This window comes from Arachis hypogaea, chromosome 4 (genome assembly GCF_003086295.3).
Source record: "Arachis hypogaea cultivar Tifrunner chromosome 4, arahy.Tifrunner.gnm2.J5K5, whole genome shotgun sequence".
Lineage (NCBI taxonomy): Eukaryota > Viridiplantae > Streptophyta > Magnoliopsida > Fabales > Fabaceae > Arachis > Arachis hypogaea.
The window spans coordinates 33,519,104-33,591,192 of record NC_092039.1 but is presented as its reverse complement, the minus strand read 5'-3'; the positions used below and the strand labels follow the sequence as shown (position 1 = coordinate 33,591,192).

Sequence of the window (72,089 nt, the reverse complement as noted above, 5' to 3'; positions counted from 1 at the left end):
AAAGCGTATAAATTATCCGCTCATCACAACACCAAACTTAAATTGTTGCTTGTCCCCAAGCAACTGAAAATCAAATAGGATAAAAAGAAGAGAATATACTATAAAGTCCAAAATATCAATGAATATTAATTTAATTAGATGAGCGGGACTTGTAGCTTTTTGCTTCTGAACAGTTTTGGCATCTCACTTTTTCCTTTGAAGTTTAGAGTGATTGGCTTCTCTAGGAACTTAGAATTTCGGATAGTGTTATTGACTCTCCTAGTTAAGCATGTTGATTCTTGAACACAACTACTTATGAGTCTTGGCCGTGGCCCTAAGCACTTTGTCTTCCAGTATTACCACCGGATACACAAATGCCACAGACACATAACTGGGTGAACCTTTTCAGATTGTGACTCAGCTTTGCTAGAGTCCCCAGTTAGTGGTGTCCAGAGCTCTTAAGCACACTCTTTTGCTTTGGATCACGACTTTAACCACTCAGTCTCAAGCTTTTCACTTGGACCTTCATGACACAAGCACATGGTTAGGGACAGCTTGATTTAGCCGCTTAGGCCTGGATTTTATTTCCTTGGGCCCTCCTATCCATTGATGCTCAAAGCCTTGGATCCTTGCTACCCTTGCCTTTTGGTTTTAAGGGCTATTGGCTTTTTCTGCTTGCTTTTTCTTTCTATTTTATTTTTTTTTTCGCCACTTTTTTTTTTCACTGCTTTTTCTTGCTTCAAGAATCAATTCATGAATTTTTCAGTTCATCAATAACATTTCTCTTTGTTCATCATTCTTTCAAGAGCCAACAATTTTAACACTCATAAACAACAAGATCAAAAATATGCACTGTTCAAGCATTCATTCAGAAAACAAAAATTATTGCCACCACATCAATATAATTAAATTAAATTCACTAATAATTTCGAAAATTATGTACTTCTTGTTCTTTTGAATTAAAACATTTTTCTTTTAAGAGAGGTGAAAGACTAATGGATTTTATTCATAGCTTTAAGGCATGGTTACACACTAATGATCATGAAGTAGAGACACAAAAACATAGATAAACATAACACTTAAAAACCGAAAACAGAAAGAAAATAAAGAACAAGGAATGAATCCACCTCTAGTGGCGTCTTCTTCTTGAAGGACCAATGATGTTCTTCAACTCTTCTATGTCCCTTCCTTGCCTTTGTTGCTCCTCTCTCATAGCTCTTTGATCTTCTCTTATTTCTTGGAGAGTGAGGGCATGTTCATGGTGTTCCACCCTTAGTTGTTTCATGTTTTGGCTCAAGTCTTCTAAGGAGGTACTGAGTTGCTCCCAATAGTTGTTGGGAGGAAAGTGCATTCCATGAGGCATTTGTTGATGAACTTCCTCATGTTCTCCTTGGGGGCCGTGAGGGACTTCCCTTGTTTGCTCCATCCTTTTCTTGGTGATGGGCTTGTCTTCTTCAATGGAGACATCTCCATCTATGATAGCTCCAGCTGAATAACATAGATGGCATATGAGGTGGGGGAAGGCTAGCCGTGCCATGTATGAAGGCTTGTCAGCTATTTTGTAGAGTTCATTGGCTATGACTTCATGAACCTCTACTTCCTCTCCAATCATGATGCTATGAATCATGATTGCCCGATCCACAGTAACTTCAGATCGGTTGCTTGTAGGGATGATGGATCTTTGGATGAACTCCAGCCATCCTCTAGCTACAGGCTTGAGGTCCAGTCTTCTTAGTTGGACTGGTTTGCCTTTGGAGTCTACTCTCCATTGGGCGCCTTCCACACAAATGTCCATTAGAACTTGGTCCAACCTTTGATTGAAGTTGACCCTCCTTGTGTAGGGGCGTTCATCACCTTGCATCATGGGTAGATGAAACGCCAACCTCACATTTTCCGGACTGAAATCTAAGTATTTCCCCCGAACCATTGTGAGATAGTTCTTTGGATTCGGGTTCATACTTTGATCATGGTTCCTAGTGATCCATGCATTAGCATAGAACTCTTGAACCATCAATAATCCGACTTGTTGCATGGGGTTGGTTATGACTTCCCACCCTCTTCTTTGGATCTCATGTCGGATTTCCGGATACTCATTCTTTTTGAGTTTGAAGGGGACCTCAGGGATCACCCTCTTCTTTGCCACAACATCATAGAAGTGGTCTTGGTGGCTCTTGGAGATGAATCTCTCCTTTTCCCATGATTCGGAAGTGGAAGCTTTTGCCTTCCCTTTTCCTTTTCTTGAGGAAACTCCGGTCTTGGGTGCCATTGATGGTGAATGAAAAATAAAAAGCTAGGCTTTTTACCACACCAAACTTAAAATTTGCTCGTCCTCGAGCAAAAAGAAAAGAAGAGTAGTAGAAGAAGAAGAAGAGAATTTGGAAGAGAGGGAGAGAAGTGGGTTCAGCTATGTGAGAGAAGAGTGGGTAGTGTTGTGTGAAAATGAAGAAGAAAAGGGAGGTATTTATAGGGAGGGGGGAGGGTTAGGTTTCGGCCATTTTGGGTGGGAATGGGTGGGAAATTGAATTTGAATGTAATGGGGGTAGGTGGGGTTTATGGGGAAGAGGAGGTTGATGTGAATGGTGCATGGGGTAATTGGGAAGGGAAATTGAGAATGAGATTTGGATTAGGAGAGTGTGAATAGGATTAAAAGAAAAGGTAGGTGGGGATCCTGTGGGGTCCACAGGTCCTGAGATGGGGATCCTGTGGGGTCCACAGGTCCTGAGATGGAAAGAAATACCATTCCTTCACCCTATAGGCGTGTAAATTGCCTTCATGCACCATTCTGGCGTTCAAACGCCCATTGGTGCATGTTCTGGGCGTTAAACGCCCATGTGATGCTTGATTCTGGCGTTGAACGCCAGTTTCAAGCTTGTTTCTGGCGTTCAGCGCCAGATTGTCCTCTGTGTGCGCATCCTGGCGTTAAACGCCAGGATGTAGCTTGTTTTGGGCGTTCAACGCCAGAAAGATGCTCTGTTCTGGCGTTGAACGCCAGCCAGATGCATCTTCTGGGCGTTGAACGCCAGCCCGTGCGTCCTCCAGGGTGAAAAATTTTTTTCTTCTGTTTTTGACTCTGTTTTTAATTTTTTTTGATTTTTTCGTGACTCCTCATGATCATGTACCTAATTAAACACAAAAATAACAAAGAAACAAAATAAAATAAAATTAGATAAATAAAATTGGGTTGCCTCCCAACAAGCGCTTCTTTAATGTCAATAGCTTGACAGTGGCTCTCATGGAGCCACAGAGCAATCAAGTCAATGTTGTCTAGTCCCAACACCAAACTTAGAGTTTGGATATGGGGCTTGAACACCAAACTTAGAGTTTGGTTGTGGCTTCACAACACCAAACTTAGAGTTTGACTGTGTGGGCTCTTCTTGACCTTGAACTGAGAGAAGCTCTTCATGCTTACTCTCTTTTGTCACAGAGGGATTGCCATGTGCTTGAAACACAAGGTATTCTCCATTTAATTGAAGGACTAACTCTCCTCTGTTGACATCTATCACAGCTTCTGCTGTGGCTAGGAAAGGTCTTCCTAGGATGATGCATTCATCATCTTCCTTCCTAGTATCTAGGATTAGGAAATCAGCAGGGATGTAGAAGTCTTCAACTTTTACTACCACATCCTCTACTATTCCATGAGCTTCTCTCATGGATTTATCTGCCAATTGTAATGAGAACAAGGCAGGTTGTACCTCAATGATTCCCAGCTTCTCCATTACAGAGAGTGGCATCAAATTTATTCCTGACCCAAGATCACATAGAGCTTTTTCAAAGCTCATGGTGCCAATGGTACAAGGTATTAAGAACTTGCCAGGATCTTGTTTCTTTTGAGGTAGAGTTTCCTGAATCCAAGTTTCCAAATCACTAATGAGCAAGGGAGGTTCACTTTCCCAAGTCTCATTACCAAATAGCTTGGCATTCAGTTTCATGATAGCTCCTAGATATTGAGCAACTTGCTCACTAGTCACATCTTCATCCTCTTCAGAGGATGAATAATAGTCAGAGCTCATGAATGGCAGAAGGAGATTTAATGGAATCTCTATGGACTCTGTGTGAGCCTCAGATTCCTCAGGATGCTTAATAGGAAGCTCCTTCTTGCTTGGAGGACGTCCCAGGAGTTCTTTCTCACTAGGATTTTCGTCCTCCTCCTCCTTTGTGCTTTCGGCCATGTTGACTAAGTCAATGGCTTTGCACTCTCCTTTTGGATTCTCTTCTGTATTACTTGGGAGAATACTGGGAGGAGTTTCAATAACTTTCTTACTCAGCTGGCCTACTTGTGCCTCCAAATTTCTAATGGAGGATCTTGTTTCATTCATGAAACTGAAGGTGGCCTTTGACAGATCAGAGACTATATTGGTTAAATTAGAATTATTTTGTTCAGAGTTCTCTGTCTGTTGCTGAGAAGATGATGGATATGGCTTACTATTATTCAGCCTGTTGCGTCCACCATTGTTAAAACCTTGTTGAGGTTTTTGTTGATCCTTCCAGGAGAAATTTGGATGATTTCTCCATGATGGGTTATAGGTATTTCCATATGGTTCACCCAGATAATTAACCTCTGCCATGGCAGGGTTCTCAGGATCATAAGCTTCTTCAGAAGCTACCTCTCTAGTACTGTTGGATGCATGTTGCAATCCATTCAGATTTTGAGAGATCATGTTGACCTGTTGAGTCAACACCTTGTTCTGAGCCAGTATGGCATTCAGAGCATCAATTTCAAGAACTCCTTTCTTCTGAGGGACTCCATTATTCACGGAATTCCTCTCAGAGGTGTACATGAACTGGTTGTTAGCAACCATGTCAATGAGTTCTTGTGCCTCTTCAGGCGTTTTCTTCAGGTGAATAGATCCACCTGCAGAGTGGTCCAATGACATTTTCGAAAATTCAGATAGACCATAATAGAATATATCTAATAAGGTCCATTCTGAAAACATGTCAGATGGACATCTCTTGGTCAGCTGCTTGTATCTTTCCCAAGCTTCATAGAGGGATTCACCATCTTTTTGTTTGAAGGTTTGAACATCCACTCTCAGCTTGCTCAGCTTTTGAGGAAGGAAGAACTTATCTAAGAAAGCAGTGACCAGCTTATCCCAGGAGTCCAGGCTATCCTTAGGTTGTGAATCCAACCATATTCTAGCTCTGTCTCTTACAGCAAAAGGGAAAAGCATGAGTCTGTAGACTTCAGGATTAACTCCATTCGTCTTTACAGTATCATAGACTTGCAAGAATTCAGTTAAAAACTGATAAGGATCTTCAGATGGAAGTCCATAAAACTTGCAGTTTTGTTGCATTAATGCAACTAGTTGAGGCTTAAGCTCAAAGTTATTGGCTCCAATGGCAGGAATAGAGATGCTTCTTCCATCAAACTTGGATGTTGGCTTTGTGAAATCACCAAGCATTCTCCTTACATTATTATTATTATTTTCGGCCATCTCTTCCTCTTGTTCGAAATTTTCTAAAAGGTTGCCTCTGGATTGTTGTAATTTAGCTTCTCTTAATTTTTTCTTCAGAGTCCTTTCAGGTTCCGGATCAGCTTCAACAAGAGTGCCCTTTTCCTTGTTCCTGCTCATAAGAAAGAGAAGAAAACAAGAAAAGAAAAAGGAATCCTCTATGTCACAGTATAGAGATTCCCTTATGTTAGTAGAAGAAGAAAGGGGTAGAAGAATGAAGGAGGAGGTTCGGATTTGGATGAGGAGAGGTAAAGAGAAGTGTTAGTAATTAAATAATTAAATAGAATAAGAAAAGAAAAGAAGATTTTCGAAAATAATTTTGAAAAAGAGGTTAGTAATTTTCGAAAATTAAAGATAAGATGAGATTAAAATTAAAATTTAAAACAAAAAGAATTTTTGAAAAAGAGAGGGAGAATTTTCGAAAATTAGAGAGGGAAGAGTAGTTAGGTGGTTTTGAAAAAGATAAGAAACAAACAAAAAGTTGGTTAGTTGATTGAAAAAGATTTTGAAATCAATTTTTGAAAAAGATAAGAAGATAAGAAGTTAGATAAGATATTTTGAAATCAAATTTTGAAAAAGATAAGATAAAAGATAAAAAGATATATTTGAAAAAGATATTTGAAAAAGATTTAATTTTAAAATTGACTTAACTAACAAGAAACTACAAGATAAGATTCTAGAACTTAAAGATTGAACCTTTCTTAACAAGAAAGTAACAAACTTCAAATTTTTGAACCAATCACATTAATTGTTAGCTAATTTTTCGAAAATTTGATAAAAAGATAAGAAAAAGATTTTGAAAATATTTTGAAAAATATTTTTGAAATTTTCGAAAATGCTAAAAAAAATGAAAAAGATATGATTTTTGAAAAAGATTTTGAAAAGATAAGATTTTTAAAATTGAAATTTTGACTTGACTTGTAAGAAACAACTAATTTTTAAAAATTTTTGACCAAGTCAACCCAAAATTTCGAAATTTTGGAGGAAAATAAGGAAAAGATATTTTTGATTTTTAAATATTGAATGAAAAACACAAAAATGACCCAAAACATGAAAATTTTGGATCAAGACACAAGATGCATGCAAGAATGCTATGAATGTCAAGATGAACACCAAGAACACTATGAAGATCATGATGAACATCAAGAACATAATTTTGAAAAATTTTTGATGCAAAGAAAACATGCAAGACACCAAACTTAGAAATTTTTAATGCATGAAAAATATGAATGCAAAAATGCACATGAACAACAACAAAAGACACAAAACAAGAAATCATCAAGATCAAACAAGAAGTCTTGTCAAGAACAACTTGAAGATCTTGAAGAACACTATGAATGCATGAATTTTCGAAAACAATGCAAGAAAAATTTTAAAAGCATGCAATTGACACCAAACTTAAAAATTAACACAAGACTCAAACAAGAAACACAAAATATTTTTGATTTTTATGATTTTCTAATTTTTTTGTATTTTTATTTTAATTTTTTCGAAAATATAGTTTGGAAGAACGAAAAATAAAAAGAAAAAATTTTGAAAAAGATTTTTGAAAAGAAAATTACCTAATCTGAGCAACAAGATGAACCGTCAGTTGTCCATACTCGAACAATCCCCGGCAACGGCGCCAAAAACTTGGTGGACGAAATTGTGATCACTTGTATGTATTTATAAAAGATGTATACTCTGAGGGCATTGTTTATTTTCTTCACAATCTCGTTCAACTAACCAGCAAGTGTACTGGGTCGTCCAAGTAATAACCTTACGTGAGTAAGGGTCGAATCCACAGAGATTGTTGGTATGAAGCAAGCTATGGTCACCTTGCAAATCTCAGTTAGGCAGATTAAACATGATACTTGATTAGATTCAAAATAAAATAATAAAAAGGAATAATAAAAGGGATAGAAGACTTATGCAGATTCATTGGTAGGAATTTCAGATAAGCGGATGGAGATGCTGTAGAGCTCTTGGACGCCTGCTCTCCTACTCCTTCTACTCAATCCTTCTTACTCCTTTCCATGGCAAGCTTTGTATAGGGGTTCACCATCAACTGTGGCTACTTTCATTCCTCACGGGGAAATAACCTGTGCGGCTGTCACTCGCACAGCTAACCAGTCTGGAGGCATCACCCATGGCTGATAGCTACATCCCATCCTCGCAGTGAAAACTATGCAACGCACTCTGTCACAGTACGGCTAATCACCGGTTGGTTCCCGCTCCTACTGGAATAGAATCCCTCTTTTGCGTCTGTCACCAACGCCCAGCAGGTTAAAGTTTGAAGCACGTCACGGTCATTCATGATCGGAATCCTACTCGGAACACCACAGACAAGGTTGGACTTTCCGGACTCCCAGGATCCTACTCGGAACACCACAGACAAGGTTGGACTTTCCGGATCCAGATGAATGCCGCCAACTATCTAACTTATACCACGAAGATTCTATTGGGGAATCTAAGAGATACGCATTCAAGCTCTGTTGCATGTAGGACGTAAGTGGTTGTCAATCACTCGCGTTCATAATTGAGAATGATAATGAGGGTAATCTGACTCATCACATTCATCATGTTCTTGGGTACGAATGAATATCTTGGAATAAGAATAAAAGAGAATTGAATAAAAGATAATAGAATTGCATTAATACTTGAGGTACAGCAGAGCTCCACACCCTTAATCTATGGTGTGCAGAAACTCCACCGTTGAAAATACATAAGCAAAGAGTTCAGGCATGGCCGAATGGCCAGCCCTCTCTAACGTGATCACAGGATCAAAATACAATCCAGGATGTCTAATACAATAGATAAATGTCCTATATATACTAGACTAGCTACTAGGGTTTACATGAGTAAGTAATTGATGCATAAATCCACTTCCGGGGCCCACTTGGTGTGTGCTTGGGCTGAGCTTGATGAATTCACGTGTAGAGGCATTTCTTGGCGTCAAACTTCAGGTTATGACGTGTTTTGGGCGTTTGACTCCGGATCATGACGTTTTTCTGGCGTTTAACTCCAGACAGCAGCGTGTACTTGGCGTTCAACGCCAAGTTACGTCGTCATTCTTCGAATAAAGTATGGACTATTATATATTGCTGGAAAGCTCTGGATGTCTACTTTCCAACGCCGTTGAGAGCGCGCCAATTGGAGTTCTGTAGCTCCAGAAAATCCATTTCGAGTGCAGGGAGGTCAGAATCCAACAGCATCAGCAGTCCTTTTGTTAGCCTTCTTCAGAGTTTTGCTCAAATCCCTCAATTTCAGTCAGAATTTACCTGAAATCACAGAAAAACACACAAACTCATAGTAAAGTCCAGAAATATGAATTTAGCATAAAAACTAATGAAAACATCCCTAAAAGTAGCTCAAACTTACTAAAAACTATATGAAAACAATGCCAAAAAGCGTATAAATTATCCGCTCATCACTCCATGAATAGTCTCTCTTGAAATTTTAATTGGATGTGGAGCCACCGCAATTGTAACAGAAGTGGATGAAGTTGTCCTCTTGATAGGATGTTTATTGTGCCTCTCACTTTTAGTCCTCATAAGCCCTTTCTTGGCATTCTTTGTAGTCTTTGCATCCTGTGATAGCAATAACAACAATAAAAGTGTCACTATATGGATGATGACACTGTCAAGAATCATAACATGAAACCAAAAACATATTCTCTCAAGTTAACAAGAAAATCAATTTGTTTCTAAAGATTAACCTGTTCCACAAGTCAATCCAAATTGATTAACTCAAGCTCTATTTTTTATTAATGTTTTTAATACTATTATTATCTGAATTGCAGGTTCTTGTTCAGATCCTTGACCCCCTTCAACAACAACTTCTATTTGAGTTTCAGTTTGTCCTCCTTCATCACCAACCTCACCTTCTTCACTAACAACCTCACCTTTCGTACCTTTAGCACCAACGTCACCCTCATTTGCAGCATCTTCAGCAGCCTTTGCAGCAGCTGCTAGCTCATCAGCCTTTTGTTTTTTTGCTATTTTACAACTCTTTGTTGTGTGACCAACATCTCCACATGTCCCACAGGTGAATTTGCCATATTTTTTCTTCAATTTTGTTGCAGTTCGGTCTTGGCTCCCCCGAATAGGTGCCTCATGTGCATCTTTTTTCTTGCATAATGTGATGGCCTGCCACGGGACTTGCTCCTTACAGGTGGTAAGTAATGGAGGTATTGTAAGGTCTCCCACAACTTTTGGCCTCTTATCAGGTTGATATGGTACTCATAAGTCTTGTTGTATGAGCCCATTGTGAGCCATGCATAGACATAATTCTCGGGCCTACCATTTATGACTGAAATTGCAGCTATTGCATGACGATAAGGTAACCCTAGCAAATAATAAAATTGAGTAATTAAGTGTATGGATAGGTATGCTATCATGCAATTACACAAAAAAAAAATATTACTTACTTGATAACTGCCAAGACTTGCAGCTACATGTTTGGTTTCCCAAATCAACCACCACATTATATGGTTCAACATGCACTTCAAACATGACCTCAGCCGCATCTCCAGACCACATTGGTGTATGATATGCTGTAATACTTCTCTTTTTTTAAGTATACTTTGTTGAATCGGAGGTAAGTATCCCACATGGCTAGAGAGCTTCAGTTTGTTCCTTCCCATACTAATCATGGCATACCTCCTAACCTCCTCCAGTAAAGTCGAGACGGGCTTACATCTGTATGGTTTGGTGGCAACATTGAACACCTCACACATGTTGTTACACACATTGTCAACCTTTTTAAAGTCCTTGTAGTGAGCCCTGGTCCATGCCTGCCTAGGAAACTTGTCTAAATATCCCCACGCCTTCTCATTCACCCTCTTTATAGACTGAATATGTCTATTGAATTCCTGGACAGTCATCGCTTTAACACACTTCCAAAGTAAACTCTTCAAGTGTGAGTCCTTGCATCGTTTCTAGAAGTTTTGCCAAAGGTGCCACGCACAGAAGCGGTGATGCGCACCTAGCATAACCTCATGCAAATTTTAGGATCAGACCCTACAAGATAACAAAATAGTCACTAAAAAACCTGAGCAAATAAAGAATTCTTGAGTTTTACCAGTTATATAATAATAAATTGAAAAACAGGGGCTAATTTGAAGTTATGCACTTAAGGATTCCTAAATTCTGCAATTGAAATAACAATAGTATACCAAATGAAGTTGATAGCAGAAATATTGCTACAAATTGCAAGTTTCTAATCAAATAACAGATGACAGATGGAGTTCTTGAATCAGTAATACCAATCCAGCAAGTTTTTAATCAAGTTTTTATACTATACAAATCTAGCAAGGCTAGTCATAAAAAATAAATAAATAAAAAAATTCCAGCAAAACTAGTCTATAAGAATTAGTCTAAGTTAATAAGGGACACCCAAAATTTAATATATCAAATGAAGTACTCCAGAATAAGTCAACAATCATAATACAATGCTAGAAAAGTTGATAGTAACTATGAGTTTACCCGAAACATAATTGAATTTAATTTGAAAAATATAGATAGTAACTATGAGTTCACCCCAATCATAGTACAATGCTAGAAAAATTAATAGTAACTAGAAAAATATTGTTAGAATTGGGTTGATTTTATTTGAAACGAATTGAATTTAAAATGAATTATTGTGTTTGGAATCAATTATTAATATAAAATAGTCCTTCTCGAATTGTGTTCATTAATTCAAAATGGTCCTTAAAATATGTAACGTGCCTCTAATTGAAGCGTATAGGTTACCTTCTGCATGTCAGAGATGAAGCACCAACCATGCTCTGTCTGGTCTCCAATATCTTCATGCAAGAGCTCTAAGAACCACTCTAGTTGTCTTTGTTCTCAACATGAATAATTGCCCATGCAATTGGGTACACATGATTATTCGCGTCCTGACCCATGGCGCATAGCAGCCAAACTCCATAACAGGTCTTCAAGAAATCCTACCAAGGGTCTACAGCCACCCATAAAACCTTTCTTGCATCCATCCAAATAGACATAAAATCTTTCAAATACACCTTCTCCATTAGGCATCGGACTAACACCTAACTTGACAGTTGAACCCAGATTAGATCTCAATAGCTCCTCTGTATAATCTTTGAGTTTAGCATATTCTGCAGCTTCATCAACCTCACTATTTTCCTTGCATTACCCAAAGCTCTTGTAATTGTAGTTCTAGAAAATTGTATTCCAATTTTTGCCTTAAAGTAATTAAAAACCTCACAGTGTCTAAATGTAGGGAGATTCCTAGCCTTCTTAACAAGTATATCAGTTACCCAAGACCTAGTTGCACATCTATTCTTGAAAGTTCTCTCACATGTATGATCATCATTAAATGTCTTACTCTGCCAATATCCATTCGGTTTGTTATAAGAACAAAACACTATCTAGGGACAATGATGATCGGATTTTCTATCGGAAAAGAATTTCACAAATACATAATCGCGTTGTAAGTATAACTTCTAAACCAACAGAAAATCCTTTTGTACAAATGTTTGGTTGTCACAAGTAACAAAACCCAATAAAATTTATAAATTGAAGTATTCAAACCTTGGGTCGTCTTCTCAAGGAATTGCAGGGAGGTGTATTTTATTATTGGTTATGGAAAAAGGTATATTTTAGGGTTTTCAAAAGGGTTGAACAAGTAATTTAATTGACAAGAAAAATAAATTAATAATTAATAAAAATCTCTTGGCTAGGTATAAGAACAGGAATTCTTATCCTAGTTATCCTTATCAAGTGTGATGAGAATTGGGTTTTAATCCCACTTAGTTATCCCTTATTAAATAAAGGAAAGTCAAGTAGACTAATTAAATTGATCCTCAAGTCCTAGTCAACTTTTAGAGCGATCCAAATCAATTAGCAATTGCCAATTTCAACCACTGCTGAGTTTGATAACTCAAGTGTTACCAATTAATTAACCAAAGCCAAAAGGGAAGAAAATCTACTCAAATAAAAATAATTTGGATAAAGCGAAAGCATCAATAACATAAATTAGAGAAAGCAATCATAAGTCTGAAATACCTCAAATTGTATTAAATAGAAAATCATTCTAAACATAAAGAGTTCATAAACTAAATTGAGAAAATAAATAAAAGGAACATTAAACATGTGATTGAAGAAGATGAAATCCTAATCCTAATAGAAATCCTAATCCCTATCCTAATCCTAAAAAAGAGGAGAGAATCTCTCTCTAAAAACTACATTTAAACCTCAAATTATGTGTGTATGATTTGATATGTTGAGTCTCTGCATGTTCCCTGACTTTAATCTGTATTTCTGGGCCGAACTCTGGGTCAAAACACGGCCTGAAACTGTCTCCAGCATATTCTATAATTTTTGCAGATCGCGCATGTCACGCGTACGTGTTGGTCACGCGTACACGTCATTCAGCGATTTTTCTCTCCACGCATGCGCGTCAAGCACGCGCTCGCGTCAAGCACGCGCTCGCGTTATTTGCACGAACTCCAATCCACGCGTACGCGTCGCTGTGATTTTGTCCAAATCGCGCGCACGCGTCAGCCATGCGTGCGCATCGCTGTCCGCTGGTTGTCTCCTTTATTTCTCGTGCTCCTTTCCATTTTGCAAGCTTCCTCTCCATTCTCTAAGTCATTCTTGCTGTATAAAGCCTGAAACACTTAACACACAGATCACAGCATCGAATGGTACGAAGGAGAATAAAAATATACAATTAAAAGATCTTTAGGAAGCAAGTTTTCAATCATAGAGCAATTTGGGAAGGAATTGTAAATACATGCTAATCATATGAATAAGTGGGTAAAGACTTGATAAAAACCACTCAATTAAACACAATATGAATCATAAAATAATGGTTTATCAGATAATCTTCATTCTTGCATACCACCCTACATCTAGTAGTGTCATTTTTCTTGTACCTAACACCCTTACATCTAGTAGTAAACTCCATACCTAGCTCTAACCTCACATGTCCAAACTTGGCAGCATCATTGAAGATGGGATTCACAACTGTGGTCTGCATCATCTTCAGAGTCTGGTGGAGTTTTCAATTCATCAGATTTCCCACTATCATAAAAAAAAGACACTGCCATACAGATTCATGCATCACATCACTGACAGAAAAAGAATAAAATCAATACATATACTTAAATGGCATTAATTATAATAAAAAATATATACTTTACATACATTGCAAGTTTTCTTCTTTATCATATCATCTACCTACTTCTTGTAATCAGATGCATCTATTGAAGGGACACAAAAAATATCTTCATCATTAATAGCCTTTTGCTTGTCTTTATCATTGTCATTGTCAGTCTTCCTTTTCCTCCTATCGCTAGAAGGACCAATATCGTCATCGTTGTCACTGCTTGAGTCCACACAGTCAAGTGACATGTGTGGCTTGTATAAACTGTCCTCTGCAAAGTCATAAGAATCAAATGAGCTATCAATATTCAAGTGGACTGGCACCTTGCTTACTTGTTTCCTCCAGCCTTGTGATCTTGTGATATACCTTCTAGGCATTTTTGTAGATGTGTTAAATTTAAAGTTAATAGGCTTGACTTATTTCTTTGATGCACTAGGTTTCTTGGTTTGTGCATTGTTGGTTGAGGGGATGGGTTGAGATAAGACTTTTTGAGATGAGTTTAGAAGTAAAGAGATTTTGTTGGGATAGAGATTTAGGGGACTTCGCTTGTGGACAAGGTCTGGGGACATTAAAATTGAGGGTAGTGGATTTTGGTGGAATGGGCTTGGAGGCAGTGGGCTGGGGGGGCAATGTGCTTGGGAGCAATGGGCTGGGTCATAGTGGGCTTGGGGGCAGTGGACAGGGGGCAGTAGATAGGGGACAATGGGCTTGGTGCAGTGAATTTCAATTCAACTGAGATAAAAGTAATTGGTTCTTCAAGTTGACTTAATATTGTGATGGTTTCCTTCACAGCTTCAACACCTTCTACTCTATCTTCTTCCATGCCTTCCATTCCAACCTTCTGGCCTATAGCATGATCATCGTCAGACAACTCCATTACATCAATTATATCAAAAACCGAAGATCTGTGCTCAAAATAGATATGGATGACGTTGTTATTCTCATGGCAGTGGTTGATCATACTAACAAGTTCCTGGTCCACTTGCAATCTCCTAAAACCAAACTCCAACCCATCTTCAGGTTCCAAAAACCAACATGCTTCAGCCTTGTCATACCCCAATTCTGTATAATAACCTGTTACCGCAAGCACGTCAAGATAGTCTTCATCGATTTCAACCCATTCATCATACAAGTCAGATGTGTAGATAAAACTTTCACCAGGATCTGTCTCAAACTTTTCACCATGGTGAAAAATAAGTTTTAATCGATCAGGCATCTAAAGTTTACATTACAATGCACAAAGCAGACAACATTAATAATTTTTTCACGAAACAACCATGTTGCAAAGAACTAAAAATCAACACTATATTTGTAATAAGAATGCATATATTTACTTCCTATTGACTATAACTGAAAGCATATTATGATTTATGTGGTTACAAGGTTCATATCAAAAACCCTAAACCTTAACAATTGTGCCATTAACAACCACAACATTCTAAACTACTCACTTAAGTATACAACAACTCATTCACACATAAGTATCAAGAACCCTTAATGGAATACAAAAAATGGAAGAGAAAGATCAACATGAACGTTTACCTCTCACCGTCAGCAGTGTGTGAAGATGATGCTTTGTCGATAAGTTCTTCACTGACCGGAGAGAGTAGATTCTAAGGATGATCACCGGCGAGAAAGTGTGAGTGGGAATTATGGGAAAACGAATTGATAGAGAAGAAGAGAAAGCTTTTTTGAGGTTTTGGTGGGAAACGTTGAAGTGGAGGGGGACCAGTAAGAATTGTTTATTCAAAGGAGAGAGGATGTTGAACGACGTCGTTTCACACACTTAGGGCATCCTCTCCCTCAACGACGTCATTTAATGGAATGCCCACATGGCAGTTAACGCTCCACATCATCAACGTTTAGACGGCACTTCTGCGTGGGACTAACGGAGATGCACGTTTTTGAATTTTAGGGATTTAGTTGGTCATTTTTTAAAAATCAAGGACAAAATTGAATAGTAATTTGAAATTCAAGGACCAATTTAAGCATTTACTCAATATTTTTTGCATGGTTTATTTCTTATAAAAATAATGCACATGATAGTTGTGTACAATTGTTACTTTCTTCATTTTCTTACTTTATTATGTCTCGTGTGGTCTGTACAGTTATTACTTTTGAAATTACTTTTTATTTTTTCCTCAAAATAACCTATTAATCTATGTAGGTGGTAGATGCATTGTGTATTATGTATTAAATCTATCACTATGTATTGAACGTCATGATAAATTTCTACCATACTAAATACGTTACTCACGGAAAACTTTGAAATATCACCATTGAAAATGTGCATAACGTTAACAAAAAAAAAACAAAAAAAGAAAATGTGTATGTTTCTTTTTTCTTTTTTTGAATCCATGGATACCTACGAAAAAAATAAAGTGATATTACATTATCAAGTTATTTTGATAACTGGTTTAGGTATTACCTGAATACACAATAGATTTAGGTTTAGATGTGAGGTTCAAATGATTTTAAATCAGAATTTTGGCTTGTGTACGGGTGCAAAGATTTGTTCGATGTCCTTGTTTGAACGATGGTAGGGATACTTACAAGAGATTTTGATACCTAAGTAAAAATTTTAGTAGGCTTAGATAATATTTTATTCTTTAAAATATTTAGGTGATAAAGTATTTATAGAGTTGTAATACAAGGGACTTTGGGGTTTTCTTATATTAAGCTCTTATTGTTTCCTCCTGACTTTATACTTGTAAGTTTTGATAGAGTGTTAGCTCGACTATTTTTTTTCTCTTGCTATGTGATGGACTTCAGTCTCATGAAACTCAGCGAGCAACTTCCAAGTCTTCTGGAAATATTGCTTCATGTTGAGGTCTTTTATTTAATAACCTCCATTTGATGTGATGATCTATGTGTCACTGAAGAAGAGTGTTTTGGTTGCTCCTTCTTCTCGAGCATGTCATAATCTTGCTAGTAATGCCTTATATTCTGCTTGATTATTGGATGCCTCAAAATTGAATTTCAAAGAGAGGTCTATTGCAATGCCTTCTTCGTTTTCTAGGATTTACTCATGTCCCACTACCAACTTTGTTGGAGGATCCACTAACATAGATCTTCCAAGTTGTTGGCACTTCTCTAGGCTCTTGACCAGCATATTCCGCTACAAAGTTGACGAGATAGTGCAACTTGACAGCCAACCTTGATTTATATTTGAGGTCAAACTCAAACAACTCCACTGTCCATTGCAACATTCGTCCTGGTATATTGATTTTTTATAGAATATTTTTTATGGGTTGGTTGGTCCGAACTCTAATTGTGTAGGTTTGAAAGTGAGGTCGCAATAATCTTTTGATAATTGAGTTTAGCTCTTTGTAGTACTTTACTTGTGAAGTATATGGATTGTTGCTCCCTTTCTTCTTCTCGGACAAAAGTTGTTGCCATAGACTTGGCTACTACTGCCAAGTAGATTATCATCTTGTCTCTGACATTTGACTTTGTTAAAATTAGAAGTTGGGCTAGATATTTTTTAAATTTCTAGAATGCAGTTTCACATTCTTCAATCCATTTGAAATTGATGCTTTTCTTTAATAGGAAAAATAAAAGTAACGACCAGAGAGCTGATCCTACAAAAAATTGGAAGAGAGCTGCCAATCTCCTATTCAATTGCTCTACTTCTTTGAGGCATGTCGGGTTTTACATATTTAAAATGGCAGAACATTTATCTGGATTGGTCTCTATCCCTCTTTAAGTGAGTACGAATCCTAGAAACTTTCCAACACTTACTGCAAAATGCACATTTGGCTGGGTTGAGTCTCATGTTATGCTGTCTGATAGTACTAAATACCTTCTGTAGGTGATGAGCGAATAATTTATACGCTTTTTGGCATTATTTTTAGCATGTTTTTAGTATATTTTAGTTAGTTTTTAGTATACTTTTATTAGTTTTTAGTTAAAATTCACTTTTTTGGACTTTACTATGAGTTTGTATGTTTTTCTGTGATTTCAGGTATTTTCTGGCTGAAATTGAGGGTCCTGAGCAAAAATCTGATTCAGAGGCTGAAAAGGACTGCAGATGCTGTTGGATTCTGACCTCCCTGTACTCGAAGTGGATTTTCTGGAGCTACAGAAGCCCAATTGGCGCGCTCTCAACGACGTTGGAAAGTAGACATCCTGGGCTTTCCAGCAATGTATAATAGTTTATACTTTGCCCGAGATTTGATGGCCCAAACTGGCGTTGCAAATCAGCTTCAGAATTCCCAGCGTTTAACGCTGGAACTGGCATAAAAATTGGAGTTAAACGCCCAAACTGGCATAAAAGCTGGCGTTTAACTCCAGAAAAAGTCTCTACACATGAAAGCTTCAATGCTCAGCCCAAGCACACACTAAGTGGACCCAGAAGTGGATTTTTACGTCATTTACTCATTTCTGTATACCCTAGGTTACTAGTTCACTATTAATAGGATCTTTTGACATTGTATCTGGACCTCATGACACATTACACGTTTCTCATTGTATCTTCTACGGCATGAGTCTCTAAACCCCATGGTTGGGGGTGAGGAGCTCTGCTGTGTCTTGATGGATTAATGCAATTACTACTGTTTTTCATTCAATCATGCTTGCTTCCATTCTAAGATATCACTTGTTCCTAAACCTGATGAATGTGATGATCCGTGACACTCATCATCATTCTCAACTATGAACGTGTGCCTGACAACCACCTCCGTTCTACCTTAGATTGAGTAGATATCTCTCGGATTCCTTAATCAGAATCTTCGTGGTATAAGCTAGAATTGATGGCGGCATTCAAGAGAATCCGGAAGGTCTAAACCTTGTCTGTGGTATTCTGAGTAGGATTCAAGGATTGAATGACTGTGACGAGCTTCAAACTCCTGAGGGCTGGGCGTTAGTGACAGACGCAAAAGAATCACTGGATTCTATTCCAACCTGATTGAGAACCGACAGATGATTAGCCGTGTTGTGACAGAGCGCGTTGAACATTTTCACTGAGAGGATGGGAGGTAGCCATTGACAACGGTGAAACCCTACATATAGCTTGCCATGGAAGGAGCCTTGCGTGCTTGAAGAAGAAGATAGTAGGAAAGCAGAGGTTCAGAAGATAGAGCATCTCCAAAACCTCAACCTGTTCTACATTACTGCAAAACAAGTACTTATTTCATGTTCTTTTGCCTTTCACAATCAAACCTGATAATTATTGATATCCTGACTAAGAGTTACAAGATAACCATAGCTTGCTTCAAGCCGACAATCTCCGTGGGATCGACCCTTACTCACGTAAGGTATTACTTGGACGACCCAGTGCACTTGCTGGTTAGTTGTGCGGGATTGCAAAAGTGTGATTGCAATTTCGTGCACCAAATTTTTGGCGCCGTTGCCAGGGATTGTTCGAGTTTGGACAACTGACGGCTTATCTCGTTGCTTAGATTAGGACTGTTTTATTTTTGTTGGTTTAGAGTCCTTTATTTGAGTTTAGTTTCATATTTTAAGTTTGGTGTCAATTGCATGCTTTTGTCTTCTTTTGATTTTTCGAATTTGCATGTCCTTAGTCCCTTTTTGATCTTTAAAAATTCTAAGTTTAGTGTCTTCTTTTTGTTTTCCTTTGAGTTTTCGAAAATTTGTATGTGACTTTCTAAAAATTTTAAGTTTGGTGTCATTTTGTTGTTCCTCATTTCAAAAAAAAAATATATTTTTACTTTACTTTTGAATTCATATCATATTCCCTTTCTCCATCATGGACCTAAGTGGAATTGAGCAGTCCAGAAGGACTCTGGGGTCATATGCTAATCCCATTACAGCTGCATATGGGAGTAGCATCTGTATACCTCCCATTAAAGCAAGCAGCTTTGAGCTAAACCCTCAACTCATTATCATGGTGCAGCAAAATTGCTAGTATTCTGGTCTTCCACAGGAAGAACCTACTGAGTTTCTGGCACAATTCTTACAACTTGCTGACACAGTACGTGATAAAGAGGTGGATCAGGATGTCTACAGATTATTACTGTTTCTGTTTGCTGTAAAAGATCAAGCTAAGAGGTGGTTGAATAACCAACCTACAGCAAGCATAAAGACATGGAAACAATTATCAGACAAATTCCTGAATCAATTTTACCCTCCAAAAAGGATGACACAGCTAAGGCTGGACATCCAAGGCTTTAAACAAGAGGATAATGAATCCCTTTATAATGCCTAGGAGAGGTATAGAGGTATGCTAAGAAAATGCCCCTCTGAAATATTTTCAGAGTGGGTACAGTTAGACATCTTCTACTATGGGCTCACAGAAAAAGCTCAGATGTCTTTAGACCACTCAGCTGGTGGATCTATACATATGAGGAAGACAATTGAAGAGGCTCAAGAGCTTATAGACACTGTTGCTAGAAATCAACATTTGTACTCTAGCAATGAGTTCTCTACAAAAGAGGAAGTCATGGCAGTAGCCACTGATCCTAATCCTCAAGAACAGATGATTGAGCTTAATCAACAATTACACCTGATGACAAAACAGTTAGCAGAATTTAAAGAAATGCTCCAAGAAACTAAAATTGCTAACAAGAACATAGAATTGCAGTTGAAACTGGCAAAACAGCAGATATCTAAACAGATAACAGAAGAATGCCAAGCAGTTCTGATGACAAGTCATCATATACCCATTTTTCAAGCTAATTTCACTTGTTTTATTGGTCTTTATGCACTTTCTTGCATCCTAAGTAAGTGATTTAGAGTGAAAATACATAACTTCTTTAAATCAAACAACCACCATGAAATTAATGTTAATTCATGAGGTTTAAGCTAATTTTAATTGGATTTTAATTGATTTATAAGCCTTGTGAATTTAGTGATACTTGGAGTGGTTGTTTTGGTTTATTTTAGGTAAAGAAAAGAATAAAAGAGAAAAGCGTGGCCTAAGAAAGCGTAACCCAAGGAGAAGAAAACGTGGTCAAAGGAAGGAGAAGTGTGCCGCATGTAAAGAGGGGAGGCAAGCATTGCCCTCCACAAGGGCACACTGCCCTCTAGGAGGGCAACATAAGAGAGCAAAGCATGAAAGGCAACTCTGCTCTGTCCACTACAAGGGCAGAGCACAAATCTGTGCCTTGGAATCAAGAAGAAGAAAATGTTGCCCTGCCCTCCACAAGGGCAGTATCGGGCTCACAAGGGAAGAAAATCAAAGGAAAATGTCTACCAATGCTTGCCACAAGAGTTGAACACGGGACCATGAGGAAGTAAGGAATTAAGCCTCACTTTGGTACCAAGAAAGCCAAGAAAAATGGGTAGCGTGTGTAGCATCCAAGTTTCGAACTCGGGACATCAAAGTGGAAACACTGCCCTGCCCTCCGCAAGGGCAGGGCAGCATTTTGTTGTGGCATGAATCTGGCGCACCAAGGCTCAATTCTGGCGCACCACGGCATGATTCTGGCAGCACCAGCAGCGCACCACAGCACAATTCTGGCGCACCAACTTTTTCTGCCCTGCCCTCCGCGAGGGCAGGGCAGCATCCTGCGCACCAAGCCTGCACCACGCCGCACTATGCACGCACCAAGCACCAAATCCTGCCCTGCCCTCCACAAGGGCAGGCTAGCCTCCTGGAAGCTATTATTTTTGGGCCAAAAATTGAATTAAAAATCCAATTTAATTCATTTCTTCACCAAATCAAAAGCCCATCCAAATCCCAAAATCCAAGAATAGAAAGTGTATAAATAGGAGCTAGTTTGATGTAATTAGGACCTTTTACTGGACTTTTGAATTTGGCACTTTCTTGGAGATTTGAATTTTATTTTTGCACTTTGGAACTTCTCTTGGTGACTTCACTGAGATTTCAGAGAATTGGGGAGGAGAATTGATCTCTCTTCTTCCTCGTTCTTGCTTAGGCTTTTTTTAATTTCCTTGTTTTGAGTTTTGGGTGTGAAGAATTGAGGAAATTCTGTCTCAATCTCCATTCAAAATCTCTTTAAACATCTTTCTGCACAATTGAGTTTAATTTCAATTTCCTTTACTGCTTCTTCTTCATTTTCTTGTCAATTGCTTTGAGAACTTGGATCTAGGAAGGTAATTGAGATCTAGGCTCTGCTACCTAGTCTCTGGAGTCCTGAGATCCCAATTTACTTTTGGTTCTTCTATGAATTTCAATTTCTGTTTGAATTCTAATTGCTTCTAATTCAATTTCTGCTCTATTAATTGTGACAATTCAATCTCTCTTTGTTTAGATTCTGCAATCCCAGTCCTCGAATCCCTTTTACATTCAAGCCATTTACATTCCTTGCCATTTAAGTTACTGCAATTTACATTTCTTGCACTTTAAGTTTCAGTCATTTACTTTCTTGTTCTTTAAGATTCAGCAAGTTTATTTTCCTGTTCTTTAATTTACTGCAATTTTCCCTTCTCCCTTTATATTCCAAGCAATTTAGCTTCTGTTGAATACAACCCACTCAACCAAAACTTGATTCGCTTGACTAAATCAACCACTAAACTAAAATTGCTCAATCCTTCAATCCCTGTGGGATCGACCTCACTCATGTGAGTTATTATTACTTGATGCGACCCGGTACACTTGCCGGTGAGTTTTGTGTTGGATCGTTTTCCACACATCAAGTTTTTGGCGCCGTTGCCGGGGATTGAAATAGATTGACAATGATTAAGTGAAGTGGAGATCTAGATCAAGCATTTTTTCTTTTCTGTTATTTTAATTTTGACTAACACACTAACTGTTTGAATTTTTGCTTAAACTAACTAAAACTTCATTCTAGCTATAGATTGAAGTTTCATTGGTTTTCTGGATCTGTGTGTTTATTGTTGTGTGTTTGTATGTCAGGTACAGGAAGATCTTCCCTTGTCCTCTCTGAAATTAACCAAAGAACTCTTCGGAGAATAAGAAGAGCTGAAAGAGGGAAGAAGGTTATTGGAGAGGAAGAATCTGAGGAGGAATTCCAAGAAATAGAAGGAGATCCAATCAACCAGGAGGAGGGGCCAACAACAACGAAGAGTCCTGGCTTCATATACATTTGCAAATGCTAGACACTGTGGAAGTAGCATTCTTCCTCCTAATGTCAATGCAAACAATTTTGAACTAAAGCCACAACTCATCACTTTGGTTCAAAACAACTGTTCTTTTGGAGGAGGGCCTTTAGAGGACCCAAATCAACATTTATCTACCTTCTTGAGAATCTGTGACACTGTGAAAACCAATGGTGTGCCTCCTGATAGCTACAAGTTGTTGCTCTTTCCATTTTCTCTCAGAGATAAAGCCACTCAATGGCTAGAGACCTTTCCAAAAGAAAGCATCAACACTTGGGATGACTTGGTAAGCAAGTTTCTTGCCAAATTTTATCCCCCTCAAAGAATCCTAAGATTGAAGACTGAGGTGCAGACATTCACTCAAATGGAGGCTGAAAACTTATATGAAGCATGGGAAAGATATAAGGCTCTATTGAGGAAATGTCCACCAGAGATGTTCACTGAGTGGGACAAGTTGCAGAACTTCTATGAGGGACTCACTCTTAAGGCTCAAGAAGCACTTGATCATTCAGCTGGAGGCTCTTTGCAACTCATGAAAACTACAAAGGAAGCTCAAAACCTCATTGATATGGTGGCCAATAACCAATATTTCTTTGCTCATCAAAGACAACGCCAACCATCACAAAGAAGAGGAGTGATGGAGTTGGAAGGAGTGGATTCAATTCTAGCTCAGAACAAGATAATGCAGCAGCAGATTCAACAACAGTTTGAGCAAATGGCCAAAAGGATTGATGGCTTGCAAGTTGCATCAGTGAGTGCCACAAGCCAACCACCAACTACTTGGGTGCAAAGTGAAGAAACTCAAGAGGAGCAACAGCAAGAGCAAGTCCAGTACATGCACAACCAAAATCCTGGAACAAATGAAGTCTATGGTGATACTTACAATCCATCTTGGAAGAACCATCCCAACCTCAGATGGGGAGACAACCATAATCAAAACCAACAACCATGGCAAAGAAACTCAAGTCAGAACAATTGGAAAAGCACAAACCACAACCCCCAGCCAAACACTAACCAAAATACATACAGAAAACCACAGAATAATTACCCCAACTCTAACCATTATCCACCCAATAACCACCCAACAAATCAAAACACCTATCATCATTCATCAACAACCCAAAACCAACCAATTTCACAAGAATCCCAGAGGATCACTAATCTAGAGCTGCTCATGGAGAAAATGATGAAGAACCAAGAATTGACAACAAAGAACCAAGAAGCTTCCATGAAGAACTTAGAAAGGCAAATTGGGCAAATCTCCAAACAGATTTCTGTTGAAAAACCATCAAGCTCACTACCAAGTGACACCATCCCCAACCCAAAGGAAGAATGTAAGGTCGTGCAACTACGAAGTGGAAAAATGTTAGTGGATGGTAACCAAGGAGCAACCAAGAATAACGACAATGAGCCAACAAAGAATGATGAAGCCATCAACAAGGACATGGTAAGCAAGAATGTCCCAGAAAAACTCATAGAGAAAAACAACGAACCACAGAATCTAAAGAAAGGAAAGCAGATCATGGAAGAACCAAATCCAAAACAACATCAAGTGGAGAAGAGCTCAACACCACCACTACCGTATCCACAGAGATTCCACAAAGAGACAAAGGATCAGCATTTCCACAAATTTTTTGAGACTTTCAAGAAGTTGGAAATCAACATACCTTTAGCTGAGGCATTGGAGCAAATGCCTCTGTATGCCAAGTTCTTGAAGGAGCTCATCAATAAGAAAAGAGATTGGAATGAGAAGGAAACGGTGATGCTTAGTGAAGAATGCAGTGCACTTATTAAAAAGGGACTCCCTCCCAAGCTTGAAGATCCTGGAGGTTTCTTCCTACCCTGTACTATTGGAAACCTATTCATCAACAAGGGGATGTGTGATTTAGGAGCAAGCATAAATCTAATCCCATCTTCTTTAGTGAAAAAGCTTGGCATAGAGGAGGTGAAACCAATACAGATGTCTTTGGAGTTGGTGGACCAATCAGTGGTATATCCTAAAGGGCTGATTGAGAACCTTTTAGTTAAGGTTGACAAGTTCATTTATCCTGCAGATTTTGTGATCCTGGATTCTTCAGAAAATGGAAATGACTCCATAATACTTGGTCGACCATTTTTGGCCACTGCTAGAGCCATTGTGGATATAGAGCAGGGAGAGTTAACCCTCAGGATGCATGAGGAGAGCATCATCTTGAAAGTCTTTCCAGAATTACAAAGGAATGAAGAAACAAGCAAAACAAGTGGTGACTTCCTTCCAAAGCAAGCAACCGACAAGGCAGTAGAACAGAAAAACAAGCAGATGCAAGAAGAAAAAGGAATGCAAAAGGAAGCAGGGGTGATAAACAAGAAGGAAGGTATCACAACCCAAGTCACTATCAAGAAAGAAAGATCAACAAGAAAGAAAAAGATGAAGAGCAAGAATAAGGCTCACAAAGGGTGGAAGAACAAGAAAATTCCAACTGAGGGATTTTCCAAAGGTGACAAAGTACAATTAGTATATCAATAGCTAGGAACAGAAGATTATTACACTGTCAACCAAGTACTTTCTCTTGAGCATATGGAAATTGAGCATCAAGGCACACAGAGAAAGCTTACAGTGAGAGGTGACAAGTTGAGACATCACCAACATCAACCACCCTAAAGGGAGTTCAATGTCAAGCTAGTGACAATAAAAGAGCGCTTGTTGGGAGGCAACCCAACCTGAGGTAGCTTTCTTTTTATAGCTTTTTCAATAAAAATGTTGAATAATTGGCATGGATTGCAAGGAGCTAAGTTTGGTGTTGCACACCAAAACAATTTAAGGGAGAATGAAAGATTCTAAGTTTGGTGTTCACCCAAAAATATCATTTAAAAAACACATTCTCACCTCTCGCATGATGCTAGCTCCAAGCAACCAAACACATTATTCGACTGTTAATTGCTTTCTAGCTTTAATTTCATTAACCTTTAGTAAGGACACAAGGTTTCACATATGGTTAAAATTGTGGCATAAGAGGCAGTGGCAAACAATTAAGTTTGGTGTTCCCACACCAAAATCAATCCAGGAACCACATTCAGTTTATGCATACTAACCATATAATTAAGGGCTTGAGAAGCGAGCAACTTTGAGAATTATGCAGGACATGAGTCAACACTTGAAGACATTATGCATCTTAACTCAAAGAGAACACAACAGAAGGAAGAATCAAAGGGCTGCAACTTCAAAGGTTGTATCTAAACTTAATCCTTGCTGCTGTGAAATGTTTTGAATCTGGAAACCATTGTATGTCTTGCTAAAGTGTTTATCTAGCTGCAAGTGAAATTGTTTGTTAAAATGCTAAATCTGCATAATGCTTGTTATCCATCACTTAGCTTGAAATTTGTTTTGTTTCCCATATGCTTAAATAAAAGAGATTTGTTTGAATTGAAAAGTGAAATATCCAATGTTGCATAAGTAAGAATGGAAGTTAGTGGTGGTATATGTGTTTGATAAAATGCATAACTCATGAAATAATTGTTGCATAATATCATTCTCATTCAAGTGTGAGTTAGCTTGCTGTTACAAAGACTCTTATCAATAATGAAAAAGCCCTTGGGAACAAAAACAGAAAGAAAAGGAAGAAGAAAAAGCCAAAATGGCAAGAAAAACAAAGAATAAAGGTTGGACACCAATAGTTTGGACCCTAGGACATATGCCTGTGGTGTTCTTGTACTAAGATATGCTTGGATGAGTAAATTCTAAGGGGTATTTTAAAACCCGGTCACTTAGATCAACTGATTTGGGATGGCCAATTGAAAGTCCACAATAAAGAGCAACTTAGATACAGAACATTTAGTTATCCAAAGAGATGCTGGGCATCAATGATCCTAGGAAGAAATAGTGAGCCATGTGTCTGTGGTGGAAAGATGTTGAGTAAAAGAAAAAAAAATAATAAAGCCAAAGGCTACTACTGCAACATTAGACACCAAACCTCTAAAAGAATAATAAGCTTGTAAAGCATTATAAGCCAAGAAAAGTTAGCAAGGGAGTAATTAAAAAGTGAGTCTTCTAACAGCAAGATTAACAAGCTTTTGAGGAAAGATGTACATTATGTAACAGCAATAATAGTTGAGTTATCACTGTCTGCATAAAGATCCCATAAATCAAGTTCTGCTATATGCCTAATAAGGATATGTGTTCTTTTCTTATTCATTTCAATTGCTCTTAATTCTGATGCTTGCTTGGGGACAAGCAAGATTTAAGTTTGGTGTTGTGATGACAAGTCATCATATACCCATTTTTCAAGCTAATTTCACTTGTTTTATTGGTCTTTATGCACTTTCTTGCATCCTAAGTAAGTGATTTGGAGTGAAAATGCATAACTTCTTTAAATCAAACAACCACCATGAAATTAATGTTAATTCATGAGGTTTAAGCTAATTTTAATTGGATTTTAATTGATTTATAAGCCTTGTGAATTTAGTGATACTTGGAGTGGTTGTTTTGGTTTATTTTAGGTGAAGAAAATAATAAAAGAGAAAAGCGTGGCCTAAGAAAGCGTGACCCAAGGAGAAGAAAACGTGGTCAAAGGAAGGAGAAGTGTGCCGCATGTAAAGAGGGGAGGCAAGCATTGCCCTCCACAAGGGCACACTGCCCTCTAGGAGGGCAACATAAGAGAGCAAAGCATGAAAGGCAACTCTGCCCTGCCCACTACAAGGGCAGAGCACAAATCTGTGCCTTGGAATCAAGAAGAAGAAAATGTTGCCCTGCCCTCCACAAGGGCAGTATCGGGCTCACAAGGGAAGAAAATCAAAGGAAAATGTCTACCAATGCTTGCCACAAGAGTTGAACACGGGACCATGAGGAAGCAAGGAATTAAGCCTCACTTTGGTACCAAGAAAGCCAAGAAAAATGGGTAGCGTGTGTAGCATCCAAGTTTCGAACTCGGGACATCAAAGTGGAAACACTGCCCTGCCCTCCGCAAGTGCAGGGCAGCATTTTGTTGTGGCATGAATCTGGCGCACCAAGGCTCAATTCTGGCGCACCACGGCATGATTCTGGCAGCACCAGCAGCGCACCACAGCACAATTCTGGCGCACCAACTTTTTCTGCCCTGCCCTCCGCGAGGGCAGGGCAGCATCCTGCGCACCAAGCCTGCACCACGCCGCACCATGCACGCACCAAGCACCAAATCCTGCCCTGCCCTCCACAAGGGCAGGGCAGCCTCCTGGAAGCTATTATTTTTGGGCCAAAAATTGAATTAAAAATCCAATTTAATTCATTTTTTCACCAAATCAAAAGCCCATCCAAATCCCAAAATCCAAGAATAGAAAGTGTATAAATAGGAGCTAGTTTGATGTAATTAGGACCTTTTACTGGACTTTTGAATTTGGCACTTTCTTGGAGCTTTGAATTTTATTTTTGCACTTTGGAACTTCTCTTGGTGACTTCACTGAGATTTCAGAGAATTGGGGAGGAGAATTGATCTCTTTTCTTCCTTGTTCTTGCTTAGGCTTTTTTTAATTTCCTTGTTTTGAGTTTTGGGTGTGAAGAATTGAGGAAATTCTGTCTCAATCTCCATTCAAAATCTCTTTAAACATCTTTCTGCACAATTGAGTTTAATTTCAATTTCCTTTACTGCTTCTTCTTCATTTTCTTGTCAATTTCTTTGAGAACTTGGATCTAGGAAGGTAATTGAGATCTAGGCTCTGCTACCTAGTCTCTGGAGTCCTGAGATCCCAATTTACTTTTGGTTCTTTTATGAACCCTGCTGCACTTTAATTTCAATTTCTGTTTGAATTCTAATTGCTTCTAATTCAATTTCTGCTCTATTAATTGTGACAATTCAATCTCTCTTTGTTTAGATTCTACAATCCCAGTCCTCGAATCCCTTTTACATTCAAGCCATTTACATTCCTTGCCATTTAAGTTACTGCAATTTACATTTCTTGCACTTTAAGTTTCAGTCATTTGCTTTCTTGTTCTTTAAGATTCAGCAAGTTTATTTTCCTGTTCTTTAATTTACTGCAATTCTCCCTTCTCCCTTTATATTCCAAGCAATTTAGCTTCTGTTGAATACAACCCACTCAACCAAAACTTGATTCGCTTGACTAAATCAACCACTAAACTAAAATTGCTCAATCCTTCAATCCCTGTGGGATCGACCTCACTCATGTGAGTTATTATTACTTGATGCGACCCGGTACACTTGCCGGTGAGTTTTGTGTTGGATCGTTTTCCACACATCAAGTTCAACTGAGGAGTGGGAAGACATTAAACAACACTGCTCAAAGTAGCAAAAAGCCAAATAAGGAACAATTGACAGAGGATAACCAAACCACTGTTCAACATCCCTCTGAGGACAGTAAGAGCCCAGAGAGGAATACTTTTGGCGTTCAAACGCCAGAAAAGTGGGGAAAGCTGGCGTTAAACGCCCATTCCCTGCCCAGTTCTGGCGTTCAAACGCCAGAAAAGGGAGAGAAGTTGGCGTTAAACGCCCAATCTTCACCCAATCCTGGCGTTCAGACGCCAAGGGAGGATCAGACACCTGAGAGTGCTGACAGTAATCCCTCTAAAAAGGCTTCTTCAACCACTTCTGTAAGGAATAAACCTGCAGCAACTAAGGTTGAAGAATATAAAGCCAAGATGCCTTATCCTCAGAAACTCCGTCAAGCGGAACAGGATAAGCAATTTGCCCGCTTTGCGAACTATCTAAGGACTCTTGAAATAAAGATTCCATTTGCTGAGGCACTTGAGCAAATACCTTCTTATGCTATGTTCATGAAAGAGATCTTAAGCCATAAGAAGGATTGGAGAGAAACTGAAAAAGTATTTCTCACTGAGGAATGCAGTGCAGTCATTCTGAAAAGCTTACCAGAAAAGCTTCGAGATCCAGGAAGCTTTATGATACCATGCACATTAGAAGGTGCTTGCACCAAGACAGCCCTGTGTGATCTTGGAGCAAGCATCAATCTAATACCTGCATCCACTATCAGAAAGCTTGGGTTGACTGAAGAAGTCAAATCAACCCGGATATGCCTCCAACTTGCTGATGGCTCCATTAAATATCCATCAGGCATAATAGAGGACATGATTGTCAAGGTTGGGCCATTCGCCTCTCCAACTGACTTTGTGGTGCTGGAAATAGAGGAGCACAAGAGTGCAACTCTCATTCTAGGAAGACCTTTCCTAGCAACTGGACGAACTCTTATTGATGTACAAAAAGGGGAAGTAACCCTGAGAGTCAATGAGGATGAGTTCAAGTTGAATGCTGTAAAAGCTATGCAGCATCCAGACACACCAAATGACTGCATGGGCGCTGACATTATTAACTCTTTGGTGGAAGAGCTCAATATGACTGAAAGTCTAGAATCAGAGCTTGAAGACATCTTCAAGGATGCTCAGCCTGATCAAGAGGAACCAGAGGAAACAAAAGAATTTTTGAAAATTCCTCAGGAGGAGGATAAGCCTCCCAAACCTGAACTCAAACCATTACCACCATCCCTGAAGTATGTGTTTCTGGGAGAGGGTGACACTTTTCCAGTGATTATAAGCTCTGCTTTAAATCCACAGGAAGAGGAAGCACTGATTCAAGTGCTAAGGACACACAAGACAGCTCTTGGGTGGTCCATAAGTGATCTTAAGGGCATTAGCTAGCTAGATGCATGCACAAGATCCTGTTGGAGGATAATGCCAAACCAGTGGTCCAACCACAAAGGAGGCTAAATCCAGCCATGAAGGAGGTGGTGCAGAAAGAGGTCACTAAATTACTAGAGGCTGGGATTATTTATCCTATTTTTGATAGCCCATGGGTGAGCCCTGTCCAAGTTATCCCCAAAAAGGGAGGCATGAAAGTGGTTCATAATGAAAAAAATGAACTGGTTCCTACAAGAACAGTCACAGGGTGGCGTATGTGTATTGACTACAGAAGGCTCAATACAGCCACCAGAAAGGATCATTTTCCTTTACCATTCATAGACCAAATGCTAGAAAGACTAGCTGGTCATGATTACTACTGCTTTTTGGATGGCTATTCAGGTTATAACCAAATTGCAGTAGATCCTCAAGACCAAGAGAAAACAGCATTTACTTGCCCTTCTGGCGTGTTTTCTTACAGAAGGATGCCTTTTGGTCTGTGTAATGCTCCTGCAACCTTTTAGAGATGCATGCTATCCATCTTCTCTGATATGGTGGAGAAATTCCTGGAAGTCTTCATGGATGACTTCTCAGTATATGGAGACTCATTCAGCTCCTGTCTTAATCACCTAGCACTTGTCCTGAAAAGGTGCCAAGAGACTAACCTGGTTTTAAACTGGGAGAAATGTCACTTTATGGTGACTGAAGGAATTGTCCTTGGGCACCAAATTTCAAGCAGGGGAATAGAGGTGGATAAGGCAAAGGTGGAGGTAATTGAAAATTTGCCACCACCTGCCAATGTTAAGGCAATCAGAAGCTTTCTAGGGCATGCAGGATTCTACAGAAGGTTTATAAAGGATTTTTCGAAAATTGCTAAACCTCTGAGTAATCTGCTAGCTGCCGACACACCATTTGTGTTTGACACACAGTGTCTGCAGGCATTTGAGACCCTGAAAGCAAAGCTGGTCACAGCACCAGTCATCTCTGCACCAGACTGGACATTGCCATTCGAACTAATGTGTGATGCCAGTGACCATGCCATTGGTGTAGTGTTGGGACGGCATAACAAGCTTCTGCACGTCATTTATTATGCCAGCCGTGTTCTAAATGATGCACAGAAGAATTATACAACCACAGAAAAAGAGTTACTTGCAGTGGTCTATGCCATTGACAAGTTTAGATCCTATCTAGTGGGATCAAAGGTGATTGTATACACTGACCATGCTGCTCTTAAGTACTTACTCACAAAGTAGGATTCAAAACCCAGGCTTATAAGATGGGTGTTGCTTCTGCAAGAGTTTGATATAGAAATAAGAGACAGAAAAGGGACAGAGAACCAAGTAGCTGATCATCTGTCCCGAATAGAACCAGTAGCTGGGGCGTCCCTCCCTTCTACTGAGATCTCTGAGACTTTCCCAGATAAGTAACTCTTTGCCATTCAGGAAGCTCCATGGTTTGCAGATATTGCAAATTACAAAGCTGTGAGGTTCATACCACAGGAGTACAGCAGAGTGCAAAGAAAGAAATTAATTTCAGATGCCAAGTACTACCTATGGGATGAGCCATATCTCTTTAAGAGATGTGCAAACGGAATGATCCGCAGATGTGTACCCAGAGAGGAAGCACAAAGGATCCTATGGCACTGCCATGGATCACAGTATGGGGGACATTTTGGAAGTGAGCGAACAGCCACTAAGGTCCTCCAATGTGGCTTCTACTGGCCTACTCTCTATAGAGATGCCCGAGAGTTTGTGCGTAACTGTGACAGCTGCCAAAGAGCTGATAACTTGCCTCACGGATACGCCATGCCTCAACAAGGGATCTTAGAGATTGAGTTGTTTGATGTATGGGGGATTGACTTCATGGGTCCATTCCCACCATCATACTCAAACACTTACATTCTGGTGGCAGTGGACTATGTATCTAAGTGGGTAGAAGCAATTGCTACACCTACTAATGATACTAAGACCGTGCTGAAATTCCTCCAGAAACACATCTTCAGCAGATTTGGTGTTCCCAGAGTCATAATCAGTGATGGGGGTACTCATTTCTGCAATAAACAGCTGTACTCTGCTATGGTCCGATATGGAATTAGCCACAAAGTGGCGACCCCGTATCATCCACAGACAAATGGGCAAGCTGAAGTCTCTAACAGAGAGTTAAAAAGAATCCTTGAACGGACTGTAATTGCCCGTAGAAAGGATTGGGCAAAGAGCTTGGATGATGCTCTGTGGGCATACAGAACAGCATTCAAGACTCCAATAGGAACCTCTCCATACCAACTTGTGTATGGTAAGGCCTGTCATCTGCCCGTGGAACTGGAACATAAAGCCTACTGGGCAACCAGATTCCTAAACCTGGATGCTAAGTTAGCTGGTGAAAAAAGATTGCTCCAGCTAAATGAGTTAGATGAATTTAGACTCAGTGCCTTTGAAAATGCTAAGATTTATAAGGAAAAGGCAAAGAAGTGGCATGACAAGAAGTTGTCATCCAGAGTCTTTGAGCCAGGACAAAAAGTTCTGCTCTTCAACTCTAGGCTCAAATTGTTCCCAGGAAAACTTAAATCCCGCTGGAGGGGTCCGTATGTGATTACTGGAGTATCACCATATGGATATGTTGAGCTTCAGGATAGTGATTCTGACAAGAAGTTTATTGTTAATGGACAGAGGATCAAGCATTATCTTGAGAGCAACTTTGAGCAGGAATGCTCAAAACTGAAGCTGGAATGATCCTCAGTGAAGGTCCAGCTAAAGACAATAAAGAAGCGCTTGTTGGGAGGCAACCCAGTCATTAGCAGGTTATATGTTTTGTTTCTACAAGGGCAAGTATCAAAAATGAAGGAATTCATAGAGTTACACAAGGATTCAGTGCAAAAAGCAGAGAAAAAGAGGTTGTTGGCGAAAAAACGCTAGTAAGGGGTACTTTGGGCGTTAAACGCCAGAATGGGCACCATTCTGGGCATTTAATGCCAGTAAAGGTGCCATTTTGGGCGTTAAACGCCAGAATGGGCACCATTCTGGGCGTTTAACGCCAGGTGTGCAGCATCCTGGGCGTTTAGTAAAACGCCCAGTGATAAAGGGATTTTTGGCGTTTAACGCCAGCCAGGGTACCTGGCTGGGCGTTAAATGCCTAAATTGGCCAACAAATGGGCGTTTAACGCCAGAAAGGCAGGGGGAGGAGATTTTGTTTCCCACTTCAAATTTTTTCAAACTTTCTTGTTTTGATCCATATTTTTCTGCATAAACACATCACAAACTTTCATCATTCACCTTCCAATTTCAAAAATTAAAATCTTCTTCAAATCTATTTCAAATCCTTTCCTAGGCTCTTTTAAAAACTCAATTATCTCCTCAAATTTTTTCCATATCTTCTCAAATCTCCCTCAAATTTTTGAAAATCTCTCCTCCTCTCCTATTTAAACACGTTCGGCCACCCCCCTTTCCCCACACCATTCGAATTTTCTCTCCTCCTCTCTCCCCTCTTTCCTTTCTTTTGCTTGAGGACAAGCAAACCTCTAAGTTTGATGTGCTTTTCCGTTATCACTAAGCCAAGATTCATCAAGATCATGGCTCCTAAGGGAAAACAAACTAATTTAAGAGGAAAGAAAGAGAATAATCCAAAGAATCTTTGGAATCAAGAGAAGTTCTTAACCAAAGAACATGAAGACCATTATCACAAAATAATGGGTCTGAGGTCAGTGATCCCGGAAGTTAAATTCGATCTGAAAGAAGATGAATATACGGGGATCCAAGAGCAAATTCAAAACAGAGGATGGGAAGTTCTAACCAATCCTGAGATAAAGGTTGGAAGAAATATGGTTCAGGAATTCTACTCAAATTTGTGGCTGACAGTAGGAGAGCAGGCGTCCTTGAGCCATGCAGCATCTCCATTCGCTTATCTGAAATTCTCACCAATGAATCTGCATAAGTCTTCTATCCCTTTTATTATATTCTATTTTATTATCTTTATTATTCGAAAACCCATAAACCAATTTAAATCTGCCTGACTGAGATTTACAAGGTGACCATAGCTTGCTTCATACCAACAATCTCTGTGGGATCGACCCTTACTCGCGTAAGGTTTATTACTTGGACGACCCAGTACACTTGCTGGTTAGTTGAACGGAGTTGTGAATTCAACCAGTGCCATAATAATGATTTCATACAAAGACAAACAACTTAAAGAGAATAGTGATCACAATTTCGTCCACCAAGTTTTTGGCGCCGTTGCCGGGGATTGTTCGAGTATGGACAACTGACGGTTCATCTTGTTGCTCAGATTAGGTACTTTTCTTTTCAAAATCTTTTTCAAAAATTTTTCTTTTATTTTTCGTTTTTCCATAAATGTTTTTTCGAAAAAATTAAAATAAAAATACAAAAAAACTAGAAAATCATAAAAACCAAAAATGTTTTGTGTTCTTGTTTGAGTCTTGTGTTAATTTTTAAGTTTGGTGTCAATTGCATGCTTTTAAAAATTTTCTTGCATTTTTCGAAAATCCCATGCATTCATAGTGTTCTTCATGATCTTCAAGTTGTTCTTGACAAGTCTTCTTGTTTGATCTTGATGATTTCTTGTTTTGTGTCTTTTCTTGTTTTTCATGTGCATCTTTGCATTCATATTTTTCATGCATTAAAGATTTCTAAGTTTGGTGTCTTGCATGTTTTCTTTGCATTAAAAAATTTTCAAAAATTGTGTTCTTGATGTTCATCATGATCTTCAAAGTGTTCTTGGTGTTCATCTTGACATTCATAGCATTCTTGCATGCATTCATTGTTTTGATCTAAAAATTTCATGCATTGAATATTTTTGTTGTTTTTCTCTTTCATAATTAAAAATTCAAAAAAAATCAAAAAATATCTTTTCCTTATTTTCCTCCAAATTTTCGAAATTTTGGGTTGACTTGGTCAAAAATTTTTAAAATTAGTTGTTTCTCACAAGTCAAGTCAAAATTTCAATTTTAAAAATCTTATCTTTTCAAAATCTTTTTCAAAAATCATATCTTTTTCATTTTTTTTTTATAAATTTCGAAAATTTCAAAAATCTTTTTCAAAATATTTTCAAAAACTTTTTCTTATCTTTATATCAAATTTTCGAAAATTAGCTAACAATTAATGTGATTGGTTCAAAAATTTGAAGTTTGTTACTTTCTTGTTAAGAAAGGTTCAATCTTTAAGTTCTAGAATCTTATCTTGTAGTTTCTTGTTAGTTGAGTCTTTTTAAAAATTAAATCTTTTTCAAAATATCTTTTTATTAAAATTTTTATCTTATCTTTTTATCTTTTATCTTATCTTTTTCAAAAATTTTATCTTTTTCAAAATTTGATTTCAAAATATCTTATCAAACTTCTTATCTTCTTATCTTTTTCAAAAATTTGATTTCAAATCTTTTTCAATCAATTAACTAACTTTTTGTTTGTTTCTTATCTTTTTCAAAACCAACTAACTACCTATCCCTCTCTAATTTTCGAAAATTCTCCCTCTCTTTTTCAAAAATTCTTTTTGTTTTAAATTTTTAATTTTAGTTATATTTCATCTTTAATTTTCGAAAATACTAACCCCTTTTTCAAATTTTATTTTCGAAATTTCTCTTCTCTTCTCTTATTCTATTTAATTAATTAATTACTAACACTTCTCCTCACCTCTCTTCATCTAAGAATCCAAACTTCTTATATCCCTTGTATTTGGATTCTTCACCCCTTTCTTCTTCTACTAACATAAAGGAATCTCTATACTGTGACATAGAGGATTCCTCTTTCTTTTCTTGTTTTCTTCTCTTTCATATGAGCAGGAACAGGGAAAAAGGCACTCTTGTTGAAATTGATCCAGAACCTGAAAGGACTCTGAAGAGAAAATTAAGAGAAGCTAAATTACAACAATCCAGAAAAAACCTTTCAGAAATTTTCGAACAGGAGAAGGAGATGGCAGCCGAAAATAATAATAATAATAATGCAAGGAGAATGCTTGGTGACTTCTCAAAGCCAACATCCAAGTTTGATGGAAGAAGCATCTCCATTCCTGCCATTGGAGCCAATAACTTTGAGCTTAAGCCTCAACTAGTTGCACTAATGCAACAAAACTGCAAGTTTTATGGACTTCCATCTGAAGATCCTTATCAGTTTTTAACTGAGTTCTTGCAGATCTGTGAGACTGTAAAGACGAATGGAGTTGATCCTGAAGTCTACAGACTCATGCTTTTCCCTTTTGCTGTAAGAGACAGAGCTAGAATATGGTTGGATTCACAACCTAAGGATAGTCTGGACTCCTGGGATAAGCTGGTCACTGCTTTCTTGGATAAATTCTTTCCTCCTCAAAAGCTGAGCAAGCTGAGAGTGGATGTTCAAACCTTCAAACAAAAAGATGGTGAATCCCTCTATGAAGCTTGGGAAAGATACAAGCAGTTGACCAAAAGATGTCCATCTGACATGTTTTCAGAATGGACCATGTTAGATATATTCTATTATGGTCTCTCTGAATTTTCGAAAATGTCACTGGACCATTTTGCAGGTGGATCTATTCACCTGAAGAAAACGCCTGAAGAGGCTCAAGAACTCATTGACATGGTTGCAAACAACCAGTTCATGTATACCTCTGAGAGGAACTCCGTGAACAATGGGATATCTCAGAAGAAAGGAGTTCTTGAAATTGATGCTCTGAATGCCATACTGGCTCAGAACAAAGTGTTGACTCAACAGGTCAACATGATCTCTCAAAATCTGAACGGACTGCAACATGCATCCAACAACACTAGAGAGGCAGCTTTTGAAGAAGCTTATGATCCTGAGAACCCTGCCATGGCAGAGGTTAATTACATGGGTGAACCTTATGGAAACACCTATAACCCATCATGGAGAAATCATCCAAATTTCTCCTGGAAGGATCAACAAAAGCCTCAACAAGGCTTTAACAATGGTGGACGCAACAGGCTAAGTAATAGTAAGCCATATCCATCATCTTCTCAGCAACAAACAGAGAACTCTGAACAAAACAATTCTAATTTAGCCAATATAGTCTCTGATCTGTCAAAGGCCACATTCAGTTTCATGAATGAAACAAGATCCTCCATCAGAAATCTGGAGGCACAAGTGGGCCAGCTGAGTAAGAAAGTTATTGAAACTCCTCCCAGTATTCTCCCAAGCAATACAGAAGAGAATCCAAAAGGAGAGTGCAAGGCCATTGATTTAATCAAAGTGGCCGAATGCACTGGGGAGGAGGAAGACGAAAATCCCAGTGAGGAAGACCTCCTGGGATGTCCTTCAAGCAAGAAGGAGTTTCCTATTAAGGATCCAAAGGAATCTGAGGCTCATCTAGAGACCATAGAGATTCCATTAAATCTCCTTCTGCCATTCATGAGCTCTGAAGACTATTCTTCCTCTGAAGAGGATGAAGATATGACTGGAGAGCAAGTTGCTCAATATTTAGGAGCTATCATGAAGCTGAATGCCAAGCTGTTTGGTAATGAGACTTGGGAAAGTGAACCTCCCTTGCTCATTAGTGAACTGGATACTTGGATTCAGAAAACTCTACCTCAGAAGAAACAAGATCCTGGCAAGTTCTTAATACCTTGCACCATAGGCACCATGAGCTTTGAAAAAGCTCTATGTGATCTGGGATCAGGGATAAATCTGATGCCACTCTCTATAATGGAGAAGCTAGGGATCATTGAGGTACAACCTGCCTTGTTCTCATTACAATTGGCAGACAAGTCCATGAGACAAGCTTATGGGACAGTAGAGGACGTGCTAGTAAAGGTTGAAGGCCTTTACATCCCTGCTGATTTCATAATCCTAGACACTAGGAAGGAAGATGATGAATGCATCATCCTAGGAAGACCTTTCCTAGCCACAGCAGGAGCTGTGATAGATGTCAATAGAGGTGAGTTAGTCCTTCAATTGAATGGGGACTACCTTGTGTTTAAGGCACATGGCCATCCCTCTGTGACAAAGGAGAGTAAGCATGAAGAGCTTCTCTCAGTTCAGAGTCAAGAAGAACCCACACAGTCAAACTCTAAGTTTGGTGTTGTGAGGCCACAACCAAACTCTAAGTTTGGTGTTAAGATCCCATATCCAAACTCTAAGTTTGGTGAGGACAACTATACAACATTGACCTGATCACCTTGTGGCTCCATGAGAGCCACTGTCAAGCTATTGACATTAAAGAAGCGCTTGTTGGGAGGCAACCCAATTTTATTTATCTAATTTTATTTTATTTTGTTTCTTTGTTATTTTTGTGTTTAATTAGGTACATGATCATGAGGAGTCATGAAAAAATCAAAAAAATTAAAAACAGAGTCAAAAACAGAAGAAAAAAATTTTTCACCCTGGGGGCAGCGTAGACTGGCGTTCAACGCCAGTAAGATGCATCTGGCTGGCGTTCAACGCCAGAACAGAGCATCTTTCTGGCGCTGAACACCCAAAACAAGCAACAACCTGGCGTTAAACGCCAGGATGGTGCACACAGAGGACAATCTGGCGCTGAACGCCAGGAACAAGCATGAAACTGGCGCTCAACGCCAGAAACATGCATCACATGGGCGTTGAACGCCCAGAACATGCACCAATGGGCGTTTGAACGCCAGAATGATGCATGGAGGCAATTTACATGCCTATAGGGTGAAGGAATGGTATTTCTTTTCACCTCAGGATCTGTGGACCCCACAGGATCCCCACCTACCATATTCCCACCTTACCTCTTAATCCTATTTTTGTGATTTGTATTCCCCATGTCACAAAACCCAATACTCTTCACCAATCACCTCAATTCCTCTTCCCAATTACCCCATTCACCATTCACATCAACCTCCTCTTCCCCATAAACCTCACCTACCCTCATAAAATTCAAATTCAATTTCCCACCCTTTCCCACCCAAAATGGTCGAACTCCTACCCTCCCTCTCCCTATAAATACCTCTCCTTTCTTCTTCATTTTCACACAACACAAACCCCTTCTTCTCCCAAATAGCCGAAACCAATTCTCTCCCTCTCTACCCAATTCTCTTCTTCTTCTTCTTCTACTTTTCTTTTCTTTCTTGCTCGAGGGCGAGCAAATTTTAAGTTTGGTGTGGTAAAAAGCTTAAAGCTTTTCGTTTTTCATCACCATCAATGGCACCTAAGACCGGAGTATCCTCAAGAAAAGGAAAAGGGAAGGCAAAAGCTTCCACCTCCGAGTCATGGGAGAAGGAGAGATTCATCTCCAAGAGCCATCAAGACCACTTCTATGATGTTGTGGCAAAGAAGAAGGTGATCCCCGAGGTCCCTTTCAAGCTCAAAAAGAATGAGTATCCGGAAATCCGACATGAAATTCAAAGAAGAGGGTGGGAAGTCATAACCAACCCCATGCAACAAGTCGGAATATTGATGGTTCAAAAGTTCTATGCCAATGCATGGATCACTAGGAACCATGATCAAAGTATGAACCCGAATCCAAAGAACTATCTCACAATGGTTCGGGGGAAATACTTAGATTTCAGTCCGGAGAATGTGAGGTTGGCGTTTCACTTACCCATGATGCAAGGTGATGAACGCCCCTACACAAGAAGGGTCAACTTTAATCAAAGGTTGGACCAAGTCCTAATGGACATATGTGTGGAAGGCGCCCAATGGAGAATAGACTCCAAAGGCAAACCGGTCCAACTAAGAAGACTGGATCTCAAGCCTGTGGCTAGAGGATGGTTGGAGTTCATCCAAAGATCCATCATTCCTACTAGCAACCGATCTGAAGTTACTGTGGATCGGGCTATCATGATCCATAGCATCATGATTGGAGAGGAAGTAGAGGTTCATGAAGTCATCTCCAATGAACTCTACAAAATAGCTGACAAGCCTTCACACATGGCACGGCTAGCCTTCCCCCACCTTATATGTCATCTATGTTACTCGGCTGGAGTTATCATAGATGGAGATGTCTCCATTGAAGAAGACAAGCCCATCACCAAGAAAAGGATGGAGCAAACAAGAGAAATTCCTCACGGCCCCCAAGAAGAATATGAGGAAGTTCATCATCAACAAATGCCTCAAGGAATGCACTTTCCTCCCAACAACTATTGGGAGCAACTCAGTGCCTCTTTAGAAGATTTGAGCCATAATGTTGAACAATTAAGGGTGGAACATCATGAGCACTCCATCATTCTCCAAGACATAAGAGAAGATCAAAGAGCAATGAGGGAGGAGCAACAAAGGCAAGGAAGGGACATAGAAGAGCTTAAGGACATTGTTGGTCCTTCAAGAAGAAGACGCCACTAAGAGGTGGATTCATTCCTTGTTCCTTATTTCTTTCTGTTTTTCGGTTTTTAGTATTATGTTTATCTATGTTTTGTGTCTCTACTTCATGATCATTAGTATGTAACCATGCCTTAAAGCTATGAATAAAATCCATTAGTCCTTCACTTCTCTTAAATGAAAAATGTTTTAATTCAAAAGAACAAGAAGTACATAAATTTTCGAATTCATCCTTGAATTTAATTTAATTATATTGATGTGGTGGCAATAATTTTTGTTTTCTGAATGAATGCTTGAACAGTGCATATTTTTGATCTTGTTGTTTATGAGTGTTAAAATTGTTGGCTCTTGAAAGAATGATGAACAAAGAGAAATGTTATTGATGAACTGAAAAATTCATGAATTGATTCTTGAAGCAAGAGAAAGCAGTGAAAAAGCAAAAGCTTGTGAAAAAAAAAATAATTGGCGAAAAATTAGAAAGAAAAAGAAGGAGCAGTAGAAAAAGCCAATAGCCCTTAAAACCAAAAGGCAAGGGTAAAAAGGATCCAAGGCTTTGAGCATCAATGGATAGGAGGGCCAAGGAAATTAAATCCAGGCCTAAGCGGCTAAATCAAGCTGTCCCTAACCATGTGCTTGTGTCATGAAGGTCCAAGTGAAAAGCTTGAGACTAAGTGGTTAAAGTCGTGATCCAAAGCAAAAAGAGTGTGCTTAAGAGCTCTGGACACCACTAACTGGGGACTTTAGCAAAGCTGAGTCACAATCTGAAAAGGTTCACCCAGTTATGTGTCTGTGGCATTTGTGTATCCGGTGGTAATACTGGAAGACAAAGTGCTTAGGGCCACGGCCAAGACTCATAAGTAGCTGTGTTCAAGAATCAACATGCTTAACTAGGAGAGTCAATAACACTATCCGAAATTCTAAGTTCCTAGAGAAGCCAATCACTCTAAACTTCAAAGGAAAAAATGAGATGCCAAAACTGTTCAGAAGCAAAAAGCTACAAGTCCCACTCATCTAATTAAATTAATATTCATTGATATTCTGGAATTTATAGTATATTCTCTTCTTTTATCCTATTTGATTTTCAGTTGCTTGAGGACAAGCAACAATTTAAGTTTGGTGTTGTGATGAGCGGATAATTTATACGCTTTTTGGCATTGTTTTTATATAGTTTTTAGTAAGTTTGAGCTACTTTTAGGGATGTTTTCATTAGTTTTTATGTTAAATTCACATTTCTGGACTTTACTATGAGTTTGTGTGTTTTTCTGTGATTCCAGGTAAATTCTGACTGAAATTGAGGGATTTGAGCAAAACTCTGAAGAAGGCTGACAAAAGGACTGCTGATGCTGTTGGAATCTGACCTCCCTGCACTCGAAATAGATTTTCTGGAGCTACAGAACTCCAATTGGCGCGCTCTCAACGGCGTTGGAAAGTAGACATTCAGGGCTTTCCAGAAATATATAATAGTCTATACTTTATTCGAAGAATGATGACGTAACTTGGCGTTAAACGCCAAGTTCATGCTGCTGTCTGGAGTTAAACGCCAGAAAAACGTCATGATCCGGAGTTGAACGCCCAAAACACGTCATAACTCGGAGTTCAACTCCAGGAAATGCCTCAGCTCGTGGATTAATCAAGCTCAGCCCAAGCATACACCAAGTGGGCCCCGGAAGTGAATTTATGCATCAATTACTTACTCATGTAAACCTTAGGAGCTAGTCTAGTATATATAGGACATTTATCTATTGTATTAGACATCTTTTGACCACTTCAAGTCTTTAATCATTCGGTCACTTGATCATGGAGAGGGCTGGCCATTCGGCCATGCCTGAACCTCTTTTGCTTATGTATTTTCAACGGTGGAGTTTCTGCACACCATAGATCAAGGGTGTGGAGCTCTGCTGTACCTCAAGTATTAATGCAATTCTATCTTCTTTTATTCAAATCTCTCTTATTCTTATTCCAAGATATTCATTCGTACCCAAGAACATGATGAATGTGATGAGTTAGATAACCCTCATTATCATTCTCACTTATGAACGCGCGTGATTGACAACCACTTCCGTTTTACATGCAACAGAGCTTGAATGCGTATCTCTTAGATTCCCCAAACAGAATCTTCGTGGTATAAGCTAGATAGATGGCGGCATTTATGAGGATCCGGAAAGTCTCACCTTGTCTGTGGTATTCCGAGTAGGATCCTGGGAATCCGGAAAGTCTAACCTTGTCTGTGGTATTCCGAGTAGGATTCCGGTAATAAATGATTGTGACGTACTTCAAACTTGCAACCTGCTGGGCGTTAGTGACAGACGCAAAAGAATCAAGGGATTCTATTCCAGTAGGAGCGGGAACCAACCGGTGATTAGCCGTACTGTGACAGAGTGCGTGAGCATTAGTTTTCACTGCGAGGATGGGATGTAGCCATCAACCATGGGTGATGCCTCCAGACGATTAGCCGTGCGATTGACAACCGCATAGGATCATTTTCCCGAGAGGAAGAAAGTAGCCACAACTGATGGTGAACCCCTATACAAAGCTTGCCATGGAAAGGAGTAAGAAGGATTGAGTAGAAGCAGTAGGAGAGCAGGCGTCCTTGAGCCATGCAGCATCTCCATTCGCTTATCTGAAATTCTCACCAATGAATCTGCATAAGTCTTCTATCCCTTTTATTATATTCTATTTTATTATCTTTATTATTCGAAAACCCATAAACCAATTTAAATCTGCCTGACTGAGATTTACAAGGTGACCATAGCTTGCTTCATACCAACAATCTCTGTGGGATCGACCCTTACTCGCGTAAGGTTTATTACTTGGACGACCCAGTACACTTGCTGGTTAGTTGAATGGAGTTGTGAATTCAACCAGTGCCATAATAATGATTTCATACAAAGACAAACAACTTAAAGAGAATAGTGATCACAATTTCGTCCACCAGTTATCTACTTTCATCTGGACAAAATAAGAGAGGTCTTCAAATTGCCTCAACTGCAAGATGATCCTGAATCCTTTAATAGGAGAATGGTGAGAGCAGATAAGGGGTTGGATCAAGTTCTAGAGGACATTTGCCTCCCTGGAACTAAGTGGATAACCAATTCAAAAGGTGTTCCAAACCAACTCAAGAGGGGAGACCTCAAACCAATTGCAAGAGGCTGGATAGACTTTATTGGGCGTTCCATATTGCCCACTAGCAACCGTTCTGAGGTCACCATCAAGAGAGCAGTGATGATTCATTGCATTATGCTTGGAAAAGAAGTGGAGGTTCATCATCTGATTGCTTGTGAGATCTACACAATTGCAAATAAGAATTCCACTGAAGCCAAACTGGCTTACCCAAGCTTGATCTCCTTGCTCTGTAAAGAGGCTGGGGTGAAGATGGGAGTAGATGAATTCATACCCATTGAACATCCAATCACCAAGAAGTCAATGGAAGGACAAATGCAAGACAACTCTATCAAAAAGAGGGCGCAAGAGTTCCTCCATGAATTTCCTGAAATTGACTACTGGTCCAGTCTAAAAGCATCTATCACTAAGTTGCAAGAAACTATGGAGCAACTTAAGGAAGAACAGCAGAATCAGAACTGCATGCTCTGCAAATTGCTGAAGGAACAAGAGAAGCAGGGGCGTGAACTTCAAGAGTTGAAACGCCAAAAGTTCTCCCCTCAATTTGAGGGAGCATCCACTTCTCAAAATCAAGGTTGTTGAGTCCTAACTCTGTGATAACCTCTATCATGAGGAGCCTATTTAAATTTTTGTTTTCTATTCTTACTAGTCTCATCTTATATCTATTTTTGAGTCCTGTTCTTAATTCATAATTAATAAAATTTAAAGTTCATGTCTTAAAGCTATGAATGTCCTATGAATCCATCACCTCTCTTAAATGAAAAAATGCTTTAATCACAAAAGAACAAGAAGTACAGGATTTCGAATTCATCCTTGAAACTAGTTGAATTAGTTTGATGTGGTGACAATGCTTTTTGTTTTCTGAATGAATGCTTGAACAGTGCATATGTATTTTGAATTTGTTGTTTTAAGAATGTTAAAATTGTTGGCTCTTGAAAGAATGAGGAAAAAGAGAACTGATATTGAGGATCTGAAAAATCATCAAATAGATTCTTGAAGCAAGAAAAAGCACTGATTCAAAAAAAATTAGAAGAAAAAGAAAGAAATAAAGTTGTGATCCAAAGCAAAAAGAGTGTGCTTAAGAACCCTGGACAACTCTAATTGGGGACTCTAGCAAAGCTGAGTCACAATCTGAAAAGGTTCACCCAATTATGTGTCTGTGGCATGTATGTATCCGGTGGTAATACTGGAAGACAGAGTGCTTTGGGCCACAGCCAAGACTCATAAAGTAGCTATGTTCAAGAATCATAATTCTTAACTAGGAGAATCAATAACATTATCTGAGTTCTGAGTTCCTATGGATGCCAATCATTCTAAATTTCAAAGGATAAAGTGAGATGCCGAAACTGTTCAGAAGCAAAAAGCTACTAGTCCCGCTCATCTAATTGGAGCTAAGTTTCTTTGATATTTTGGAGTCTATATTATATTCTCTTATTTTTATTCTATTTTGATTTTCAGTTGCTTGGGGACAAGCAACAATTTAAGTTTGGTGTTGTGATGAGCGGATAATTTATACGCTTTTTGGCATTGTTTTTAGCATGTTTTTAGTATATTTTAGTTAGTTTTTAGTATACTTTTATTAGTTTTTAGTTAAACTTCACTTTTCTGGACTTTACTATGAGTTTGTGTGTTTTTCTGTGATTTCAGGTATTTTCTGGCTGAAATTGAGGGTCCTGAGCAAAAATCTGATTCAGAGGCTGAAAAGGACTGCAGATGCTGTTGGATTCTGACCTCCCTGTACTTGAAGTGGATTTTCTGGAGCTACAGAAGCCCAATTGGCGCGCTCTCAACGGCGTTGGAAATTAGACATCCTGAGCTTTCCAGCAATGTATAATAGTCCATACTTTGCCCGAGATTTGACGGCCCAAACCGGCGTTGCAAATCAGCTTTAAAATTCCCAGCGTTTAACGCTGGAACTGGCATAAAAATTGGAGTTAAACGCCCAAACTGGCATAAAAGCTGGCGTTTAACTCCAGAAAAAGTCTCTACACATGAAAGCTTCAATGCTCAGCCCAAGCACACACTAAGTGAACCCAGAAGTGGATTTTTACGTCATTTACTCATTTCTGTATACCCTAGGTTACTAGTTCACTATTAATAGGATCTTTTGACATTGTATCTGGACCTCATGACACATTACACGTTTCTCATTGTATCTTCTACGGCATGAGTCTCTAAACCCCATGGTTGAGGGTGAGGAGCTCTGCTGTGTCTTGATGGATTAATGCAATTACTACTATTTTTCATTCAATCATGCTTGCTTCCATTCTAAGATATCACTTGTTCCTAAACCTGATGAATGTGATGATCCGTGACACTCATCATCATTCTCAACTATGAACGTGTGCCTGACAACCACCTCCGTTCTACCTTAGATTGAGTAGATATCTCTTGGATTCCTTAATCAGAATCTTCGTGGTATAAGCTAGAATTGATGGCGGCATTCAAGAGAATCCGGAAGGTTTAAACCTTGTCTGTGGTATTCTGAGTAGGATTCAAGGATTGAATGACTGTGACGAGTTTCAAACTCCTGAGGGCTGGGCGTTAGTGACAGACGCAAAAGAATCACTGGATTCTATTCCAACCTGATTGAGAACCGACAAATGATTAGCCGTGCTGTGACAGAGCGTGTTGAACATTTTCACTGAGAGGATGGGAGGTAGCCGTTGACAACAGTGAAACCCTACATATAGCTTGCCATGGAAGGAGCCTTGCGTGCTTGAAGAAGAAGACAGTAGGAAAGCAGAGGTTCAGAAGATAGAGCATCTCCAAAACCTCAACCTGTTCCACATTACTGCAAAACAAGTACTTATTTCATGTTCTTTTGCTTTTCACAATCAAACCTGATAATTATTGATATCCTGACTAAGAGTTACAAGATAACCATAGCTTGCTTCAAGCCGACAATCTCCGTGGGATCGACCCTTACTCACGTAAGGTATTACTTGGACGACCCAGTGCACTTGCTGGTTAGTTGTGCGGGATTGCAAAAGTGTGATTGCAATTTCGTGCACCAGTAGGTCAGACACCAAAGTTAATTCCTCCCTGCTCTTAACAAGCATGTCGTTCCCATATACTTCCATCAGAGACCCGAGGTATTTATGGAAGGCTTTTTTTCATTAACTTTTGGTACTTAGTTTCTGTATTTTTTTAGTCCAAATGGTATTATGAAATATCAGTGATCCGTCTTTGGAGTGATGAATGAGGTCATCTCCTGGTTTAGGACATGCATAGGTATTTGGTTGTACCCTGAGTAGGAATTCATAAATGATAAAAATTTATATTCTGATATTGCATCTACTAAGGCGTCAATGCTAAGAAGAGGATAGAGATCTTTAGGACATACTTTGTTTGGATATGTGTAGTCGATGCACATCCCCCATTTTTGTTTTGTTTCTTGACCAAGACTACATTGATCAACCAAAGCAGGTACTCAATTTCCCTAATGAACTCAGCTTCAAGGAGAGCTTTCACTTGTTTCTTTACTACACGGGTCCTCTTTTTTATGAGTTTTCTTCTTTTCTGTTGAATTGGTCTTGCACCAGGATATATTGATAGCTTGTGCGACATTAACTTGGGCGAGATACTAGGCATATCAGACGCTTTCCAAACAAACAAATCCGAGTTCGTTTGCAAGATTTGGATTAGCTCCTACTTGAACTCTTGATGTAGTTCTCTTGTGGTTTGTTCAGCAATTTTTTTGGTTTGTACTTCCTTTAACTTTCTCACTAGGTAAGGTAAAAAAAATTTCGTACCCTACGGCTACCGACTTCTAGTATAGAATTCTTCTTTTGTTGTGAATTTCATACACAAATATGGAGTAGAGACCACTATTGCCAACCGATTTAATGTGTGCCTCGTCCAATAAGTGCATTGTAAGTTGAGGGGATATCGAGCTCCATGTAGTCAATTTTTATGGTGCTGTTAGTGATCCGAGAGGATTAATGGGTGTTTCACCCAACTCAACAAAGTGTTTGGGTATGCTCTCAAATCTTTCATGTCTAGCCCGAGTTTGTCGAACGCTTCCTTGAAAGAATGTCAGCCAAGCTATCTTCATCAATTAAAGTTCTATATAGGTTGGCATTCGCCAAAATCATTATAATTATTATTGGATAATCATGGATGAGTAATACTCCTCAAGCTTCTTCTTTGGTGAAGGTAATCTCAGGTATATAAAGGTCTTGCTTTCCCACTCCGACCTGATACACCTCCTTCACGTGCCTCTTTTGGGAGGTTTTTGAAATACATCCTCATGCGAACCCCCTGTGATAATGTGATATGATGCTCAGGGGTTCTTCTGGATTCGTCCGATCCCTCTCTTTCTCTTTTCTTATGATCTTCGCAGGGTGTGTTACCTTTTTTGTCTGCCTTGTTGGTTTTTAGATATTTATCAAACTTGTCATCTCATGCGAGCTTTTCAATGATATTTTTTAGGTTGTAACAATCATTGGTGTGGTGGCCATAGATGCAATAATATTTGCAATATTTCAATCTGTTGCCCCCTTTCTTGCTTCGGATGAGTTGTGGGGGTGATAATTTTTTCACTTGGCAAATATCCCTGTAAACTTCAACTAGGGATACCCTTAAAGGAGTGTAGGAATGATACCTCTTTATCTGACTAACATAGTCTCATTCTTTGTCTATTCCTCTTTCTTGTTGCTTTGTCTGACCTCTTTCTTCTGATGAGGCCTTTTTAGCTATGTAATTTCTTCTATGTTAATGTATTTCTATGCTCTTTCTTATATCTCGTGGAGGGTGGTCGGATGTCTCTTTGAGATTGATTATGAAAAGGGTCCATATTTGAGGCCATTTATTAATTAACCCCATTATGACTACTTCTGTAGGTAGGTTATGAATTTTCAAGCAAACTTTATTGAACCTTTTCATATAAACTCTAAAGGACCCTCTTGATTCCTGTTTCACCCCTAATAAACTCAGGGCGTGTTTGGTTTTGACTTTTTAGATGAAAAAGCGAGCGATAAATTCTTTTCTAAATTATCAAATCATGGTACCAACCTTAGGGGAAAGGTTATCAAACCAATGTGTTGCTGCTTTAATCAGTGTGGTTGAAAATGCTTTACATCAGGTTACATCAGAAGCACCTAGTAGGTACATACGATTCTTGAAATTGCTGAGGTGATAGCGCGAGTCGGTAGTGCCGTTGCAAAGATTCGTATCTGGGATCTTGAAGTTTCTAGGTACTTTGGCTCGCATAATCTCTTCTGAGAAGGGATCGCTTCTCGAGGGAGCCATGTCATTTTCCTCCTGACTTCCCTTAATTCTTAGATCGATTTCTAACTTCTTCGGTTTATCTTTTATTTCCTTGAGGTTGCGTAACTCTCTCCACAGTTGTCGCTCAGACTCTCTTTTCTAAATCTTTTTGGATGAAGGCTCCGATTTGTTTACCAATGGGATGAAGTCGTCCGACGTCTTCCTATGGATGATAGCAAGGGGTACTTGCAAATGATTCTGATACTTAAGTTAGTAAGAGTTTTAGGCAAATTTTTATAAATTGGTGAGGTATCTATAAGGGAAGTGAAAACTTGATTATTTATTACAAAATGTACACTTTTTTAATAATGGGTAGTTATGCTCCTAATATACGAGGAGTTAACCCATGTAGTGGTTGCTGATTTATAGATAATATCTGAGGAAGTGGGGTGATAAGATTTTTGTGGGAGAATGGATCCTCTCAATTTTGTTTTAATAATTGAAGGAATAAAGTGTGATCTCTCATTATTAATTTTATAAGTGAGACAAAAAAAAAATATGAAAGAAAGAGAATACAATGAAAGATTAGAAATTACATTTTACTCTCTCATTTTTTTAATAATTAAAATGATCCATTTCTATTTTTTGACTACACCAGTTGGTTGAGTATGGCTCATAAAATTTGTGCCCCGAATAATTCGGGTTAGTAAATTCAAAATCCTAATAAATTAGATCTACATATTTAGTATGCTTTATAAAAATGACCCAATTTATAAAATATCTAATCTTAAATTATTTGAACAAGAATTAATTATTTGGACTAGAAAATGAATAATTTTAAATATTAAATATTCAATAACATGTCATCAAAAAATATTAATTAATATTAATAGTTACTTCATATATTTTTTATTTATAATTTTTATACAACCAAGTTATTAAAGTACTTTTCTATTAAATTATCATAATATTAATTGATTATCGTACTATATACATAAATCGTTATTGGCATAATTTTAGTCTTCCAATTTTCCTGACAATCTTGGTTTTTTGGTAAAGGCTCCCACTTTTATAATCAAATCATTTGTTTTTTTCTTTAATTTTGGTTGTTTACTGAAGTTTTTATTCAATTAAAAAAAATCAGTGAGGAAACAATATTAAAGAAATTTTAACAGATAATGATAAGCCCACTTAATCAAAAACTAAAATCTAATAAGTTTCGTAACAAAATAATGTATAAAAACGAATCGTTATAAACTTATTTATAATTATCTTTTCTTAGATATATTTTCTCCTTTTTTTAATTTTAAATATATTTCAATATATCTTAAAAAAATACTTTTACTATTTGCTTTCTTTAAAGATTAACATTACTTTGATTTTTAAAAAATAACAGTAAAAGATATTTTTAATATTAATTTTTTTAAAAAATTCTATTCAAATATGAATTACTTTTTTTTAAATTTTTTAGAAAAATAAAATAGTATTTTTTAAAAAAACTAATTAAACTGATAAATGGTATGCAGTAATTTGAGTAAAAATGTTAGCTCAACCTACTACAAGTACAAGAGATGAGGGAAAAAAAAAACAATAATGTTATATAAATATAAATAATATACATACAAGACATTATAAAAAAATAAAAGAAAAAGAATTGTAACATGGATTTTAGTTGTTGAAAGGATTTGCTTATTCAAAAGAAAAAGATTTTTTTTTCTCTTCTATCTTTTAAACCTATTAAAATTTAAATCACCCTTCTATTCCATTATTTGGCTTATTCCCCACGCCAAATTATGCCATCTGTGCTTTTGAAAACCTACTAATCAATCACACATCCAAGGAAACAGAAATGGTCTCCTAATCAATTAATTTATTTATTTTGACAGGGCATAATAATAATAATAATAATAATAATAATAATAATAATAATAATAATAATAATATATTTTTGAAAAGTAATACTGAAATAGGGAGTGGGCAGTCCATTTAGGCAAAGTGACCAGTCACAGCTCACAAGGAGGTCTCTTTCTGCATTTTTATTCGTATTTAAATATTAAACACAACACAACACAATACAACATCTTCGTTTCTTTTGTTCGTTTCTTCGCTTCCCATCGTTGAAATATCAGAGGCAGAGGCAGAGAAGAAGCACAGAGAAGAAGAAACGACAACGCAACAACAATAACAACCACGTTCTCTATTTTCTGATTTGATCTCACCAAACAGACATGGCGATGAACAACGATAACGGAGAGGTTAGGGCGTTGGAGAAGAAGCCTAAGACCAAGATCGTCTGCACGCTGGGCCCCGCATCGAGGTCTGTTCCCATGGTCGAGAAGCTTCTTCGCGCCGGCATGAACGTCGCTCGCTTCAACTTCTCCCATGGATCCCATGAATACCATCAGGAAACCCTCGATAATCTTCATGCTGCCATGGAGAACACCGGTATTCTCTGCGCCGTCATGCTCGACACCAAGGTTCTTTTTTCTTTTTTTTTTTTTCCCGAACGAATATATTCTTCTTCCGATTTTGCTTATTTGTTTATTCACTTTTGCTCCATAGCAGTGCTTTAGTTTAACGGTTGTTGATTCAATTTTTTCATGTACCCGCTATCAATTATGGAATATAGATAGATAGATAGATAGATAGATAGAAGTATGGAATATGGATGCATCAAAACTCGTTCATTTTGGCGTCTTAAGTGGTTTTTGCATTTTATGCTGTATAGGTTTAATCCAATTCCAGCTGTGTTGTTTTTAACTATATTTACTCAAAAGTGAGTATTCCAACATTATTGACTAGGTTCCTTATTGTAATTTGTTTTGTGTGTGTATTTGGGTACAGGGTCCTGAGATTAGAACTGGATTTCTCAAGGACGGGAAGCCTATCCAACTGAAACAGGGTAATGAGATAACTATTTCAACTGACTATAACATAAAGGGGGATGAGAAAATGATCTGTATGAGCTACAAGAAATTGGCGGTGGATATGAAACCCGGAATGGTCATACTCTGCGCCGATGGCACAATATCGTTCACTGTTTTGTCTTGCGATAGGGAAAAGGGTTTGGTCCGGTGCCGCTGCGAGAACTCTGCCATGCTTGGAGAGAGGAAGAATGTTAATCTTCCTGGGGTGATTGTGGATCTCCCGACTTTGACAGAGAAGGACAAAGAAGATATCCTGAAGTGGGGAATTCCCAACAAGATTGACATGATTGCGCTTTCTTTTGTCAGAAAAGGTTCTGATCTGGTAGAAGTTCGCAAGATTCTGGGACCGCACGCTAAGAACATCCTTCTCATGTCAAAGGTATGTTATATTGTCTTTTTTCGTTTTTCTCCTTCAACGGAGAAGATAAATGATTTTGAATCTGGTCAGTACGTTATTTAGGATGTTATTTGTTCTGAAACAGTTATGAACTCATGGTATCATATTCCTTTTAACCTTGTTTGTATGTTCTTTAAAACATCTGTTTGAAACTTAGTGATTTCCTGGAATATAGAGATGCCTGTTGCATCTATGGTTAATGTGTCATTTTGAATATTTGTTAAATAGAAATTGGGATGTTATTTAGATAATTATCTTTTAAGTGTCTCTGCTGGTGCTGTTGCTGTTGCTATTATTTGCTGTCACTATATATTTTCATGTTTTATTATGTGTTTGTGATGACTTCTTCTGTCTATTAATGAAAATGTGTTCTAGGTTGAAAACCAAGAAGGGGTTGCAAATTTTGATGAAATCCTTGCAAATTCTGATGCATTTATGGTTGCACGTGGTGACCTTGGAATGGAAATACCAATAGAGAAGATATTTCTTGCTCAGAAAGTGATGATCTACAAGTGTAACATCCAAGGAAAACCAGTTGTTACCGCAACCCAGATGTTGGAGTCAATGATCAAATCTCCCAGACCAACAAGGGCTGAAGCTACAGATGTTGCCAATGCAGTTCTTGATGGCACAGACTGTGTGATGCTTAGTGGTGAAACAGCTGCTGGAGCTTACCCAGAACTTGCTGTTCGAACGATGGCTAAGATATGCCTTGAAGCAGAGAGCACCCTTGACTATGGAGATGTATTTAAGAGGATCATGGAACACTCACCAGTGCCAATGAGCCCATTGGAGAGTCTGGCTTCATCTGCTGTTAGAACTGCTAACTCAGCTAGAGCAGCACTTATATTGGTCCTAACCAGAGGTGGAAGTACTGCAAAATTAGTGGCTAAATACAGGCCGGGGATGCCAATTCTTTCTGTAGTTGTCCCTGAGATCAAGACTGATACCTTCGACTGGTCATGCAGTGATGAGGCCCCAGCAAGGCATAGCCTGATATTCCGTGGGTTGGTTCCGATACTAAGTGCTGCTTCTGCCAGAGCTTCTCATGCAGAAACAACAGAAGAAGCCTTAGAGTTTGCCCTTCAGCACGCCAAGGCAAAGGGTCTCTGCAATGTTGGGGATTCTGTTGTGGCTCTACACCGTGTGGGCACTGCCTCGGTCATCAAAATTGTGACTGTTAAATGATCACTTATTTAAGGAAATTCTCTAGCTGCTTTTGGCTAAAATTTTTGGAATGGTGTGGGACAGATCTCATCATTCGTTCAAACTTATCTTTTTGGAAACCTACATTGGATGCAAAACTTCAGTTTTAACTTATAAACATCTTATTAGGGTGGGACCCGTATTCGGATATACCACTGTTTACTTGTTATTTGCCTAATTAGCTGTTTTTTTGTTAATCTTTTGTCATTGATAAGATGATATAGGGGGCTTTTGCCAAACCCTAACACTGGCGTAGTTTCGGATTCTCAACTTCCTACTACGAAGTTTGTTTTGATTGAGAAGTATATGGCTACATCGTTTTAGTTCTTGTATCAATTTGAAATCTGATAGTCGATTCCATATATATATATATATGGAATCGACAAAAAAATTGCTTACATATACTCCGTGTTGATTTTCTTACGTATTAATTTATAGTCGCTTTTTAGCAGCTTTCAATGAGCACATTGTTATACGGATACAAATTCTTTCAAAACCGATGGATAAGTTATGAACTTATGATTGGTGAAATTTATCCGAAGTCCGAAGAGCACCAGCTTGAGCAACAAGCGCTTGAGGACCTATAGCTTTTCATTTTTGACTGCCTCTATTGTACAGCAAGAAAGCTGGAGAAAGTGCACTAGCATATTTCCAATTTTCATTCAATATTGACACTAACTTTTTTTTGTCATAAAAATGAACACCAATCTTTTAAATTTTCAATAACCCCTATAACTATCTCCTCATGGTATAATTCCAAAAAATAAATGAAAAAGAATCTTGGTACTCACTTCACATCTATCAATTTTCAAGAGGCCACCTAATTAATTCTCTAAAGAAAAGGAAAGACGAACCCTGAAACGAAGTATTACATTCCAGGAAATTTCTCCCACACGAAGCACAATGAAATCGATCTAGATGCAGCATGCAAAGCAAGCACAGCGAGCCAAACTGCTTGCCCATACGTAATCTGTAGGCAAAGTGAAAATTCTTTTGACACATGAAACCAGAATAGCGTCAGCTCAGATTTGACAAAGATATTCAGGTACTGCTCCGAGGTAACAACTTCGGTTATTATTAGTGTCATAGATGTACCAGTCATGTGCTCCTCCTTTTCAGCATCATTTACAATGGGAGAGTTGTCAGTATAATGCAAGACCCCCACTCCCATACAGATATAGAAGTGAGAAAAATGCTTTTTAAAAGCTCTATATTAAACAAGTTCCATCTTGTTTGATGCATTCTCACCCTGCAAGGATCAAAGCGGATTATAAGTGACTAAGGACATAAATATGATATATATACAACCACTTCTATAGAATACATGTTGAAATACAAAATACACATTAAAAGCATGAAATAACACATGTATTTATATACAAATACGTGGGTAGCTGAATATAAATATATATAAGGTTCTAATATCAACTAGATAACTCTTATTTCCATGGTTTCGAAATGTGAATTGTGAAGCATTAGTAAATGAAGAGGCAAATTCAAGCATGACAAGATGCAGAGGAGAAGCAGAGGGAGACAAATGATCTAGGGATGACAAGATGCAAGATTATACTTAAGCAAGAAGCAAAACAAACTCATGTTTGTAACAAAAAAAATGTACACTTAAGCAATTCAACAAATAAGTATTAAAAAGGCCTGAATAAATGTTGATTTAACAGTTCAATATAAACTTGATCATTCCCTTTTATAATGTCAACAAATGATCTAGGGATCACTAGACTCCAAGAATAGTGCAAAAGCAGCTCTTTAGCAGCCAGGCTCAATAGAGTTGTTTTAGTTAAATGAAAATGTTCAGCAATTTAGCACACCAATCCAAATTCCAAGTAACAAAGACATGTGGACTCTCCATAAAAGCTTCATCCAAGATAAATCATGTACACAAACATTCTACATGGAGTTAATGAAAATGCAAATGTTTGATAGAAAATATGGTGAGAAAGTTAATGATAAAGACCCCAGATTTTGGAAATGTTTACTCTTATAGGAAGGTGAGGTCAATTGGGTCCCAGTTAGGCCCAGGAAGAGAATAGAGACAAAGTTGTTGGTTATGATGAGTAGGAGAGAGAAAGGGTGAATCCATGTGATTTATTAGTGGGTTAGACTAGTTAGATACGAATGCAAGGGGAGAGGATCATGCAGAACCTGAATGAGGAAGTTAGAAAGGTGAAGGGCTCCTCCATTTCTTTCATTGGATTTTCTGTTTTCTTCCGAACTTGTACTTAATACCATATCATACAAGATTTTGGGACGAGTTCCACACTGAAACTTCAGTCTTCAATTATATACATATGGTCATAAACTTTCTTGTTATTTTTATTTCTCTTTATAACAGTTTTTATTTCCGGTTATTTTAATTTCCAGTTTTTATTTCACTTTATATATATATGGAATCATAAGTGCTTTACATAGCCTTCTTATCAGTTATCACGAGAAGATATATGCTTAATCAAATTCAGCAGACCAAAGAAAATGTTCCAATAGATAGAAGTTCTATAATATATGTCACACAGAACATGGTTGGGAAAAAATCCATAACAGAAAGTATAAGTAGTTCCACATTTTATGTATAGCAAGCTATTTTATATGCACAATAAGACTCGAATGAAAGGTATTCTTTTTTCAAAAACTTTCCAAACACAAGTAGTATCCAAGATTCCAAGACCCTATTCTTATATAATCACATTAATGTTATCAAAAGTGACTAAATCAAGTCTCTATAATAATCAATATGAAAATTATTTACAGACGAATGAAAATCAGTAAATAACTAGAGCAGACTACAATACTTATCATTCAGGGCCTCTTTGGATAACATTGCTTAAAACTTCTTTTAAGAAAAAAAAGTTACAAGTTAAGAATCACATTTTAAATTTTTGACTCTTTTGGCCATAAAGCTAATTAATTCTCCAAAAGTCCTTTATAATGTTTTATGGAAAATATCCAACTTCCCAGAAGTCACTTTTAAAACACCCAATACAAAACAACGACCTTTGTTAATGTGCTTCTACAAACAGAATTACTTATTCATTAGTTATTATTCCTCTAAGGTTTCTTTCATATGAAAACTTAAATTTGCCGCACTAAATAACAAATATTTAGCAAACTGTTGTGTATCTAGTTCATTGCAAATATGAGATCAGCATGAAAGAGGTTTTGGACAAAGGGATACAGATTCACGATGCTGCAAAAAGATTAATAGAGTACAGAAAAGGCCATACAACAATCAAATACTTACATCCCCCGCCTGCAAAGATCTGTCCATAAGTGACTTTTGGGCAACTTCGGAGACAGAAGACGATTCATTTTGGGTGCTGTCATGATTGCACAGCTGCAAACACAAACCAATTGAAAATGAAACAGATAAAACCTGACGAGGTTTATACAACAGAGAATTGAACAGAAAAAAGATTATCATAAATGCAATATTAATCAAAGTCTCCCCTATAATTAATATTCATCTAAAGAAAGAGGTAAAATATCACTCTTCCACAATGCAAAAAATGAAAATGCAAGTGGGAATGCAATTAATGTACTGAGGGCCACTACTTGCCACTGTCTTACAATAGGGAAGTGAGAACAGAATTCAGAAAATGAAATCTGAATTTAATCTCTTGGATAGGTATTGATATTATTTTTAGTCAAAGTTAATTCATTGGATTAATGAAATTCGCATATCATGTATTCTTGGGAAAAATGATCTCAGTGCTTAGTAGCATTAAGACAGACAAGAAACTTTCTTGATAGGTTTTTAAAGGAAATACAAAATGAGGTAGAATGCTAAGTAAAGGACACTGCTGCTAACCTCATGTACCATAAAACTTAATTAACTTCCTCAGTAGAAAATATATATAAATCAAACACGTTCTTAAATTACCAAAGATCTCACTCTAAACATAAAATATCTGCTGCGTTAGACAACTGGACAAGTCAGACTATGAATAATTTTGTGCAAGCGATTGATTATTTCTTTTTACCATAAGAAAAAGATTTTCTTCAAAGTAAAATCCACAATGCCTCATGTGCACCAGTTCCCAGATAAGTTTGTAGCTTATTGAGAATTGGATTGTGTGCCAAGAATCAATCCAACAGCAAAAGTTCCACAAGTTTACAGTGTACATAAATTATCTATGGAGTTAGTATCAGAGTAGATAAAATTGCAAAGCAAACTATCTAACCCAGAGAATTCAGATTAATTGGAAACTAAATGTATTTATCTAACCAAATATGAACAAGCATTTGACGTTCAGTGCAGAATTTAGCCTACCTCAAATGAAAATTTGTTCTCTTGACCATCTTCAAACAGGGATGAGTAATACGCTGGATCATAGATTGAGCCTCCAAGTATCTCATTGGCACCAGAGTGCTGCCTAGCTACTGGAGGGGTCACGGGAACAGGACTCAAGAAACTATTCCTCAAGTCCGAATCTGCTGTCCGAGAAGCTGTGTCCACATAGGAAGCTCCCAACCTATAAATCTGAATCCACAGAAACGAGGAAGACAACCTCACCACAAAACCAACCATTTGCATAGCAAGCGTAAGCTTCACCGAGAATATAAAAAATGATGTATAATCATCCTCGGAAATATTCCTGCAGGCACAAACAGTGTCTTTCATCAGACGCAAACAAAAACCAAAGTCACAATCCCTCGCACAAATATCTATTAATTGTACCATGAAGAAAATACAATGTAAGGCAATTGAATAAACTAAAAAAAATTCTTAGATAGTTCAATCTCTATAGCATGCTTATTTCCTTTTTATCTATCTAGTAACTGAGTCCCTCAGCTAGAAATGAATCAATACTCAAGCACCGTAGCATAAGGTTCTAAAATTCAACCAATTTGGACAAGCGTGTTGTACAAATTAGAAATCAAACAAAAACCTAAGAACTGCCGGAAAACGCACCAAATTTCGTGGCTGAAGAGGATGAACCAAGCAATATCGAGCAACACGGAGCAGAAGAGAAGGAAGGCATAGGTACGGCCAAGTCCCTGACTGCTACTCTCAATGGCAACCAAAGCAAACAACGCGATTGCCAGATTTACAAGCAACACACCATTGTACGACGCTCCCAGCGATCCAATTATCGCGCACCCAATCTACCATTCCAATTATACACATTCAATCAATGAATTAACTAATCAATCAATTTAAACCTATGCATTTATTGAATTCATGAAAAAAAGAGCGCGGAACCTGAATGTAAAGGAGGAGAACAGCGAGTGACTGGAGGCTATCGTAATCGCGTAACCATGGCTGTATTCGATCTCTCAAACTGGAACAGAAGTAACCGCAACGCGTCATATGTTTTTGCGCACATGCATATACACGCTTTCTCGAAGAAACTGGAATCTCAATCGACGAGTGCGGAAAGAAGATGTTGATGAACGGGAAGCAAATGCATAACGAGTTTGTCGTGTGTGTGTGAGAGTCGTGTTCGCACTCTATTTCTTTTTATTTTTTTATTGGTTTATTTTTTGTTTTTTGTGTGTAGTGAGTGATGTCAATGGTGACAGGTGAAGACGAATTGCCGTATTTGGAGGAAATGGAATTCACAGAGGCGGAGCGGACAACTAAGCGTAACGAGAGTTTGATGTTGAGAGTGGCAGCAATGGCAGCCTTGGATTCGTATATTTCCCTTTCTTCCCCCCCTCACCTCACCTGTGAGTCTGTAACCAACTTTTTCTCTCTCGCCTCACTCCCATAATTATTCAATTTTCACCTTGTTTCTGTAGTTGTGGTGTTGTACACAAAGAAAATAAATGATTGTTTAATTTGTTTTTCTACAATTTTTTTTTTCTTTTAGTTTTTTTTAATAGTTATTAAAGTGATCATTATTTTCTTTCTTTTTTAAAAATAGATAACGAAAAAGTATATGGAACCAACTCCAAATCAGCAAAAAAATGGAACAACTTAATTAATTATAAATATAGTAATTAGTTTTATTTATTTATGATTTAAAATATTGGTCATTAAATGTTTCACCACATTTAAATTAGGAGGAGATACGTTCAGTATCATTGCAACGTAAATAACCAAAACTGATTCAATTAGCTTCCGTCTCTTCACCCTCTTTCTCTCTCCAAATGCCTAAAGCATGATAAATCAGAAAATAGATTTAGAACCATCCAATTTACAAAGAAAAGAAATATCCTAATGCCTAATATAAGCACTATCTATGTAGAGGTTTTGAATTCATCTAGAGGCATTTGGCTGATTTTTTGTTGGAACCATCTTGGTTCCTGTTCGTTACCTGACGATCTCGGGTACTTGAGAGGTCGTGTGTTGATGGGTGAGAGTGGTCGAGACCCTGAGTCGACCAGAAACTGAAGGAGATGCGGATGGCAAGATGGGGACGCCGGAGTTGATGTGATAAGGGGGGTGGCCACCTGCAAGGACACTCCGACGGACAAGTTAGTGTCCGTACGAAATGGTAGCCGAATTAGGTAAGAATATGACGTACCTCGAGGGGAGAGCTGACCTCTCCCCTTATATATTGTGCTGGGCGGGCCCATGGATGACCTAGCCCACTAGCCAAGGAGCTTGTGAGCTGTCCCATCCTACGTGGGAGGGGCAGGTCATTTCGGACTTCGGGTCGAGAATTCGGGTGCTGCCCCGATAGTACCGACCCAAATGGTGATATGGGCCGCATGGGGGTAAGTCGGGCATGCCCCCGGGTCGGGTGTTAGGAGCCGACCTGGGGTGTCCTTCCTGTTGCGGAGGATGGTTTGGGCCTGGGTCAAGGGCGGTGCCCAGACCTGTCGGCTGGCGGGGCTGGACTCGATGGTCCGTAACAGTGCCCCCAACGCGCCAGCTTTGAGTTTTGGTGCTCGGGGCTGGGCGTGTTTGTCCTACTCGCCGAGATGGGACATGTTCTTCTCAAGAGCTCGTTGGTGGCGTTTCGTGTTTCTCACGCGTGGTCATCTCGTTCCTCGATGCTGCCTTCTTGGCTTCCGCGCCGAGTATTAAATCCCCATCATTTCATTGATTTGAAATTTTGAGTGAAATGACGAATATGCCCCTGCCTTTTGGCGCTCTTCCTCGGCGGTTATGCTTTTTCCCCTTTTTTGCTATGTAACCCCCTCATAACTCCATTTTCCTTCTTCTACTCCTACTTGCTCTCTCGCGCTGCTGTTGTTTCAGCTTCCCTCTCATGCTGTCTCGATTCTCTTCCTGCTTCTAGTGCCCCTTCTCTCTCTTGGATTCTTCGTTCCTGCTCGACATTTTGTGGATTCTACATTTCTGGTTCATTGTTTTTGTTGTTTCCCCCTTTTGGTTACTTCTTCCCCTTGGTTTTTGCATGTTCTTCTTTGTGCATTTTTCCTATGCATGCTTGTGTTTTGTCTGTTCTTGCTTTCTTTTTTTCTTTGGAGGGGACGCCGGTGGGTTTTCCTGGGGTTTATTTTAGGTTCTGGGTTAGTGCTGGGTTAACGTAGGGGGTGATTTGAGGAGTTGTTAGTTTTGTTTTTGCTGCTTTAAGGGTTCCCGACTTCCCATTTTTGACTGAGTGGTGCCCCCGCTGTAGGTATGGCCAACTGCCTTGTTCTCCCGAACCAGGCTCAGTGACCGCTAGCCGACTTTGTTGATCACTACGCTTGGGTGTCTTCCGATGTGAGGGACACCCCTTCTAACGTCACAAAAGAGGGCCTCCAGGACAAGCACCAGGCAGGGCTCTTGTGTGGGGGTGGTCCCGAGGAAGCCTTTTACCAAGTTTATGTCCCTCCTGATCAGGAGCGTGTCTGCCAGAAGAACCTGGCAGCTCCACGTGTTGTTGGCTGGCTGTGGCTTTATGAACCATGTTCACATCCTTGGGGGTTTGTTTACCCTTTTCCCCTTTTGTCATGGGTTTGTTGAATCGTTGTGATGTTGCTCCGTCACAACTTCATCCGAACAGCTGGGCTGCCATTCGATGCTTCGAGATGGTTTGTGAATATTTGGAGCTTCCGACATCAGTGAACGTCTTTCTCTACCTTTTCCTTCTTACAAACCCTTCTCGTCAGGGGAAAGCGAAGAAGGGGTATATGTCCTTCAGGGCCCAGCTAGGTCGTAGGATCTTTGGCCTTTTTGAGGACTCCTTCCATGGCTTTAAATCTACCTTCTTCAAGGTCAGGTCCATTGAAGGCCACCAACCCTTCTGGCTTACTACCGAGGGGGAGAGGCGGATCCCGACTTACTAGAGTTTCGGGGTGGGATCTGATTATTTGATAAAAATTTCTTATGATTGGTTGAGCCCGGAGGATCGTAACATTGCTAACATTTTGTTGGCAATTTTTGGTGAGAGAAATCTCAACCCTCGTATGGTTATGGGGGACCGGGAGGCCGGTCGGTCGTATGTTGGTGAGTCTTTCACTTTTTGCATTTTTAGCACTTTGCTCTTCTATTACTTATATCTTTATCTTTTTGCTTGTAGTTTTCATGGCTGGTGGGAAGAAGACCCTGGCTGACCTGATGAACCTCATCCAAGGGGAAGATTAGGGTGGTGACGATTCCTCGGTGACTCCTTCGACAAGTCAGGACCAGGGGGATGTCGGGGAAGGCAGCGGTCGGGTTGATGGTGCCGACCAAGGTCAGCCGGAGAAGGTTGAGGTCCCTCCGGCTAACACCTCGGGGAAACCGAGTGTGGAGGCGGAAGCTTCTTTTGACGAGGAGGACTTGGGGTTTGGCGATGACTTGAAGGTCGTCAGCAACCCCAAGAGGAGGAAACGTGATTCCGAGAAGGCGCTCTCGGTTATGGAGAAGAACTTCAATGCTGGGGTTTTATTGAATCCCGGTTGCTCCTTGGCACCGACGAGTTTTTCTGTGATGCCAATCTTTCTGGACAGGTGAGGTGGATCTATCGCAGCCTTCTTCGAGCAGCAACAATTGCCAAGAAAGTGGAGCCTGTTTTGGAAAATTATCATGCTATGGAGGTGAAGCTTCGGAACTCCCATAAAGACTTGACAGATTCGATATCTCGGGAGGAATCTCTGAAGACAAAGTTGTTTGATCAGGAGAAAAAGGCTAAGGAGGATGCCAAGGCGATCAACATGCTGGTGGATCGGGACCTTGCCTTGATGAAAGATTTGAATGCCGCTCATGGTGAAGCTGCTGTAGCTAAGAAAAAGGTTGAGGAATTAGAGGAAAAATTGAAGTTGGCAGAGAGCTCGGTCGAAGCTACTCGTCAGGAGATGGCTGTCTTGAAGAAGAAGAATAAGGAGCTTGCCAAGGGGGCCTGGGAAGCCGTGAAGTTGACTGAGGAAGGGATTAAGCTTCAGGTCACTGTGCTGGCTCCCGACCTCGATCTTTCTCAAGTGGGTGCTCTTAAGACAGTCAAGGACGGGAAAATTGTTGACATCCTTAAGCCTTGAAATGGACTCTTCTTTTTGGCTTTTTATTTTCCTTGCCTTGTTTCTGTAACTTTGCTTTTGCTTTTGGGCCTCTTTGAGGCGTCTTTGATTGTAATGAACACTTTGCTGCTTTATTTTATTTATGCCGTTTTTACGATAAGTGTTTACTTGCTCGGGCCGTCGTGGTTTTGCTTATTTTATTGCTTTGCTTATCCGGGTTGTCGTGGCCTTTTGGTTTACTGTTTTGATGGTATTTACCGTTTTAGTTGCTTTTCGCTTTTTGAGTTGCTTTTATCTTTGGGTCCCTTTTGGTTCCCGGGGTGATCAGTCCTGGGTTTCCGTTAGGTCGACCGTTCGTAGTTTTTACCATTTCATCGTGCTTGGCATAAATCTTGTAAAAGAAATTATTATATGCATATGTATGTAAAATTTTAAAGTAAAGGAGTGATGTAATACATAATTTAAGAAAAACGGGAACGAAAAGGAATAAAAAAGATTAAAGTGGTGCGTGGTCGTCAAGCCGTTAGGTCGCTTCGTCCTATGAGTAGAATCTTCTGAGATTTGCCATGTTCCATGTCCTCGGCACCTCGTTTTCTTCCAATTTTTCTAACTTATATGCACCTTTGCCGAGGACTTCTCTTACTCTATAAGGTCCTTTGATGAGCGGATATTTTATACGCTTTTTGGGGGTAATTTCATGTAGATTTTAGTATGTTTTAGTTAGTTTTTAGTAGATTTTTATTAGTTTTTAAGCAAAAATCATATTTCTGAACTTTACTATGAGTTTGTGTGTTTTTCTGTGATTTCAGGTATTTTCTAGCTGAAATTGAGGGAGCTGAGCAAAAATCTGATTCAGGCTGAAAAAGGACTGCTGATGTTGTTGGATTCTGACCTCTCTGCACTTGGAATGGATTTTTTGGAGCTACAGAAGTCAAATTGGCGCGCTCTTAATTGGGTTGGAAAGTAGACATCCAGGGCTTTCCAGCAATATATAATAGACCATACTTTGCGCGAAAATAGACGACGTAAACTGGCGTTCAACGCCAGTTCCATGCTGCAGTCTGGCGTCCAGCGCCAGAAACAGGTAACAAGTTGGAGTTCGACGCCAAAAACACGTTACAACCTGGCGTTCAACTCCAGAAACAGCCCAGGCACGTGAGAAGCTTAAGTCTCAGCCCCAGCACACACCAAGTGGGCCCCAGAAGTAGATTTCTGCACCAATTATCTTAGTTTACTCATTTTCTGTAAACTTAGGTTACTAGTTTAGTATTTAAACAACTTTTAGAGACTTATTTTGTATCTCATGACATTTTTAGATCTAAAATTTGTACCTTTTGGCAGCATGAGTCTCTAAACCCCATTGTTGGGGGTGAGGAGCTCTGCAGCGTCTCGATGAATTAATGCAATTATTTCTGTTTCCCATTCAAATATGCTTGTTCCTATCTAAGATGTTCATTCGCGCTTCACTATGAAAGAGGTGATGATCCATGACACTCATCACCTTCCTCACCCCATGAACGTGTGCCTGACAATCACCTCCGTTCTACATCAGATTGAATGAGTATCTCTTAGATTCCTTAATCAGAATCTTCGTGGTATAAGCTGGAATTGATGGCGGCATTCATGAGAATCCGGAAAGTCTAAACCTTGTCTGTGGTATTCCGAGTAGGATTTTGGGATTGGATGACTGTGACGAGCTTCAAACTCGCGAGTGTTGGGCGTGATGACAAACGCAAAAGAATCAATGGATTCTATTCCGACATGATCGAGAACCAACAGTTGATTAGCCGTGCTGTGACAGAGCATTTGGACCATTTTCACTGAGAGGATGGAAAGTAGCCATTGACAACGGTGACACCCTACATATAGCTTGCCATGGAAGGAACCTTGCAAATTCTGAAAGTAAGAAAGCAGTATGTTGCAGAGATTTAGAAGACAAAGCATCTCCAAAACTCCAACATGTTCTCCATTATTAAGTAACAATTATTTATTTTATGCTCTTTTATTTTTCGTAATTCAAACTGATAATTATAATTGATATCCTGACTAAGAATAATAAAATAACCATAGCTTGCTTCAAGCCAACAATCTCCGTGGGATTCGACCCTTACTCACATAAGGTATTACTTGGACGACCCAGTGCACTTGCTGGTTAGTTGTGCGAGGTTGTAAGAAATCTTGATTTTGATATTCACATTACGATTTCGTGCACCAAGTTTTTGGTGCCGTTGCCGGGGATTGTTTGAGTTTGAACAACTAAAGGTTTATTTTGTTGCTTAGATTAGGAATATAGTATTGATGCTATAGAGTCATTAAATTTGAGTCCTTTAATTTCTCTTCAAAAATTTTTCGAAAATATTACTTGTCCCTATTAATTTTTAATTTTTCGTGAATTAGTGTCTTATTCTAAGTTTGGTGTCAATTGCATATTTTATATTTTCCCCTTAAAATTTTTGAATTAGTGTTCTTTGTTTTTCCTTGATCTTCAAATTGTTCTTGTCAATTTTTCTTGTTTGATCTTTGGTTTGTCTTGCTCTGTGTCTTTTCTTGTTTTTCTTGGGCTTTTTCAAAACATTAGTTTTCAAAAAAATTTTATTTTTATCTATAAAAATAATACATCTTTAAAACACGTTACATTTATAGCTCAGTTGGCTAGAGCGTTGGCTTATGTACTTGGCAATTGGGTATCTTCTTTTTAAAACTTTTTTAAAAATAATTTTTCTTTGATTAATTCTTGTGCCAAACTTTAAGTTTGGTTTTTTCTTGTTAATCTTTTTATAATTTTCGAAAATTTATTTTAGTTTTCCCAAAAATTTTAAGTTTGGTGTTCTTTCTTTTGTTCTTGGTGTTCTTGTGAATCTTCAAAGTGTTCTTGTGTCTTTATGTTTGATCTTAAAATTTTTAAGTTTGGTGTTCCTTGGTGTTTTTCCTCCAAAATTTTCGAAAACAAGGAGCATTAGATCTAAAAATTTTGAGTCTTGTGTCTTTTGTGTATTTTTCTCTTTCATAAAAAAAATTCAAAATTCAAAAAAATATCTTTTCTAACCATTTTTAAGCTATATTTTCGAATTTTTTTTTATAAAAATTCAGATTTTAATTTCAAAATTTTTCAAATCTTATCCCTTTTGAGATTTTAAATTTCAAAAAAAAGTTAGTTGTTTCTTGTAAGTCAAGTCAAGATTTCAATTTTAAAAAAATCTTATCTTTTCAAAATCTTTTTCAAAATCAAATTTTTCTTTTTCTTTTTATTATTTTTGAAAATTATTTAAAAATATTTTTCAAAATATTTTTCTTAATTTTATTTCAAATTTTCGAAAATTTAGCTAACAAGTAATGTGATTGATTCAAAAATTTTGAAGTTTGTTACTTTCTTGTTAAGAAAGGTTCAATCTTTAAATTCTAGAATCATATCTTTTAGTTTCTTGTTAGTCAAGTAATTAATTTTAATTTTAAAGATTAAATCTTTTTTTAATCATATCTTTTTCTCATATCTTTTTATATCATATCTTTTTAAATCTTATCTTTTTCAAAAATTTGATTTCAAAATATCTTCTTATCTTCTTATCTTTTCAAAAGTTGATTTTCAAATCTTTTTCAACTAACTAATTAACTTTTTGTTTATTTCTTATCTTTTTCAAAATATCCTAACCACTTTCTCTCTCCTCACTTTTTCGAAAATCTTCATAAAATATTTTTAAATTCTTTTTTTATTTTATTTTTATTTTTATTGTCATCTTTATTTTATTTTATTTTATTTTATTATTTCAAAATTTTTAATAAATAAAATAAATCCAAGTCATCTCCCTTTCTCCATCATGGACTTAAATGGAAATGAACAGTCCAGAAGGACTCTGGGGTCATATGCTAACCCCACTACTGCTTCATATGGGAGTAGTATCTCTATACCCTCCATCGGAGTCAGTAGTTTTGAGTTGAATCCTCAGCTCATTATCATGGTGTGCAAAGTTGCCAGTATTTCGGTCTTCCACAGGAAGAACCTACAGAGTTTCTGGCACAATTTTTACAAATTGCTGACACAGTATAGGATAAGGAAGTAGATCAGGATGTCTACAGATTATTACTGTTTCCATTTGCTATAAAAGACCAAGCTAAGAGGTGGTTAAATAACCAACATAAGGACAGCATAAAGACATGGAAACAGCTGTCAGAAAAATTTCTGAATCACTATTTTTCTCCAAAACGGATGACACAGCTAAGGCTGAGCATCCAAGGCTTCAAAAAAGGAGATAATGAATCCCTTTATGATGCCTGGGAGAGATACAGAGAGATGCTAAGAAAATGCCCCTCTAAAATGTTTTCAGAGTGGGTGCAGTTAGACATCTTCTATTATGGGCTTACAAAAAGAGCTCAGACTTCTCTAGACCACTCGGTTGGTGGATCTATCCACATGAGAAAGACAATTGAAGAAGGTCAAGAGCTCATTGATACAGTTGCCAGAAATCAGCACCTGTACCTAAGCAGTGAACCTCCCATGAAAGAAGAGGCTAAAACAGTGACTGTTAAACTCAGTTCTGCAGATCAAGCTACTGAATTCAATCAGCAATTAGATTTTCTAACAAAACAGTTAGCTAAATTCAAGGAAATATTACAAGAAACAAGAATGACTAATATGAATATGGAAGTACAGTTGAAGCAAACAGAACAACAGTTATAAAAATAGATAACAGAAGAATGCCAAGCAGTTCAATTAAGAAGTGGAAAAACATTAAATACCTCACTTCAAGGCAAAATGAAGCCAAGAAATGAACAAACGGCTAACCAAAATCCCTCTGAGAATAATCAGAGCCCAGAGAGGAATAACGCTGGCGCTGAACGCCCAAACCATGCTCAGCCCTGGCGTTCAATGCCAGAAACAAGAAAGGAAGAGGCGTTGAACGCCCAAAGGAAGCACAGTTCTGGCGTTCAGACACCAGAAACAGGTGAGGAGTTGGCGTCTAACACGACTCCAACTTCCACCCCTGGCATTCAATTGCCAGTGGGAGATCAGACACATACAAGTGCTGATAATAACCCTTCTAAAAAGGCTTCTCAACCCACATCTGTAGACAATAAACCTACAGCAACTAAGGTTGAGGAATACAAAGCCAAAATGCCTTATCCTCAGAAACTCCGCCAAGCGGAACATGATAAGCAATTTGCCCGCTTTGCAGACTATCTCAGGGCTCTTGAAATAAAGATTCCATTTGCAGAGGCACTTGAGCAAATACCCTCTTATGCTAAGTTCATGAAAGAGATCTTAAGTCATAAGAAGGATTGGAGGGAAACTGAAAAAGTTTACTTCATTGAAGAATGCAGTGCAGTTATCCTGAAAAGCTTAAGGATCCCGGAAGCTTTATGATACCATGCACATTAGAGGGTACTTGTACCAAGCAAGCGTCTTGGGGCAAGTATCAACCTAATACTTACATCTATTATCACAAAGCTTGGTTTGACTGAAGAAGTCAAACCAACCCGGATATGTCTCCAACTTGCTGATGGCTCCATTAAATACCCATCAGGCGTGATTGAAGACATGATTGTCAAGGTTGGGCCATTTGCCTTTCCTACTAACTTTGTGGTGCTGGAAATGGAGGAGCACAAGAGTGCAACTCTCATTCTAGGAAGACCTTTTCTAGCAACTAGCTGAACCCTTATTGACGTCCAAAAAGGGAAAGTAACCCTAAGAGTCAATGAAGATGAGTTCAAGTTGAATGTTGTCAAAGCTATGCAGCATCCAGACACCCCAAATGACTGCATGAGCATTGATATTATTGATTCTCTGGTAAAAGAGGTCAATATAACTGAGAGTCTCGAATCAGAGCTAGAGGATATCTGGTGCACGAATTTGTGATTCGCACAACTAACCAGCAAGTGCACTGGGTCGTCCAAGTAATACCTTACGTGAGTAAGGGTCGATCCCACGGAGATTATTGGTTTGAAGCAATCAATGTTTATTTTATTGATCTTAGTCAGGAGGTCAATAAGGTTATTTGGATTTAATTGTAAGAAGTCAAAGTATTTAAAATTGTAAGTTAAAATAATAGGGAATAATAGCGTTTACTTGTTGTGCAGTAATGGGGAATATGTTGGAGTTTTGGAGATGCTTTGTCCTCTGAATTTCTGCAATGTAATATTTAACTCAATTGTTTGTAAAGCACGTCTACGGCAAGTTGTATGTAGGGCGTCACCATTGTCAGTGGCTACTTCCCATCCTCTCAGTGAAAACATTCCTATGCTCTGTCACAGCACGGCTAATCATCTGTCGGTTCTCAATCAGGTTGGAATAGAATCCATTGATTCTTTTGCGTCTGTCACTAACGCCCAGCCTTCAGGAGTTTGAAGCTCGTCACAGTCATTCAATCCTAGAATCCTACTCGGAATACCACAGACAAGGTTTAGACTTTCCGGATTCTCATGAATGCCGCCATCAATCCGGCTTATACCACGAAGATTCTGTTGGGGAATCTAAGAGAAGTTCATTCAGTCTGATGTAGAACAGAGGTGTTTGTCAGACACACATTCATAGATTGAGGGAGGTGATGAGTGTCACGGATCATCACCTCTTTCACAATTAAGCGCGAATAAACATCTTAGATCGGACCATACACACGTTTGAGTGAAATAGAAACAATTGCATTAATTCATCGAGACGCTGCAGAGCTCCTCACCCCCAACAATGGAGTTTAGAGACTCATGCCGTCAAAAAGTATGTAATTCAGATCTGAAAATGTCATGAGGTACAAGATAAGTCTCTAAAAGTTGTTTAAATAGTAAACTAGTAACCTAGGTTTACAGAAAATGAGTAAACAAAGATAATTGGTGCAGAAATCCATTTCTGGGGCCCACTTGGTGTGTGCTGGGGCTGAGACTAAAGCTATCCACGAGTAGAGGCCTTTCTTGGCGTTAAACTCCAGGTTATGACGTGTTTTGGGCGTCCAACTCCGGATCATGACGTTTTTCTGGCGTTTAACTCCAGACAGCAGCATGAACTTGGCGTTCAATGCCAAGTTACGTCGTCTATCTTCGCGCAAAGTATGGACTATTATATATTGCTGGAAAGCCCTAGATGTCTACTTTCCAACGCCGTTGAGAGCGCGCCAATTGGACTCCTGTAGCTCCAGAAAATCCATTTCGAGTGCAGGGAGGTCAGGATCCAACAGCATCAGCAGTCCTTTTTCAGCCTAAGTTAGATTTTTGCTCAGCTCCCTCAATTTCAGCCAGAAAATACCTGAAATCACAGAAAAACACATAAGTTCATAGTAAAGTCCAGAAATATGATTTTTGCCTAAAAACTAATAATATTTTTCTAAAAACTAACTAAAACATGCTAAAATCTACATGAAATTACCCCCGAAAAGCGTATAAAATATCCGCTCATCACAACACCAAACTTAAACTGTTGCTTGTCCTCAAGCAACTAGATAAATAAAATAGGTTTTAACAGAAATAAAGAAGTAATAATATTCTAGAGTTTTAAATGAAGCTCAGATTCTTATTAGATGAGCGGGGCTTGTAGCTTTTTGTCTCTGAACAGTTTTGGCATCTCCCTGTATCTTTTGAATTTCAGAATGATTGGCATCCTTAGGAACTCAGAATTCAGATAGTATTATTGACTCTCCTAGTGTAGTATGTTTGATTCTTGAACACAGTTATTTTATGAGTCTTGGCTGTGGCCCTAAGCACTTTGTTTTCCAGTATTACCACCAGATACATAAGTGCCACAGACACATGACTAGGTGAACCTTTTCAGATTGTGACTTAGCTTTGCTAAAGTCCCCAGTCAGTGGTGTCCAGAGCTCTTAAGCACACTCTTTTGCTTTGGATCACGACTTTAACCACTCAGTCTCAAGCTTTTCACTTGGACCTTCGTGACACAAGCACATGGTTAAGGACAACTTGATTTAGCCGCTTAGGCCTGGATTTTATTTCCTTAGGCCCTCCTATCCATTGATGCTCAAAGCCTTGGATCATTTTTACTTTTAACTAGGGCTCATGGCTTTTTTTTTTGACTGCTTTTTCTTGCTTCAAGAATCAATTTCATGATTTTTCAGATCATCAATAATATTTTTCGTGTTCCTCATCCTTTCAGGAGCCAATATTCATCAAATTCAAAGTACATATTATGCACTGTTCAAGCATTCATTCAGAGAACAAAAAGTATTGCCACCACATATAATTAATTATAATTTTTATTATTAAGAACTCGAAAAATATAGATTACTTCTTTATTCTAAAAAAATCTACTACTTTATTCATGCCTAATGATGATGAGAAAAATAAATTATAGCTTAATTGGAAATAAAATCAAAATAGACATACTAATTACTACTAAATATCTCCTAAGGTGAATTTCTATAATAATACTATCACTAAGCTAAAGCAAAAATTGGAACTCAGCAACCTGTTGTTTTGAGGAGTAGATGTTCCTCTAATCTGTGGGGTGTTGTTCAAGGATTAATTTTTGGCGCTTCAGTTCCCTTAGATCACGCCCTTGCTCCTCTTGTTCCTTGAGCAGTTTGCAAATCATGCTGCTTTGATTATTCTGTTCTTCCTTTATTTGGTCCATAGCTTCTTGTAATCTGGAAATAGAAGCCTCAAGATGTTCCCAATATTCGAATTGGGGCAGTTCTGGGAGGGCTTCTTGTGCTCTCCTCTTGGTTGAATCATCTTGTTACTGTTGTCTGACCATTGATATTCTAGTAATGGGCTTTTCAATTAGGATATATTCAGTTATTCCCATCTTTACTCCAGCATCTTTGCAAAGCATAGAAATTAGGCTTGGATAAGCCAATTTGGCATCCTTAGAATTCCTGTTTGCTATTTTATATAGCTCACAGGAGATCAGCTGATGGACTTCCACTTCTTTTCCCAACATGATGCAGTGAATCATTACTGCTCTTTTAATAGTGACTTCAGAACGGTTGCTGGTGGGCAATATAGAACGCCCTACGAAATCCAGCCAACCTCTGGCTACTGGTTTCAGATCTTCCCTTTTGAGTTGAACTGGGATGCCAGTCGTGCTGGTGGTCCACTTGGCTCCAGGGATGCATATGTCCTCCAGAACCTTGTCCAGCCCTTTATTGACCCTCATCATTCTCCTGTTAAAGGAGTCTGGGTCATCTTTCAGTTGGGGAAGCTTAAATATCTCCCTGATCTTGTCAGAATTGGTATGAATGATCTTTCCTCTGACCACAGTCCGATGGTCAAAGAGAGCAGCTCCAATGATTCTTTGCCTTTCTGTCTGCCATAGATTAGCATAAAATTCCTGAACCATGTTCTTCCCCACTTTCGTTTCAGGATTGGCCAGAATTTCCCAATTCCTGTTTCGAATTTGCTCTTGGATCTCCGGATATTCATCTTCTTTCAGATCAAATCTGACTTCTGGGATTACTGATCTGTGACTCATTATCTTGTAGTAATGGTCTGAATGTTCTTTAGTTAAGAACTTCCCTTGATTCCAAAGTGGCTTTGGAGTGCTTTCTTTCTTGCCTCTTGGGTTGGGCTGTTTCCCTTTAGGAGCCATGATCTTAAGTGGGTATGTTTTTGTGATCAC

The 72,089-nt window shown here is 38.5% G+C and overlaps 2 protein-coding genes and 1 non-coding gene across 3 annotated transcripts; 1 reads left to right on the top strand and 2 right to left on the bottom strand.

Moving 5' to 3' along the window:
* Positions 1-36,436: 36,436 nt before the first annotated feature.
* LOC112799549 (small nucleolar RNA R71) lies at positions 36,437-36,540 on the bottom strand. The gene has a single exon (XR_003201123.1). It is a non-coding gene; the product is annotated as a small nucleolar RNA R71 (small nucleolar RNA).
* Positions 36,541-50,500: 13,960 nt separating this feature from the next.
* LOC112796637 (pyruvate kinase, cytosolic isozyme) lies at positions 50,501-53,591 on the top strand. Its single transcript, XM_025839189.3, has 3 exons — positions 50,501-51,138; positions 51,506-51,967; positions 52,361-53,591. Exons 1-3 carry the CDS (start codon positions 50,890-50,892, stop codon positions 53,171-53,173), a joined length of 1,524 nt encoding a protein of 507 aa, XP_025694974.1. The 5' UTR covers positions 50,501-50,889; the 3' UTR covers positions 53,174-53,591.
* A 248-nt stretch (positions 53,592-53,839) lies between these two features.
* On the bottom strand, positions 53,840-58,961 carry LOC112796638 (uncharacterized). Its single transcript, XM_025839190.3, has 5 exons — positions 58,407-58,961; positions 58,116-58,309; positions 57,474-57,798; positions 56,445-56,537; positions 53,840-54,440 (listed from the first exon to the last, which is right to left on the bottom strand). The coding sequence occupies exons 1-5, from the start codon at positions 58,512-58,514 to the stop codon at positions 54,405-54,407; spliced, it is 756 nt and encodes a 251-aa protein (XP_025694975.1). The 5' UTR covers positions 58,515-58,961; the 3' UTR covers positions 53,840-54,404.
* Between the last annotated feature and the right edge of the window lie 13,128 nt (positions 58,962-72,089).

What these genes read in the sequence shown, in the direction of transcription:
- LOC112796637 (XM_025839189.3), top strand. Translation starts at nt 50,890, where the DNA reads ATGGCGATGAACAACGATAACGGAGAGGTTAGGGCGTTGGAGAAGAAG. An exon ending in CCGTCATGCTCGACACCAAG is followed by an intron (nt 51,139 to 51,505) that starts GTTCTTTTTTCT and finishes ATTTGGGTACAG; the next exon opens with GGTCCTGAGATTAGAACTGG. An exon ending in ACATCCTTCTCATGTCAAAG is followed by an intron (nt 51,968 to 52,360) that starts GTATGTTATATT and finishes AATGTGTTCTAG; the next exon opens with GTTGAAAACCAAGAAGGGGT.
- LOC112796638 (XM_025839190.3), bottom strand. Translation starts at nt 58,514, where the DNA reads ATGACGCGTTGCGGTTACTTCTGTTCCAGTTTGAGAGATCGAATACAG. An exon ending in AGAACAAATTTTCATTTGAG is followed by an intron (nt 56,538 to 57,473) that starts GTAGGCTAAATT and finishes TTGTGTTTGCAG; the next exon opens with CTGTGCAATCATGACAGCAC. An exon ending in GATCTTTGCAGGCGGGGGAT is followed by an intron (nt 54,441 to 56,444) that starts GTAAGTATTTGA and finishes TGATCCTTGCAG; the next exon opens with GGTGAGAATGCATCAAACAA.